The 70,614-nt window shown below is 53.0% G+C and overlaps 1 protein-coding gene across 8 annotated transcripts; it reads right to left on the reverse strand.

Annotated features, from left to right (window-relative positions):
* Positions 1 to 4,025: 4,025 nt before the first annotated feature.
* Positions 4,026 to 30,947, reverse strand: STX16 (syntaxin 16). Of its 8 annotated transcripts, none has more exons than XM_047069626.1 (10): positions 30,033 to 30,111; positions 22,045 to 22,056; positions 14,852 to 14,968; positions 14,619 to 14,726; positions 14,069 to 14,209; positions 12,732 to 12,897; positions 11,532 to 11,623; positions 10,831 to 10,974; positions 9,497 to 9,577; positions 4,026 to 7,119 (listed from the first exon to the last, which is right to left on the reverse strand). In XM_047069626.1, the coding sequence occupies exons 3-10, from the start codon at positions 14,858 to 14,860 to the stop codon at positions 7,015 to 7,017; spliced, it is 846 nt and encodes a 281-aa protein (XP_046925582.1). In that variant the 5' UTR covers positions 14,861 to 14,968; positions 22,045 to 22,056; positions 30,033 to 30,111; the 3' UTR covers positions 4,026 to 7,014. The 8 variants fall into 8 exon arrangements, with proteins under 8 accessions (XP_046925582.1, XP_046925583.1, XP_046925578.1 ...); XM_047069627.1 differs by having other exon boundaries at positions 29,982 to 30,060; XM_047069622.1 differs by lacking the exon at positions 14,852 to 14,968 and having other exon boundaries at positions 29,982 to 30,947.
* Positions 30,948 to 70,614: the final 39,667 nt, after the last annotated feature.

The following is a 70,614-nucleotide window of genomic DNA, read 5'->3' on the forward strand; positions in this document are numbered from 1 at the left end:
TCTGTGTCTCCCTCTCTCTCTGCCCCTCCCCCGTTCATGCTCTGTCTCTCTCTGTCCCAAAAATAAATAAACGTTGAAAAAAAATAATTAAAAAAAAATACATATATTTTTTTTAATAAAAAGAAATGATTCAATATTGAAAAACCTGAGTCCCATTTTTTCCTCAGAAACACTCTTGTGTGGAGCAACACGTCTATCGGCATTAGCTAACCGTGGATCTTTGGGAAAGTAAGACAGGATCACACATCTGTCGCTGAGGATTTTGGCAGCTGAGGAGTGTGAGGCAGGGGGTGTGGTGGGGGACAAAATACCAAGCGGGAATTGTTAGCCTTAAGGGCCCCGAGAGGGAACTTCAATACAATTTTTTTCTCACTAACTCTGGAAGGTTCCATCTTTCAGGGTGGCTCATAGTTACGGATGGAAAGTACTGAACGGATGCAACCTTACTCACGTTACGATGCAGGTTAAAATGCTAGATTTGAAATAAGATCACTTATCCCTTCTCGGCAATTTACAAACCAAGAGTGACGTGACAGCCCCAACAGGGTAAAGAGTGTTCCAATCAGGTTCCTGGCTCGCCTCACACCTTCATAAATTCAAATACTTGAACATCACCTATGAGCACCATCAAAAGACATTCTGAAGTCTTTTCCTTAACACATTGGGAACACAGGGTCAATACGCACCGTAAAGTACTATTTTTAAGACGTGATTTATTTGTCCCATTAGAAACTCGGCAGCGCGTGAAATCGAGTGGTTTCGTGGGTACACCAAGGGTACGCGCGCTAAGAGACCCCTCTTTTTTCTCTTTGAACGAGGTTACTTTCCGCCTCCCAACAGCCCCGGGGCCGGAAGAAGGGGGAGATGGGAGGTGAGTGGGCACCAGGGCGTTCCAGGGTGTTCTGTGGGAATCCCAGGGGAAGAAGCCACGGGGATGGCGGCCGGGGCCTGCGGACTGACCCGGTCAGGGTTCACGGTCGGCTGGCGTGCGGGCACCCCGGTGGGGACGGGGTGGGGGCGGGGGGGTGACTTCTGCCTTACATTTTTGATCAACACACAGGACGTCTGCCTCCACGAGGCACGACGGAAGGCGCTCAAGTTCTGTGTCAATTTAATTATTAGCATGAACTGACGGTACTGTCATTGTTTAACTCAGCCGACCTTTTAAATGGATAACCAACCTTGAGGCTTAATTGGATTTAAAAAAAAAATCAATTTCTAGCCATTTCATAGTGCGGAAATGAAGTGTTACATTCTCGGGCAATTGTAAGATCAGTTTTGCTCAAGCCTATTTCTCGTTATTTACAACTCTAAAATGACATTACCCATCTTGGTAAGCATTTTATGTACACATATACCTTTCGTAAACACCCCCAAGTACACACACGTGTGCACACCGAGTCATGTCACAGAAGAATCATTATTTTCTGTTCGGCAGCCGGCTTAGACATCAGCGGTAATCTCTTCACGCCAATTACACGAAAAACTGAACTAGGGATAATGAGATACCGCTGTTTGCAAATCTCTCTTAGCCTCAGTCTGGTCTGATCTTTGTAATAAGGAAAAAATCCTTGAGGAAGCCTTTACCACATCACATCTTGGCCATTAAGTCTTTCTCGTAGACGGTCATTTGATTTTGTGGAAAGAAACGAACGATCCAGATGACACAGGCAGAAGTGGTACCCGGGTGTGCAAATGAGAACGCTGAACATCCTAGTTCCAGCCCTGGGTTGTACTAGTCATGTGACCTTGGGGAGCCCCCTTGCGGGGGAGGGGGGGGTCTCGGTTTCCCCACCTGGGAAAGGGGGCTGGTTGGGGGAGGAGAGGAAGATGGTCTCTCTGCCTAACTGGCAATGAAAATGGAGGTCCACCACGGGGTCCCGAGTCAGAAGGTCAAGTTAAAAAACCATGTGACTCCCTCAGCGCTTCCTCCAAGAGGGACCACGTGACCCAAACCAGAGCCCCTTTTGCCTCCGTTACATCTATAAAATGAGAGAAATGGTGATCACTAATGGCAGACTTGGGATGATTAGCTACAAACAATTCTATAAGAATAGTTGACAAGCAGAAACACTCAACCCAACGGTCTACTTTCGCGACGTCTGATGCAAATGTACATCGTATCGAATGGCGTCTCATTCGAAGGGTCCCTTTGAGCCAGATCACGGAGCTGAAGTGAAGGCCCACACGACTATCCCGAGCATCCGGGACGGTCCAGAGAGCTCACCTGGACAACTGGACAAACGATCATTTTCTTTTGCCTCAACTGACCGGGTAATTGTGCACGAGTCTCTGCCACTCGACTCTGCGGAATGTCTTTTGTGGCGTCAGGAGGCCGCGCCGGAGACTGGTAGGAGGAAGTTGAGGGTGGTGTGCCGTCAGGCCGAGACGCGTGAAGCACACAGCTCGTGCCCGCCGTCCGGCTCGGAGTGCCACATCTGGATCGTTTTCAGACGAGCTGGAAGTCTCTGAGCAGGGCCCACCCCACATCCACATTAGGTCACCTGAACGAACGCTCATCACTGACCTCAATTCCAAAACCAAACTAAACGAAAACATCGGGCAACGAGGTCAGAGGTGGCATCTGGGTGGTCAGGGCCATCTGGAGAGAGGAAATGAGGAGTTTCTAAGGGCTAACACACACAGAGACAAACAACCTGAAGCCACATTTACGCGTACCCTCGCTGCTAGGTTTCGAAGGTAGCTAATGGCAAACGAGCCACGTTGGCCCGGCCCGAATCTCAGAATCTGACGCGGGAACTCGTGCTACACGAGTCAGTTGAAGTAGCAACACGGCAGCTCCGTCCTAACCTCCCTACACCCGCCTATCAGACGTTCCTTCTGGGAAGACGTGACCTGGGCCTCTCCAGCTGGTTCCCGCAGGTTTTGACGAGACTAGGGGAGCCCGATAATCAAAGTTAAGCCAGCACGTTAGAGTAACACACTATCCTACCCATGATGCCGGGCTGGGTAAGTCATTTTGCTGCAGCTCCAGGAGAACGGGGAAGAATTCTAGGTTGCTCACATTTTGGGTGACGATCAGAGCTCCTGAAGCCCGTTCTCCTAAGGCTCCCTGCAGAGCCTACAGAACGTTCCCAAGCGTTGCCACCTACATGGCTGTCCCCGTCAAAGTGGAGGGTTTCTTCAAGGTTGTTATCGCTGGTCAGAATGTTCTTGAAGCCTATGGCAAAGGTCTACCCTTTGGGAGGCGGCTTTGATTCTTGGACAGAGCCAATGGCTTTTGAACAAGTTGGGGAGATAGAATTCCTAGCCAAAACACAAGGTGAGGGCACAAGAGAAGGTTGCTTCTTTTGGGCGGTTCCTCGACAGCCTCTGAAGGCAACTAATCGTCACAAGCAACAGCAACAGCCCAGGACTGAATGCCTCGTTGGCCAAGGGGACTGCTGGGCCAGACCGCTCCTGTGCAGATTCTGGCGTTTAACTTAAAAAAAAAAAAAAAAAAAAGACTCACCCCATCATGCCTCGATGACGTGTAAGACAATGCTTGGGTGACAAAGACCCAGCCCAGCCTTTGAGGAGGAGCCCGGGACACAACACATTCGATGGGAAACGAGGTCCTGGCTTTGAGCTCAGCTGGCAAAGCCTCGCTCTCAAGTTTTCAGTGGCACAGAATAGGAAACATTCATAGTCACTTAGAAATGCAAGTCTCCCGGAGCCCAGATGTAAGAATTACTTCTCGACGAGGCTCACACACCACAATTTCATTTGAAGGTCTCCTAATGTTTCCTGGTATGTATATAAAGCATACATTTCCATAAGGAAAAGAATTATCTGCCTCTACGGCACCTTCCCTTTTGTCTACCGGATGGCAGACAGATTGGTCCCTTTGCGAGCGTCCATTAGGCAGATGGATGGACTTTCAGACACTGAGGCAAGGCCTCCGACACAAAACAAATAGTCATTTGGCCCAAGCGATCACGGGACGGATGAAGCCCTCCTGTAACACAGATGCGTTGGAAGAAAACACGAGCCCCGTCGTTAAAATTAATACGAGGATGGCAGGATGCTCTTTAATCCGCATGATTGCTTTATTGTACAAAAAGTTTCCAGTAACAGTGAATTAGTTTTAAAAAAGGACAAAAAAAAAAAAAGAGTCATTTTGGATAGAAGCGCTTCACTAATTGCTTTATTTAAGCACACAAGGAAAAAAGTCTTATCTGACCAATTAGGTTGGAAGGGTTTTATTACCTTTAAGAAGCCATTAGCTAGGATAAAACACTGAAAGCACTTGTGTCAAAACAAATAAATAATGCTCTCTCAATTAGCAGAGAAAGCGGTAAATCCGTTAAATTAGAGACACACACCGCTTCACGCCCATGGCGAAACCAGCACCCCCCACCCCCAAATTAATACAACAAGAGACAGTAGACTTGTTACAATCGCAGGAAAGATCAGGAGCTTTGGAGACCTGACGGTAAACGTTTCCTTATCTCCTCTCCGGCCCCCTCAACGGAGCCACCCCCGGACACGTTCAAGGGGGCAGGTGTCCAGGGGCCGAGCCCAGGGCTGCCCAGAGGGAGCCTCCCCCTCCCCCCCACCCCCTTTCTCCGGTCGTGTCCCAGGCGCGGGGAGAGACCGGGCTGGCGATCATTACCACCAGAGCCCAACAGAGCTGAATGGCCCGGCCCTCCCTGGGACAATGGCCGTCTGGAGCAAAAGGAGCCCGTCTCCTTCAGAGGCAGAGAATCACCCGTTACCCTGAGGCCCCAGGGCCCCCGGACCAATCTACTCTTCCTTCCCCCAAGGCTGCTGATCTTTCCCTAAGTAAAGGCTCAAAAGAAAAATACAGTGTTTTGAGGAGCACACGCCCTGGGGCCGCTTCCCCGCCTGGGGACAAGGTGGCCTGGGGACAAGGTGATGGCAGCAGACAGCGGGGGGGGCTTTCTGTGGCACTGCACTGCTTTCTCAGTTCACTCGAGATCCTCAAGATCACTTCTGTCAGATCCGTTACTTTACCCTGGTGGGTGAGGGGGGCAAAAACCAGCCCCAATCACCCTGTTAACTGAAAATAAATATAAATAAATGGTGATCCTTTCTTTTTTTTCTTTTTCTTTTTTTTTTTTTCTGGCGATCCTTTCTTAAAGGGTCACTTGCCTTGCATGTTAAGACCACCGAGCCTCCTGTCGCCACTGTCCACCGCTGGGGAGGGAAGCCCCGTGACCTTGAACGGCCCCCGCTCCTGGGAGCAGTCGGTCCAGAGGAACATCTCGACTCGGCCACCGGATTAAAACCCGCTGTGACTAGAAAATGCCTACGGCTCTTCTCAAGATCTGCAGAAGCCGCACATGTCAGGGGTGATCAAGGAGGTGGAGTCTTACTTCCGGACCTTTTTGCCTAATACATAATGGTTGGTCAGGGAATACCAGGCGATTTCCTGAAATGCCAGGGGCACCTTCGGATCGTTCTACAGCCACATCGGTCATGAGAAAACCAGTGGTGGCCGGGAACTTGGGAAGGGGCAGGCTGGGGCATGGGTGTGGGTGCTAAGACCATGATCTGTTTGGACAACCTGAACGTCTGGACTTGCGTTTAAGTTTCTGGAAACGACTTCAAAGTCAATTCTAAAGACACATTTTATGTGACTGATCCAAATAAAACATAGCACATTTAATGAGGTCACGCTCTTCGCAAACTTCTCAGGAGAGGTAAAAAACAATGGAAAAGCCATCGAAAATTATACAAAGACCATCAGAACTATACTGGCGTCTCAAGACCAAGTAAAAACGTGAACAAGTTGAGCTTTCAAAGCCATCATCGCTTTCCACATTATTCTACAGTTCCAGGAATATATTCGAGCACCATAGTGATAATAGGTAAGAAAACGGCAAAGTCCCACTCTGGCGATCTGATTCGTGCTCGCACAAATGAGGGACTTCTAGTCAAGATTTTCACAATCTGTCGGAACGTGCTTACTTTCCGGGCATGTTAAGCAGCAACGCAAGAGCCGATAAATCATGCCCCTGGTGGAATATTCTACTTTGAAATGGAGTGATGTTTGGTTAATAATTTGAGATCCACTAATCCTAAATGGGGTGACCCATTTAGAATGGCCTCTGTGTAAATTCACAGTTCATTAAATGGTGGCTAGTTTGAACAGGTCATTATGTAGTTAGTGTGTAAGTAATGGATCGGGCAAGGATGGCTGGGGACGAGGACAGGGGCACACTGGCTGATTCTGGTGACTTCCATGACACGGCCAAGCTTCCCTTTTTCATGTTTTCAGGTGCGGTTGGTTCAAATCACCAACTTTTAAATTTAGGTGGTTTTGTTTGGTAACCCCTTTGGGTTTACAGTAGAAAATGCAGTGCACAAACTCTAAATGAGGAATAGTCCATTTACGATTAATTTAAACTTATGAAGCTGTTTTAACTGGCCCATCTAAATGTGTTAATTAACATCAATGATGGTTTCTTATTTTTCACACTTTGTTACTCTGATCATTAACAGTGATGGAAAAGCTAAATTAAGTTAATGGGGAACGGATTATAAATTCTTAAAGGACTTCTCAGTTTGTTTTCAACTGGAAAATATACAGAGAAAGATGAAGAGGCATTTTTGCCTCTACTCATAAATTTTTGGTACCAAATTTCTTAAAAACCAGATGGTTTTTAAAAAACGTTTCCAAAAATTATTTTTACATGCTGCTCAGACATGACTGCTAAAAAAATAGCATATGCACATACAATATCGAACAGCTTGCGGAGTGCCTGTAAACATTCAACTCATTTTCTCTTTCTAAAAAAAATAGATATTATAACCGATGACAGAACTCAATCTCTATTCTGCAGCAGCATCAAAGGTCCTTAAATTCTTGACAATGAAGGAGAAACAGCAGCTCATCCCCCTGCTGGAGCACGACCGTGACGAGGGGTCCAGGCAGGCGCTCGCCGCCCCCACGCGGTCCGCAGCCCGCGCCTCCGCTGTGCCCGCAGGGCGGCCCAGCCCCTCGCGCCCGGGAGCGCACACGGGCGGCCCACGTGGCCGCACGGCCGCCTAGCGAGACTTCACGCCGATCAGGACGACAATGAGGACAATGATGACGACAAATAGTATTAAAATCACAAGCATCTTCCGATTCTTCTTCTGATACTGCTCTGCCTACAGAAAGAGGAGGGGAGAGAGGCCGTCATTTCCCCGAAAAGCCGAATAGCGAGCCCGCCCGCTTCCGGTTCTGGGCTTGCGGGTCTGTCTGCCTAACTGGCGTCTCCGCCACGGGCTACGTCATCAGAGTCCCGCCCGCCAATTCCGGCACAATTAATCGACACGAGTGGACGAGTGCCACGGTCCCGGAGCCACCCATCTCCCCCGGGGCTGCCCCAGAGCCCGGGCCCGGGATCCGCCGTTATGACAAAGGCCGGCAGGAGGAGTCCACGGCTCTGCCTCAGGGCCGGGCCGACCCGCTTCCCCGCCTGCTCCCACCGTCTGCGACGAGCCACTCTTTCCACCCGAGCCTCCCGTTCCTGGGCACGGTTCCTCGGACGGACGTGTACCTCCTTCACCATGACGCCCAACAACTGGCGACGGTTCCCCCGTGGGACTGACGGCCCCCCAGAGGGTGTTTTCCGCCTCCCCGGACTTTGGAAACAAGAGCACACCCCTCCCTTGAGACGGGAATGGGAAGGAGTGAGCCACGGGTAGCAAGAGCAGCGAGAGACCCCCCCCCCCCGCGGTGCTCCCTCCCCGTGCTTCTGCCGACCCCGCACCCTCTTGCACACCGCACCCGCAGACCTCAGCCTGGAGGCCGGGAGAGGGGGCGGACGCGCCAGCCGTCACACCTCCCCTGCCGCGCACAAACCCAACGGCGGCCCGCCTCGGCTTCCCGGGGACTGGCCCAGAGAAGGGAAGAGCAGGCCCTGCGCTGCCCCGGGGGCGGGTGGGGGGGTGGCTACTTCACGGGCAAGGACAAGAAGGCGGCAGCTTGATGGCCACGTCTGCCGAGAAGATCCAGCCCCTTCTGTCTTACTTCCGTGCTCCCCGCCAACCTCCTGACTGGTAGTTCTGCTTCCTGAGTGAACCCACCTACCCCCTGGGAGCCACTCATCCACCAGGAGGAAACCGCGGCCTAGACGGGTCAGCCCGTCTTGCCAGTCGGGCCCGTGTGCGGCCACTCCCGAGGCTCAATCAGCCCCGGAGGAGGTGACGGCCGGCTGACGGCCGGCCACGCTGCTGACGGAACGTGACGTGAGAGGGAAGACGGGGCTGGCTCACTTCTCTGACAAGGAACCCGGGACGCCAGGGGAGCCGATGCCGCACGGGACTTAAAAACCTCTCAAAATGATTCATGAAGCAGACCCTGAAACAACATTCTTCGTTCCCCCTGGATTTGTACGCTCCTGCGGAGAAAGCTTTGCCCGTGGTCTGCGTTCTATCAGAGGACACGTTTCACTAGTTTTTACTGAAGAAACTCTAACAACAGCGTATCAGAAGCTGGGTATTACAGAGCGGGAAACTCGAGTTGGCGGTCCCCCCCATACACAAGGCTGGCGGCAAAACGAGTCCGCAAGCTTCGAGCCCTCGGCCCGTCTGAGGCGGGCCTCTTGTTCTCGCCAGGTGCCGGGAGTCTCACTCCCACCCTGCTGCGGCAGCGAGCGTCAAGGGCTTCTGGTCACACCTCGGCAGGCGTCACCTTCTGTGCACTCGACACCACCCGCAGCCGGGGCCGTCCTGGCCGGAGAGGAGCCAGCTTCCGCAGAGCGACAGAGCGATTCGTTAGTGGACTGGAAAAATGCTCATGCTATGGCTCCGAGTGTCACCGGGTCTCAAAGATACAGGGAAACGGACAGAAATTTGTCTCCTTTGTGAAGCGTCCTCGTCCCTCTCAAAGCACACAGGCCCCTAATTACACACGAGATCCCCTCGGCTGCATGTGTGTGTTTCTCATCACTGACGACCAGGCTTCGAGGACGCTTCCCGTTTATTTTTAACAAGTATCGTGAAAGATCTTCCCGAAAGAGCCACCTTCCCAGCAAAGAGTAAGGGAGCTAGCCTCACGTCAACAAACGGCTCTTTTCTCAAGGTAGCACACAGAGACGCCGTGGCAACTAAAAGGGAAAACGAGACTTTTATCTGCTCCGGAATGACCCTCCAGCAGCAATCCGTCAGAAGGGCGTCACAACAAGAGAGCCCCGAGTCAGCACCAACGAGCCAACAGAACGTTCGACGCGCGTCTAACAAATGCCCGTTCCCCTGACTTCCCGAAACAAGATTCAAAGAGCGAGATGCTTTCTGACAGAAAGAAAAGCCCAGCTGCTTTGTAATTTCCTGTCACGGGAGGGAGTTCTCAGCAATGTCAAACCCACGTGTGAGGTGCACCTGGAACCGTTTCCTGCCGGGCAAGGGTAACCACCGCCACGGCCGGCTCCACACAAGCCGCCAGTGTGCGTTCTTGTGCTGCTACACGGAGGGTCCTCCGGGGAAGCCTTGGTGTCTGAGAACAGTTCCTCGAGTTCTAGGTTACCGAAACATCCGACATTACCTTGTGAAGCTGCTTCAGGCCGTCTTTGGTTTTGATGCAGGACTGCTCGACATTATAGTCAATTCTATCAAGGACTGTACCCTGAGTAAGAAATGACAGTTACAGACCATCAACAACCCCAACGGGAAAAACGGAACATCAAAAATGAGAAAGGCACACTGCAGACATCGTTACGCACAGGATTATCTGTTTTACTTAACTGGGTGGTAAAGGTGCACATGGAAAGCTCTGGAATCCATCCCCAAGCGATATTAGGCACTCAATGGCAGAGTGCTGTGTTAGTGACAATAAAGTCTACCTCGTGAGACAGAAATACTGACAAACTGAGATTTCTTTTTTGGATTTAGCCACTCTAAGATATGCCACGTTCAGACTTACTGGGGCTTTAAAAAACATACAGTTCAGTGGAAATAGGCTCTGAGAGGCGAAGGGCTGACTTCTGTGCCCATCTGCTGCGTAAATACTTGGATGCAGGTAAGCAGAGAACGCGGGTTAAACTAGACCCAGCCATGATGAGGCCTGGAAATTGCCCATCATGTCCACACACGTCAACACAGGCTTCCATGGGTCGGAGCAAAGACAGCGAGCTCCAATCCGCCACGTGAAATTACACCTTTGCCTCCAGGAGAATTCTGGTTTTAATTGTTTAATCTCTCGGTTCACACAGAAAGAAGGGAACACCAGGCTACATGCAAGAACAGGGCTCTTAATGGAACACGCTGTATCAGTAGAGATAGCAAGAGCAGTTCCTTGGGAACCACGGGAGTAATTATTGTAACTAGATCTTCCACAGCCTCAACACTCCATTCTGCAGCTGGTGGCAGGGGGATCGGGACCCAAATCCCTGCTGGCAAGATAATAAAACCCCGTAATCAGATTGTAACAGCGAACAAACAATTTAATTCTACTTGAAAGCTAGTGGTTCCCGTTGCCATTACGCAGTAACCTGCCAATATTAGAAGGGAAACTTTATCTACTGCCAGAATTATTGCTGAGTGGGGGGCACCAGACCCCCAAAGCGGGGTGGTCCCCTGAGCATCCTTGGAGTTCGGTTGGAGAATAGGAGACCTTTGGATATTTGTTTTTTACTTCAAAAAAAAAAAAAAAAAAAAGAGAGAAACAAAGCTCTCGGTATTTTTACAGGGAGTGACGTTAGCACGTGTATGTAATCTGCACATGTACCTACGTACACGTGCACGCACACGCGTACATACGTGCACACGTGGGGGAGAGGGGCAAATTCTGTTCCCCGACGGTAATGCAGAATCAGAAGTCTGAAGAAGGACCCGAGGTACGGCAGGAAAACTCGATGACGAGGGAGCTAAACCACGTACCTGCTCCACGATCATCGCTCCTAAGTCCCTAAAGATTTCATTCAGGTCAGAAATGGATTGCACGATCTGGCGTATCTCCCGCTCCCTCTCCTCCACCATCAGCGTGTTCTGTTCCACCAGCACTAACTGGTCATCTGTAAAACCCTAGCGAAACAAAACATACAGGGTCTGTACGTTGGAGGCCGCCCCCGCCCCCCGCCCCGCCTCCAGAAAGGGATGGTGTGTGAGGTTAGACGTAAGTCAAAGAATGAATTCTGGAAACACTTCCACAAAGCAGGTAAACAACACACAAGCACTGATTTTCCCCCGACAGGCAAGATCCAAACTCCTAAAACACGCCGCAGGATCTAAAGCACGACTGGCCCGAGCAGGGGACGCGGGGGAACCCACGTCGGCCGCTCCGCAAGGGCCGAGGAGCAAAACCAGCGGGATGAACCCTGCGCTTCTCTGGGTTCTTCCCCAAGTGGGGTGGGCAGACTGCTTTCCTGAAGGTTCCGGAAGGCAAGACTGCAAGGTCTCCTCGTAGCCTCTGCAGAGGGAGCAGCAGTATGGCCCCCACGACCGCTCCTCCAACCGCTGCACAGACTCTACCTGAAGCAGCGCTGACCCATCTCATCGCACACAAGCCAACGGTCTATGAAGAGAAGGAACAGAGCGGAGCGCGAGTGTGGAGCAGTCAGTTCTGCAGCCCCTTCACGTACCCGATCATAGAGCGTATTATCGTCTCCATCATCCATTAGTGGTACTGCTGTATCAAAAAAATGCTGGGATCTTTCCTCTCGATTCTTCATGCCTATCATAGATAGGAATTCACTTTACTGGAATATGTAAACCGTCCTGGTTACTGCGCCGCCATTAAAAAGGGAAATCTGGAGTAAAACTCAACAGTCAAAATGGAGATACTCTCAGCAGCTTTAAAAGAAGCCTATCTCCAACAGAGGTGGGGGGAGAGTAAAGATTATAAACATAAAACAATATGCAAGCATTTGGCGTTTTTCAAGACAAAAATCACACTGCAAATGGGTACAATTCACTCGATGCCAAGTGAGTGACAAAAGGACACTGAAACCATCTGAGCATCTCTAAGTGAGGCAGAAATATTTAATCGCACTGCTGTTACAAACATTTTTTTAAAAAAATCGGTATTTCTCTCCAGAAGCATCTCTAGTAACAATTTCAAATGGCCCTAATCAAGTTTTAGAAGTAATAAAATTAAAATACCAATATGCCAGTTGTCAGATGGAGGGGGAACTAGGTTTTTTTTTGTTTTTTTGTTTTTGTTTTTTTTTTGAGTATGTGGGGATATTACTGATTGCAGTGGTAATAAGGAAAAACCTAGTTTATGAGGTAATTCGAACGCGGACGTGGCTGACACCAGACTTCCCACTGTTCAGGAAGAAAGGGCAGGGCAGGCTGAGAGGATCACTGGCCAGGACAGCCAGCATTTCACCCACTCCCAGAAAAGATTTTCAGGCACTCGAATACTTTAGTTGTTTTGCAAATATGAAGCTTCCACGTGATTGCAACTTTTTACCTCCGCATCGCACTGTCCTCCAACCCCACATCTGGGAAGCTACGGGCCTCACCAACGTGCTAGAATGCTTTTCACATTGTTCGAGCTTGGCAAAGAGTAAGTTTTGTTTTTGCTGCATGTAACTGTTCTGACACCCCGTCCTCGGCCTCAGTCTGGGCATCATTTCGCACGGTGTGTGTGTGTGTTGGGGGGGGGGGCGGGTCCCTTTCGTTGCATAAGCTGTGAAACGTGCTCAAGGGGTGGCGATGGAGGGCTCGGGACAAAATGGAGAACTAGCGGCCAAAAGGAAGGATGGAGACAAAAAGCGGTCCTAGTGCTGGAACTTTCATGCCTCGAAATCCCGTCCATCACTCCCGGGGACACTCACGTCTGAGGTAGCCCGACTGCGCGCGCCGGAAGCTGGCCGACAGCTCCTGCAGGGCCTGGGCCAGGGAGGCCACGACGTTGCGAAGGAGCCGCTCCTCCTGGTCGGAGCGGGCCCTGCGGGCCCGGCCGGGCAGAGCCTGCACGGCGCGCTGGCACCTGTGGAAGAGCTGGGAGAAGGAGGCCACGGCTCCCAGTGAGCCGTGGAGGAGGGGCCTGAGTGCCAGTGCCGCTGCGCTCGAGGGTCTGAGAGCCGGGAGAGGCTCTGTTCGCACAGGCCGGAGTCACCCAAGGCGCACAGGCCAAAGCAACCCGAGGCTCTGAGGCTCCCAGGCGTGGCCAAACGCTGTGGGCGGGGCGGGGCGCACACCCCCTCCGGCCCGTTGCCTGGCCACGCACCGCTCTGGGACTCCGGTCCTCTCCCCAAGCCCCCGCCACCACCCCGAGGCAGCAGTTACCGTTACTGTTCCCACTTTGCCTACGAGAACACCGGGAGGCAGAGGGAACAAAGGGGAGCCGTGGCGCGGACCCCCTGCGAAGAGCCAGGACCCACACATCCCAGCGCCCAGAACCTCTGAGCACCAGGAGATTTAAACAAGTAAACAACGTAAATACTAAGGTTTCCCCACTGGTCAGATTATTTAAAAACTACTCAAATTTGGGGCGCCTGGGTGTCTCAGTCCGTTGGGCATCTGGCTTTTGGCTCAGGTCATGATCTCATGATTTCATGAGTTTGAGCCCCATATCGGGCTCTGTGCTGACAGCTCGGAGCCTGGAGCCTGCTGTGGATTCTGTGTCTGTCTGTCTGTCTGTCTGTCTGTCTCTCTCTCTCTCTCCCTGTCCTTCTCCTGCTCAGTGTCTCTCTCTCTCTCTCTCAAATAAATACACACTTTTTTTAATTGCTCAAATTTAACATTTTACAAGGAATGTTTCTAGGGTGCTAAGTTTCTTGAAGATGCTAATACACTCCAGCCTCGGGCAGCGCAAGTTCCCAATCTTTTCCAATTACGAGGACCATTTTGTAACATGAACAATTTGTAAGCACTAATATAAGAACTTATACATCTCTAGATCAAGTGACTGAACTCAGCAATGCTCTGAGTTTATTTTTAAATCAGCTCACGGTGGCAGGTACCAACAACTGGGGAAACAGTCCCCACTCGTCTAAGACACAGGCTGATAACCTGGGGGAGCCCGGGGTCTCAAGTCTCTTGGTGGGCTGCGGGCTGGGAAGCGTAACTCTGGGGGAGGGAGGTGCGATCTGAGAGCTGTGCCACGCTCCGGCCTCTGAGGGGGCCGGGAACTGCCCACTCCGGCCTGGGGACCCAGTCCCACCCTCACCTGAGTGATCTCTTGGGCGGTGATTTCAATGGCGTGTTCCTGCTCACTGCTGTCGTCCAGGGTGGGCCTGTTTAAATGCTGGTCGTGAAGGCTGGCTAATTCCTTCATTTTCTGTTTGATCCGGCCAACGTCGTACTGTATCTATGCAAATGAAACCACCAAAGCTGCAGTGCCGCCTGCCAGGCATCTGTCTGCCTCTGAGACGATCAGCTACACTCTAGAGCACAGGGTCCGGGCTTCAGCCAACTTGTAGTCTCACCGACTCGTGAGCGACTTTGCATTCAGATTATCGAAGTTCAAATCCCACTGCTCATGACATGGTGCTTGAGTCTCTCTCTCTAATCCAGGCCACTCCCACTGAAGCCCAAACCACCGGCTCACACCCCTTTTCCGGTGGGGTGTAAGGCGAGCGACCCTAAGGCGGGATTACTTCCAGGTGCCTGCGTTCACCGTGTCGTCACGCTTCTCACGGCAAAAGCACCTTTACACGTGTCGGCGTCATACAATTACTTAAAAAAATAGGATCGCGTGAAACTAACATCCCACTTACTTCGTCCACTCCGTCCACCCACTTAGGGGGCGACCGCTTTGTCACGCCGATTGCTGCTTCTGGATCTAAGCTAATGCCCGACACCAGAGCCATACGGTCGTCGGCAAGCTACAGGGAAATAAAGGGACACGGGAAAAACGTTACTCAGGTTCCATTTTGATGAGCACACTCTCACACCCTTTTAAATGTCACTCCCTGAGAAGACCAAGAAATGTAGGAGTAAGTGCACTTGCCTGTATCATAAGCTTGCTTTGGTACTGCTAGCATTTGGGATTGTGTTCCTATCTTTTCATGCACCAGTTCTTAATTTTCTTGGACATACTTGTGAACATGAATTTGACTTGATCTGGCTATAGAAATGTAATAAAGAAAATCAACAGAAGAGCCTTAACAGAAAGACCTCTTATCACTAGCACTACGTACGGACAGGATGGCATGAACCTCAACAATTAATGCGAGCAGATACAAGTTAAACAAAAAAATACGAGGCTACAAACGGAACTCACACAAAGTGTTCAGTAGGAGCAAGGTTTACTTACACACGTTTCGCTTATTTTGGAAATGGGACTGAGCCAGTCATCTTAGTCACAAGGTCATTAACCATGTGTTAAAATGTCTCAAAGAACTGCCTGAAATGATCAGCAAATCACCCACCACGCAAAAGCAATCCTCAAAAATCTCAACGCAAGTCTGCCTGTCGCTTCCTTTCTTCAGTTCAGTGTCCACACGCGGTGTTTTCACTTATTTTGAAATGATACCCAGAGCTCTGGTTCTTTTCCCGGGTCTCAGACACCGGCTTCGAAAACCTTGAAGACCCGGGGAGGGAAGGCCGGGCCTGGCTGAGTTAAGCTGCTGGCTTGCCTTGAGGCAGTGAACGGGTTGAGAGCCATCTGGAGGTGCCCTCCGGAGTTCAGAATTTATAAATGCCAGTTTCCAAAGATCCAAATGATGATTGAAAAATAATGGAAAACAGTAATAAAGAAGTCTTTACAGGTAATACTTTGTAAATGCCCTAAACCATACTGTGGCATTGGGTGAAGAATTTATGTTGCTTTTCTTCCCCCCCCCCCTTCCTTGCATGTACCTAAAGTTATGTTTTCATTCACTCAGCAAATACTTGTTTGCTTTTCTAATAAGGAAACAAGACAAAATTTAAAAATCAACAGATAAAGGGAAAAAATGTGACATAAGCAAAAACCTACATTCAAAGAATTCTTCTATCCTAATTCTTCTATGCTAAACAGTTAACACAAAAATTCCTACAAGCAAATTGGCATCTTGCAGCTGCCCCCACCCCCACCCCCCACCCTTGCCAGGCCCTGCCCCCACGGGCTTAGGACATTCTGTGTGTTCCCGGATCACACCGCGTGCAATGACCACACCGAAGACACCAGAACCCTCGTAACTGCTCCCTGAGCGTCTCTGAGTCGTGATTAAGTCACCAGCATTCCGCCACCGCGTGGACCCTACAGGACCACAGAGTCATCTCGGGTCACAGACAAACTGTGTGTCATCCGACCTGCACAATCTGGGGCGCTGGGTCCATAAAGTGGCAATTCTCAACCACAGCCACCCTGTTTGTTTTCAAGAGTCCACCGATAGGAATCTTATATTCTTTTTATTGTTTTAATCCTCACGGAAACTAGGTGAGCTAGGAACTGTTATTCCAATCTATAAATGAGGAAATTGAAACTCAGAAAAGTTAAGTAGCTTGCCCAAGGTCACAGAGCTATTATGTGACAGATTAAAACTGGGTCCGATGACTCCAGAGGCCCCATCTCCTCCACAGGCTGCCACTCATTTTGGAAGGCCCGTGAAATAGAACTGCAATTTGCTAAGAAAACAAATCAGGACAGCAAGCCCTCAGACTGAACCACCACCATGAAACACAGGCCTGGGTCCACCCCCCACCAAACCGTACCAGGGAGAGGGGACCAGCTCCCAGTGAGCACAAGAGTCTCAACATAAAGCGGCCTCTCTCACTGACCACCTGCGGGTACAGCAATGGGGCTCAGACCTCATCGTACACAGAGCAGGAACAGACCGGGAGAAGTCGAGCCGTTTATTCCTCAAACTCCTGCTCTGAAGTCACGGAAAGGTATGCAACTCTGCACAGGACATACTGACCAAGGCAGGAGGGACAGACCACACGGCCAACTCGTGCGGGACACAGAGCTGTGGGTCTGTCTCCTGGAGCAGAACCTGAACTCAAACCTCCAGCTGTTTATACAAAGCAAACCCCAAAACTGCTAAGGTACCTCTTCATGGGTCACAGAATTTCCTCGATGCCAGCTTATTATCTAATCTAGATTATTATTATATAATCTATATACTAATTTTATTAGTATATCACTTTCAATAGAGTAATACTTTATGCAGGCTTTTAAGCTCATGACCTTTTTTGTACTGTTTTTACTGTTTATAAAAATACATTAAACTAAAAAAGATACAGAGGTGGTATTCATCTAAATTTACCTGCGTAGTAATCAGTATCGACTTTTCTGAAACAAATCGACTTTCCTGAAACTTCAATCACACGTGAAGTCAGCTGAAGTGGACCCACCTCTTTTAAGCGGTACCTGGTTTTACCCAAGAGTTGTGTCCGCCCCCCCACCAAATGCGTGTAAGTTAAAACTGGGGCCAACACATTCTCTTTCAACGCTCTGAGGAAGCTTGCTAATTAAGAGATCCCTACCCCAAAAGTGACAGATCCCAGCTCAAAAAGCTGGCCCTGGCTTCCCCACATTGCATCAGGATTTTGCCAGTAAGATAGTCTATGCAGTCTTTGGGGCTGCAAACTTTAAATATTGGAAAAATTGTCTCTTTCCTCATACAGTCTATAGCCATAGCTCATCCTGATAAAGAAATTCAGCAGTACTCAGATGAAATGTGTCCTTTATTTTACCAGTATGAATTCAAAATGAAAAAAAAAAAAAACCCACATCGTTTTGAGAAGGGAAAAACATAATTGAAGAGAAATGTCAACTACTTGAAATAGAAACAAATATGAACATTAACAAAATCTATGTTACATGCAAAACAATCACCCCCTTTCAACCTCACTTCACATCTGAAAACATGTTTTCTTATTTTCTTAAGATCCAGGATGATCCTGTCAGTTTTCAAGTTGCCCTTTCAGTCAAGACAGGCTTTTTAAAAAACTGCCAGATTTTTTATTCTCCTTGCTTATCCTTGCTGAATTTCAACTTAGTCCCCTCTCTGAATATATGATGATCCTGGTCTATAAAGCTTTTCTAAAATGAACTTGTGCTTCTGAAATAAAAACAAAAACAAAAACTTTTCTGTATTTTTTAAATAAAAAAAAATCAGTAAAAATTCTGAGGAGAATTTCAGAATTCTTGTCTTTGATTTGGGGCTCTGATTTGGGGGTGCGCTGGACCCGGGGTCATCGACGCAGGAAAATTCCAACAGATGTTCAAAACCGCACGCCCACAGGGCTCCTTGCTGGTCTCCCTACAGTTACCTTTGCCCTTGGTCCACTTTAGATGCCGACACTTGTCCCTTAAAGAGCACCAGACAGCACGGACAAGTTCCTGATCTACGGAAGGAACGCGCACACACGCATCCTCTTCTTATAAATCCGGCTGCCGCAAACCTAGAGCCTTTCTACTCTTTGGAAACCCTGCCTTTACAAGAAGGCTGACTTGGTGTCCTGTAAGATTAAGGACACAGCAAAGCCTCCGCAGAGATTAGCAAAGTCTGACATATGCCCCCCCCCACTCCATATCTGAACACAAATAAAATAAACTAAGTTCCGTCATAATGGATTGGTAACGAGAAACAATACTGACAATTCTGGATGGTTTGTGGCGGCGGGCACTTAGCGAGTCCTGAAGGGACGCCGAAACTCACAGCCTGGCCGCTCTCGCCTCCACGTGAGACAACCCAGGGGTGTGTATGATGAAGTCAGACCACAAGCGCGACTCGCTGGGCTCGAGATGGCTGGGGGACTTTGCTCACAGATGGCTAGGCCTCAGAAATCTCAGGTTTTTGAGGGAGTAAAAAAGCACGTGGATAAAAAAGAATCAGGGGGTGTCAGCACTGCAGTGTGTTTGATTTTTAAATCTGTGATCATTTAAATAGCGACTAATTTTTCTGGTTGTGAGACACTAAATGTCCAAAAGAGACACTTTTTTTAAGTGTGTGAAAAATAAATAACAGAAACATACAAAAAGAGAACAAAAACAAAAATCAGATAATCCTACCCCCCAGATATAAATGCTGCTGGTTTCATGGATTTTCCTTTTCTCTCAACTATTGTTCACACCCTTAAAAACTCAGGCAGCAATGATGGCCCGTGCTGTCCCTGCCGTCCTTCCACTGACGGGAGCCCTGTACCCCAACAACAAGCCCTCGGAGAGGACTGCCCCCTGTTGTACAAACATGGACACTAAGCCCGCCCCCCTGGATAGAGACTTTCCAAGCAGGTGACCAGCGGGCCCAGCCTGCGGCCCCCATGTCCCCACTATGTCACCGTGCCCTGCCCAGGCTATGTGCTTGGAGAGCTTGGCACTTACATCTTGTGATTTTTTATTATGTCCAATTATGAATTTTAAAGACCCAACAGCTTGGGAGATGACTTTGTTACAGGAAGAGAAGTAGATGAGAGCAGGGAACAAAGCAGAGGGCCAGACACTTCTCTGGCTAAGAAAGTAAACGGCGGGTGTGCTTCCTCCTTAGGGACACCCCATTGCTACTTGTGGAGAAAGACGCAGAGCGGGATCCCCAGGGCGCAGATTTTCAAGTTGATCCGGGCAGAATGACAGTCTACCGTGGACACCCTGTAAGGTGCCACCAGATGGCTTCACTCTGGGAGACCCGAGGGATGCGGTCAGGAAATTCTGCTCAGGCCTCAACTCCAGAGGGATGGGCTTCTAACTCATGCCCAGAACCCGTGTGTCACTCTCACTATCCCCAGAAGACACCGACCCCAAGCCCTGCGGCAGTTGTGGTGAAGCAGGGCTCTAGACACCAAGCCCCAACACCCCCAGCTCCTAACCCAGCACCTGGAGCTGAATGGTAAGAAATGTGCCATTGTAATTAGCTGGGTCAACAATAAACACAAGCAATGAACGAAGTAGACAAAACCCAGGTCACGTACAATTCTGGAAGCTAACTTCATAAAAGATACAACGGTCCTGGACAGAGGACAAGAAGGGTCAAGTGAAGTGCTCACGAGGACGAGGTGGCCATGTGGACCCAGAATGAAGGCTGACTGAGTCTAGAGAATCCCAGAAGCACGGGAGTCGCGTGGGGCCAAGTGGCCCTCCGGGCAGCGTCTCTGGTGACAGGATGTGGAGACCCCCTTTAAACACCCAGAAGCTAAGAAGAAAAGCAGAAGGGCTGCTGGTTCTCACTGTGGGTAGCCAGTTTCTGAAGAGGGAGGCAAGACTGGAACTCGGCTCCCGGGGCAGACCCCTAAGTAACATGACCGTAGATGTGCTCCTCACATGGAAAGTGGCCAGTGTTTCTTTGACTTCTGTTCTTCTGTGGTTTGTTATCTATCCCCCATCTCACACTTCCTTCTGGGAGCCGTAGCCCCCAACTGTTCAAGAAGGGGCTGCATCTAATCTAAAAGGCCTCCGCTCTCAGCCCCCAGGCCTTCATGCCTTTCGAGTCTGGTCGGCAAACCCAGGCACATCCTGTCCACTGTGCCCCAGAGACGCTTAACTCCACTGTCGGGGAGCTGCAGTCACTTCCTAGCTCTCCAGGGCTGGGGCCCCGGCCCGGGCCCAGTGCTGGCAGGGAGGCCAAGACACCGGGATCAATGAGCTACTCGCTTAAGGGTAGCTGTTTTTAAATACTAGGTTTTTTCTGTTTTGTTTTAATATATTTTTTTAAACATTTACTCATTTTTTAGAGACAGAGTGTGAGAAGGGGAGGGGCAGAGAGCGGGGTGGGGTTGGGGGGTGGAGGGGACGCAGAATCCGAAGCAGGCTCCGGGCTCTGAGCTGTCAGCACAGAGCCTGACGCGGGGCTCGAACCCATGGACCGTGAGATCATGACCTGAGCTGAAGTCGGACGCTCAACCGACTGAGCCACCCGGGCGCCCCAAATACTAGTTGTTTTTTAATGACAGAAGTAGTGCATGCACAGGTTTTAGAACCAGATAGCCAACCTAAGAAAAGGGTATGCGATAGAGAGGAAGTTTTTCTTCCATCCCAGACTTTTCCTGGAAGGGATCCGCTGTTAACTGTCTACTTTGTCTCTTCAGAAATTTCTAAGCACACCCAAGCGTAAATGGGAGTCGCTCTTCTCAACAACAAAACCCAGAAGAGCGGGAACCACAGCTTCCACACCAGTTCGCATCAGGCTCCTTCCCACTCGGTGATGCGTCCCGGAGCTCAGTTGGCCGCGGCCCCACGGAGGGACCGCACCCTTCGAGGTACAGGGAATCAAGATGCTACCCAATTTCTTTAACCAGCTCTCGACGAAGGCTATGCAGCAGGTTGTTCCCCATCTGTTCCTACCACTGACTAGTTAAAACAGCTTGTAGAACGTACAGGTAGATCTTCGTCTACTAGTTAGGAGCTCCACTGGTTCTGAAGACAGTCACCCGAATCCCACCTCGGTGGTCCCATCTGAATTGCAATAAACAAAACCCCCAAATACCTCCTCTCTGTTACTTTTTAAAAGGTCTACCCTCAGGAAAAAATATTTTTATCCTTCCACAGCGGAAATGGGTCAGAGAGACACAAGACTGACAGCCACAGTTCAATCCCCTTTTGCCTCAACCCTTTCATTAGCGCTTCTAGACTACAGTGCTAGGAACATGCACCCTGTCCGTCTTCTCGGTGAGTTGCTAGTTAAGTCTTGAAAAGGCCGAACGTGCGCTGCTGGGAAGGGAAGGGGGCAAAGAGGGGACCCTGCAGTGACGAGCACACACAGAGGGTCGCCGGCCTCACCCCGGCACGTGACCGTGACCGCGAAGCCTCCCCGGCAGGCCCCCAGGTTGTGAGCCCGCTTCCTTGGGGCTCTCGCCAGACAGACACCATGTCCTCCACACTCTACCTGAGCAGCCTTGCTTCGCAGAAAGCAAGCAGCACGCTTCGCAGAAAGCAGGGGGTTATACACACAATCCTAAAAACAATCTGGCTTTTTGTAAGTTCAAGAAAAGGCTCACTCAACCTTTACTATTTATTTCTCAAGTTGAGACACTTTCCCAAGTGTAGCAAATAATTGTTCCTTAAACTCTTCTCTAAGCCACCAATTTACCTGGGGTGAAAATATATTAAGACATCCTGAAGATCAAATTGATAAACACAACAATTATGAGTAGTCAAAAGAAACGCTAAAACGTGTATCAGCTCTGTTAGTATTCTGTATATGACCAAAGACTTCAAAAAAAAAAAAAAAAAGACATAATTTTATTAACTAACATACAGAAATATTCAAAACACAATACCTCGTCCAGCTCCTGAAGAGACATGTTGTTCCCATCAGTCCCATCCAGTTAGGGATAGCAGAAAAGAAAGAAGGATGGGGACAGACAGATAAGGCATGGTCAGTTGAGAAACACTTTGATTTTAAACAGCTCTAAAGTTGACTAAAAATAAAGATCCACTAACCAAGGCATTTAAAAAATCTCCCCCTTTTGATTGCTCCTTTAAAAAAAAAAGAAAAAAAGCTACATCAATACACATGTATTTTTTTTTTTATTTACCATGATTGTTGTTTCGGTGAATGAGATAGGAAACAATAAGCAGTTGTAAAAATTAAAATACCATAAAGCAAATAAAATACACTTGCTTTAGTCTCACAACAATATAATGCTAATCTGTTCGATCAGTATCAAATACCACATACAATATTCTAAATTTCCCTTAGGAAGATACAGTAATTTGAGAGCAAAGCTAAAATGCAGTTTTACCGGGTCCAAGAAGTGTCTATTTTAGCATGTAAATGAGCCCTGCAAACGCAGCAGAATTAGCAAATGGACAACCCACAGAAACGGTCTATGGCTGCGTTCAGATCATATTTGAGTGACCACACGTGTAAGGTCTCTACAAATTCAATCCCGCAGACACGGCTTTATCCGCGGTAATAAGCCAGCCGAGAAACCCTTCTTCCCCGGAGAGAGACACAGGTGGTAAGAGAAAAGAAAAACTCTCCCCATTTGCTTGCCATTTATTATTATTAGTCTAGAAAGCACACAGTTATTGGTAAAGCCATTATCAAAGCAAGTAAACAAAACAAAACAAAACGAGAACGAGAGATTTTCCTAAGGGGGGAACAGGGAGGAAGAAGCACCGGCAACCAGAGGATAAAGTTTCAATTCAAAACTAAAGGTTCTTTTTTAGATCGACATGGAACTCTCGCTTCGGAACAGATATTTACCAATGATAGATAATCTAAAGAACTAGGTCTTTTTTTTTTTTTTTTTTTTTACTTTTTTGTGTTATTGATCACTGAAATAATTTGTGGTAAATTTCAATCACCAACTGTGTTTTTTGGTTTTTTTTTATGTTCAGCAGTAAATTTAGAAAATTAAAAAACGTAAGTTCCTTATTTAAAAATTAATAGTGCAAATGAAACTGGTCTGTCAGGACCAAAATATTATTAAACAATGACAGTAATAAAAAGTGTAATCAAGCAGTATTCCTCCACGTAAAAATTCAATTAGCTGACATTATAAACCTGAAAGTCGTCTTCATTCCTTCTACAACTTGCCACGAGAACAAAGAGAATGATATTTATATACACACCCTGCCATAACAGGAGTACTAGAAAATGTTAATAGAGAAGACAGTGTCAAACGGAAATCTGATTTAATTACCTTTTGCTTTAAGAAGAAAAAAAGACGGTGTTCTTATTTTTTAAGAGCTTAACATTTTCATGCAGAAAGCACTGCACTGTTTTTATTAATAGAACAGGACAGAGGGCAGAACCCCTAACTTCGGTGTCTCAGCCTGTACCTCTGTCCCTTCTGCAGTGGTTACTTGGCATCGAATCTTCGAACAAAGTACCACCGCGAGCCTCGGGTAAGGTCTCTGCTACACGTGAGCCTGTCCTCTTGGATTATTAACCCAGCACACACCCTGATCTTTCGGTTTTTACAATTACTGGCTGATAAGAGGTGAAATCAGAATCACGGACTAGATAAAGCCTCTTTTTGTTGTAAGTAAGAAAACTAAGCTGCAGAATGTATAAATCCATTTTCCCAGCGTCACAGAGCTTTATGGCTCAGAAGGGGACGACAGACCCAGGTGTTCAGGCCTCTTCCCCGCCCCCCACCCCCCCCCCCCCAGCATCTCTAATTTTATTAACAGTTCAGGAAATTATTAGTGATAGTCAGCTACTACCGTAACACATCGGGAATTAAATTCAGAGGTCAGCTTCCCAAAGAGTCCCCACCTACCTCCCCCCCATTTTGCTACTTAAAAATAGAGGGTGTTCAAAACCCCCAATGCCATCAAATTACCAGAAAATCTGGTCAAGAAACAAATTAAAACATTTAGAATTACCATGAGGAAAAACCAAAATACAGCCAAATGAAAACACGTTACTACACATCACCACCTTCTAAATCTTTACAATGTCTAAATCTAGGTTTTTGACCTGCCAATGGCATATAACCAAGCAAATATTGAAAACTCCAAGTAGCATGTGGAATTTATAGTCTAACGAACTTTCTACATAAAACTGAAAAATAAGTGGAAACCCATCTGTGTTTACTCAGGAAGTCTGGAAAAGTTGAGCAAAATGACTTGGAAGCACAGGTCTATGCTATCGTGATATTTACTTTGTTTCCGTTACGGCCAAAATAAAACTTTGCTTCTCTTTTATCCAACAAAGTACCCTTATTCTCAAGTAAGCCTCACTGCTCAGAGGGAATCTTTAGAGGCAGGAAAGCAAACAGCTCTAAAGAGAAATATACAATGATTTCATACTTGGATTCTAAAGACAGAGGACTAATTTTCCAACAGACTCAGTGGGGACTAGAACCTTCAATATGCTAGTAAAAGCGCAGTTAGGCATGGCTGGAGAGCAAGACACAGAAAGATGCTACCCTACTGTAAGGAAAAAACACCCCCAAGACTTAAACAATGGGTCCTTCCACATTCCGGGATGTGCAGCGACAAACGGTACTGCAGCCCAGTGGGTTAGCACGGGGCTCTGGGGCCGGGTTGGCCCGAGGCCCCACCCCAGCTCCCGGACTCTCTAGGTGGGGGGCACTGGACAAACCTTAGTTCCCTTATCTGTATCGTGAGAAAAACAACAACACCCGTGTGACAAGAGCTCTGTGAGGCTGCACACAGAAGGTGCCCACATGCCCGGAGCCCAGAGCCAGGCACATAGTAAGCTCTCAATAAATCTCGGCTTACGTTACAGTCAAGACTGAAGGACTTCAGGTTTCTTATAACCTTAGTTAATCCTCAGTATCTTTTCTCCCCCTAAAGCACACCATGTTTTATTAAAAATAATGTGGTTTCAAACTAATCTAAGACCAATTAACTCCAGCTTCCATTGATAGATTACGCATTATTTTAAAGCACAGGATAGATCAGGCAAGTCAACACTAACCGCGTGGCTCCAAACCCTCTCTTAGACCCATTCCAGACCAAAGGCGTCATATGGCACCTCATCAAGGTCAGAACAGCAACTCAACAACTACTTTTCATTCATTCGTTTGAGACTTCACACATTTTCCTGAATGATTATTTTACTTTGTAAATTCACTTGAGCTCCTTAAAGCCAAGCTGCCTGTAACTGCTTGAATGAGGCGGTGCCTTCAACCCTGCACTTGGCTGATACAACGTCAAAGTCAGGTCAGCGAGGTCCTGGAGCCACTTCCAAGGATTTTTGCACGACGCTGGCCCAGCGGGCACAGCGACGTTGTTGACTATTTCTCCTTTTCAAATTGAAGCTAGGGCTCCTAGGGCTGTGTGCCTTGGTCAGGGGAAACCACGTACTGGACCAGAACTCAAGAAGGCATTGTTGAATCCATACGGCCCTCAGAAACCACCTAACTCAAACCCCTCAACTTATAAATAAGGCAAAAGATGTCGGAAGAGACCAAGGAGCCTAAAGACACATTCTGAGTGAGAGTCAGCCACAGAGTGAGACTTAACCCTAAATCGCCAGACTCAGAGTCCAGTGCTCTTTTCCTTTATTTCACACTGCCGTGAGGCACAACAATGATGGGGGATCTAGGACTGAGGCCCAAACACAATGAATGAGAAACGCCAACAATTGCATTTTGCTGCAAGTCTAAAAAAACAAAACAAAACAAACAAACAAAATCAACCCCTGTCTGTTTCTAACAATTAGTTTTACCAATATCAATACAAGCAAAACCACAATCAAGGAGAATTTTGTTCAGCTCTGGCTGCTAAACTTTAAAAGGCAGAGAGGAAAACTAGATTTCATTCACAGGCAAGAAACTTAACCAGGCTGTGTGAGCCGGGGCTGCTGAGCTAGATAGAGAAAGCTCTCGGCAAGGAGAAGGCCGCAGGGTTATCAGGCAGAAGAAGGAAGAGGCTTCCCGTGTCAGAGACCCTGAGGGCCAGAACCAGAGCTAGGACCACAGGATACAAGGTACAGACTTGGGGTTCATGCAGGCAAAGGCTGTTTGGGACTGACTGGCTGCTGGATTCCCCTGTAGCCATCACAGAATGTGGTCGAGGAAGGGAGGCATAAGGGTTATCACAGCTGGGATGTCGGGTCAAGGATCTTTAGGTCTCTGCTGGCCCTGGGGACTCGGCTTGCTTTGTCGCTGCACATCCTCCTTAAATTCCTGCTTAGCTGTGACATATTTGCCTGAATGCTGCATCAACCTGTTTCAGCATGCATGTCTACAGGCGCACAGAGCAAGCCCACCGTCGCCACCATAGAACTTCTGGGTTTTTTCCCCTTAAACTAGGATGCAGTGAAACGCATGTTTAAGTTTCTTGAACGATATGGCTTTGGGTGTCCTGTGTTTTGAGGTGTGTGAGGCACACACGTGCAAACAGCCTTCTAATCAAATCAAAAAATCACAGCCTTTTCCTTAAATAAGGATGTGAAAATTCAGCTTTAAAACTTGAAAACAAAAGCCCCCTAACCCCCCTCCTCCAAACTAGCAGTTCGATGTGATTTTTTGATTTATTTTGGGTTGTGTGTGAGGTAACAAACACACATGGAAATCAACTTCTGCAGCTTTTTCTTCTAACTAGGAACTAGAAATTTCAGGTTATGATTTTTTTAAATTAAACTCTAGAATTTAGCTGCTTCCTTTTTCATGAATCTGAGTTTTATCAGATATTTACAAATTGCCTCCTTTTAATTATTTTGCTCACGTTTTTAATATGCCCTGTATATATCTTTTAAGTTTTTATTTCTAATTTTTCAAACATACTGAAAAATATGTAAAATGTATGTATCATGTCACCCCACATATTCATCAGTAGACTTAACAACCAGTAACATTTTGCCTTATTTGTTTCATTTGTGGGGGGTTAAATATACAAAGTAAGTTGCATTTTACTCATTTCACTACTCAACATTTCAGTTAGGTATTCTCTAATAAAATTAACAAATTTGATTAATTATAATTAGCTTAATTAACTAATTATTTCTTAATGTCACCTAAGACCCAGGCCATATTCAAATTTTATAACTTTGATTTTGTTTGATTTGCTACATGGTTTTGAAATTTGCAATTCAGAAATGAGGTGTTAAATTTTCTATGAGCTAAACATGCAGTGAAAAATGCTGCAGAAGTTACTGGATAGTTTTAAAAAATTGTGTTAGACATGGCTCCCCCCACCCCCCCCCCCAATGCTTATAGCACTTTTCCAACTTCCAGAAAAGTTGAAAAAATCATACCCTCTACTTAGTCATGTTAACATCTTGTCATGTTTGATTTTGTGTGTGTGTGTGTGTGTGTGTGTGTGTGTGTGTGTGTGTGTAGAACAGTTTCTGGTGAATTGATTGGAAGCAGACTGAAGATGTGTTACTTCACCCCTGAACACTTGAGAAAAATTTGACATGTCATGTGTTTTCTTAATGCGTACAATTAAAAATATTAATAGGTGGGGCTTTTTAACTCTAACTTAAGCAAACCATTTTTGTTTACTTGCAAATTCTATTTTTTAGATAGTCTGAATTGACTACAAGGATATTTTAAATGATCTGATTGCTTATAAGCTGAGAAAAATTTCAGAGACTAATATCATTATGTAACATTTTAAATGGTGAAACATACAGAAAATATCGTTCTAATGTTCTGACTTAGATATGTATAGTTTGATTCAGAAACCTATTTTCCAGAAATTGCCTGAGTTAGCTAAATACATCTATACCTTTTTTGACATATCTAATTTTCCAAATTATAGACTTTAGCTATCCATGTTTAATTATTTGACTTAGCTTATATGTATATTTTCTAATGGCCTACCTTAGAAAACCAATTTAAAAATCGGTCTGACTCAGAGATGCACTTTTAAAAAGCTGCCCGGCTCAGACACCAGGTTTTTAAACTGTCTGACTTAATGATTAATAATAATGATAATAAAAGTCTCATGTTACCCAACAGTTCAGGGTGTTTTGAACTTTATACGATGAAAAATTTAAAAGCAAACAACGTTGTTTCAATAAATTAAAACCGATACCTTAGAAACATTAACCCGAGTTTTGGTTCTGTTGTTCACCCCCCCCCCCCCGCCCCCCATCAGGTAGCATAAAACCAAGCATTTGAGGAATATGCAATTTTTACATCTTGTTTGATAAAACTAAAGTTCCACTGAGGAATTTTATTAATTCAATTTCTACTCTCTAATTCTTGGCTTATTTCAGAGCTTTCTTTTCAAAAAATCAGCACTGGAATTAGCCCGTTTTCATTTACACCTCTTTCGGTACAATACCATTTCTTCCTCAGTTTATAAATGCAAAAAACAACTTCAGATTCTTAAGTAAATACAAATCTAAACATACCCCGTCCCTGTTTTCTATGCCTTTTGACCTGAATTTGCACGATTTTATTCCTGAAACTGTGCACACGCGGCTTACAACAGCTTTTCCATAGAAGCAATATGGCCAAAGACATTTTCCACTTGTGAGTTACAAAAGGGAAAAACTGTCTTTGTCACTCATCAAGACACATGGCATGATTTTTCTGAAGCATTCAGTAAGGCCATAAAGGAAAAAAATTAAAAGGTAATACAGTCGCTAATAGATGAAATAACTGTGAGGTCCCCAGCGCTGTATATTTCAAGTATAGTCCCTCAGAGTCTGGTTTGGGGGTGACTTTATTTCCTTCATCCTCCAAGGCTGCTTCTATTCAAACCTAGCCTGTTTATAGCAAGGAGCACCCCCCCCCCCACTACAAACTAGTTTCCTAACTTCACTTTTCAATTTAAGATCTTCCAGAGCTAATCACGGTCTTGCACAGACCATGCAACCCGGGCCCTGATTTACCAGAGCAAGAAAGAGCCAGAAACTGAAGCTCAGAAAAGGTAAGTAGACCTCGTCAAAAACAAACAAAAAAAGCCCCTCGGCAATCTTCCCAGGCCCTCCCTCTAAAAGATCCTACCGCTGCGCTAAAGAAAGGTTCAGATTAATTAAATCAAAAAGCATGTGCTATTTTGAAGGTTAATTTTCACATACATACATGTTTGGTTTTTTTTTTTTTTTTTTTTAAAGTTCGAATGGAGGGAGAAGCTTAATTTCCTGTCTGGGAAATGGAAAACGAAGAACCCAGCACCTTAGTCTCCCAAACAGGAGCCCCCAGGAAAAACAGTGAAGCAATTATTCATAGGGAACAGGGCCCCACACAGGGCCGCGAGGCCATTAAAAGAAAACGGGTGAAACAACAACAAAACACACACACACACACACACACACCCCAACTGCTTCCTCATTTGGGGGAGGGTGTCGTTCATTTGCAAAGATACGGGCTCGGCGATCTTGCAACCCAAAGTGAGGCTCCGTATGGGGGGAGGGGGAGGGGGAGGGCGGGGGCTTAAACACAAAACGAGACAAAAAGGCTTCCGGAAGGCCCCAATTTTTCCAAATCTCCGTGTTAAAACACATGTAAATCGGAGGCGGCCTGTCGGGCAGTGACGCCCGGGGCGGGAGGGAGGCGGGGGAGGAGGGTTGCGGAAGTGAAGAGAGAGAGAGGGCAAAGGCAGAGGTGGAGCAGGGGCCTAAAACTGTTTTTGTTTTTGCTTTTTCTTCCCCATCCAGGGTTGTACACGTCCCCGGCCCCTCGCCCAGAGACCTTCCACTTCGGATTATTCTTAGTCTCATTCTTCTTCTTCTCTTTTTTTTTTTTTTAAACAGAGAGACAGACAAGAGACAGACAGACAGGCAGAGCCGCTGTGCACACGGTGCGTGTGTCGGAGAGGCCGCCGGGAGACTCACCGCAGCAATGCTACGTGAATGCAGAGGGCTGGAGGTGGTGTAACTACTCACTTGCTCGGCTAACAGCTGCCGGTTTTGGATGGAATTATTCCGCAACAACAAGAAAGCGTCGGTTAAACGCCTGGTGGCCATGTCTCACCCTTTGTGACCCCCCGCTCAGGGGCCCCCCGCCCACTTAGCACTCCTGGTTTGTTCACTTTTCTTGCTCTTGGCCTGGCCGGGTCGGGCCCACCCTTCACAGACACCTGCCTGGACAAGGCCTCGAGCCAGGCGGGCGCAGCTTTGCGCTTCGCCCAGGCGCCGAGACCCCTCCCCAAATAACCACCTCGGCTTTCCAATTGTCTGACTCCCCCTACTCAAGGCCTGCCTTCGATCTCTAAGCACTTAAATCCCCCCAATCCTCGCCTCGCTAGCCAACGTCCCAGAGACCCCACCCCAATCCAACCTTGGATCTACAAGCGTCTCACTCGCCAATCCGGCGGTGGACTGGGAGGCCCTGAAGCCCCCTACCCCCCTTAGTCTCGGAGACCCCCCCAGGGGCTGTGCCCCCTACCCCTCACTTGGCTCACACGCGTCCAGGCCGTGCCCTGGGGCCTGCCTGTGACTCAGTTTCCCCACCAGAGGCCTGGCCTAGGCCTCCTTTGGACAAGCCGAGGCAAGGCCTGGGCCCTGAACTCCAGGGCGCCTGGTACTCCCTTCTTGGGCCTCGTCTGGGCCTGCTGAGGCCCGGGCCCGACCTCCTGACCCCGTCCCTCTCTGGGCGGCCCGGTCCTCCACTGCCACAGCGGCCTGCCGGCCTCCAGGAGGGCAGCAGGGCCTGCCTCCCCGGCCTCCTCACTCCTCTTCTCCGGCTCCCTCCATCCCCGGATCTGACTGCAGCTCAGCCCCGGGCCGTTTCCGTGCCGTGGTCCCGGGTTCTGGCGTCCCCCCTGGCCCTCTTCCTGTCCGTCCCTCGCGAGTGCCCCCCTGCGACGTTCGCAAGGCTTGCTCGCAACGTTCCGGGCGCGGGAGCTCCCCGCCCCACCCCTGCCCCGGGGCACGGGAGCGCTCCGCCCTCTCCCGGGGTGCTCCCGGGGCGCCGGCTTTCCCCCTTCCCGCACCGGGCCCGGGGCTCGGGGAGCGCGCCAGCGGGCGGGCCCGAGCCTCAGGAGCGCGGCCCCCGGGGCTGCGGAGCGCCGCCGGGGGCCTTGGCGCGCGCATTAGAGTGGAGTTGAGCGGCAGGCAAATTTGGGCCCCAACACTGGCGAAGTTTGAGGCGCGCTCGGAGTTGGGGCGGGAGAGCAAAAGTTGGAGACGACTGCCTCTGGAGGCCGAGCACGCTCCACTGCAGGCGGCGGCTCCGGCTCGCTTTTTTTTTTTTTTTTTTTTCTTCTTTTTTTTCAATACTGTGAAAAAAAAAAAAAAGATGTATCCGAAAAACAACCAGGAGGAAAAAAAAAAAAAAAAAAAAGCCAAGCCAGAGCTGCAGGCCGCCCGGGGCCGAGCCGCCGCCGGCAGTCGGGGGTCGTGGGGGGCGCCCGCCCTCCCTCCCCGGCCGCCGCTTTCTGTAGGGGGCACTGCAGGGTTGTGCAATCTCGAGCGGGAAAGTTCCCCGAAACTTTGACGGCCCCCCACCCTCCTTCCCCGAACGCCGTTTCCCTGCGCGGAGGGGCCCGGGCCCCGCGCCCCACGGCCGCCCCGACGGTCTCCCCGCGCGCCCCGCTGTCCGGCCGGCCCGGGGCAGGGCTGGGGCGGGGGGAGGGCGTCCGGGCAGGGGCCCCGCGGGGTACCGAGAGGCCCGAGCCCCGCCGGGCGTGTGACCCGGGGCCGAGGCCCGAGCCGGGCGCCGCGGCGGGGACGTGGGCTGGGGCGTGGGGGGCAGCGGGCCCGGGTCGCGGAGCCGCGCGGCGGCGGGGAGGACACGCGGGCGGGGGTCGCGGCAGCGGGGTCTCCGCCGCGGGAAGCCGCCCCGACCCCGGCTGCGGGCCCTCACGCCCGCTCCCGCGTCGCCCCAACTTGGCACACGCGTGTGTGTGGCGAGCGTTGCCTCGTGCCGAGCGCGGCGGGGAGCGGAGGCCGGGCCGGCTCCCGGGGCAGCGGCGCCGAGGCGGCCGCGCGGCCCACACCTGCCGGGGGCGCGTCCGCGGGGGTCCCGGGCCGGGGCGCCCCTCACGTCCTCGCCCTGCTCTAAAGGACCACGTTCCTACGTGTCGCTCGTGAAACTAAAAAGGAACGTCAAGAAGACCTTGGGGAACCAGAAAAATGCATCAAAGCGAAGGAAGCGGGAGCGCCGAAGAGCCGGGCCGGGGAAGGGGCTGCGGCTTGCGGAGCCGGGCGACGGCGGGGGCGCCGACGAGGGACGGACCCCGCGACCCCGCACGCCGCGCGGGCGGACACCCGGCGCCGCCGCCCGCCCTGCGCGAGGCGGCGGCGGGAGGGGGGTCGCCGACCCTGACTTAGCTCGTGCGGGGGCCATTCGGGGAGCCGGGGTGCACCCCGAAAATTATTTGCTCGTTTGGTCCCCCACCAGCCCCCCAGCGATGTGATCACACACCCCCCCCCCCCGGTCCCCTCTCCCGGCGCAAGGTCAAGCCCCCCTCTCCGTCCGCCCTCGGAGAACACATATTGTGAATAAACAACCGAGCCGGTGTTTCGGTCGGAACATCAGATTAGAAATGTGGTCCGCACGCTGTTCCTTTCTCTTGAGCACACTCATCACCTTGCAAAGCAGGCCCTTGTTTACTTCAACAGGCTCTCTCTCTCCCCGGGGCTAGAGCGCGGGCTTCCTCCTGGCAGGGGCCGTGTTTTATTCATCTTTGCACCCACCGCCATCGCACCTGGCTTGGAAGAGGCTCTGGATCGATGTTTATTAAATATGCTTATGAATGACCGAGAGCCCCGCGTTTTAGTCCCCAAACTGTCTGACCTCCGTCGAATGACTTTAAGCCTTTAGCGCCCTTATCTGTTAAGAAGGGGGGGGGGCGAGGAGGGGAATGTGGGGCTTTAATAATCCTTGTAATCCGTGCCCTGTCTACCTCTGTGGGGCTATTGTGAACATCAAGTAAGATAGGTGAAAACCTCTGTAAACCATCAGATGCTGAGCAAATACCGTATAGGATGGTTATTCATTCATCCCCTTCGCTGGGAAAGCTTTTAACAAAGTAATTCCCGGGCTTGTTTTTCAGCAGACGGTGGTCGCCCTTCCTGGTCAGTCTTAAATATTTATTGCGGGCCAATCTCGTTCTTACACTTAGGAAATCAATCAGGCTTCCATTTGTTTGAGAGAAATGAACAGTGTTCGCACACATAAATAATGGAAGAAAAATCCTCGTATTCCCAAAACAGCCACCCCAAGCAGCCCAAGAGCCCAACAGCACGGGGATCATGAAGAATCCAAGAGATTGGCAAAGGCAATGCCGTGCCGCTATAAGCCAGCCGCAGCCAGGCACGGGATTGTGGGCATGAAACAGTGTTAAGTGAAAAGAAGAGGGCCCGGGAGGGGACAGGCACACTGGCCGAGACTGTATCCATGTATGCCCTGACCCATATTGGAAGGGGGGTGGGGGGGGAGGATGTAAATCATTCTATTTGAATGTTCCTTGGCTGTTTAATTTTCCTGTCAAGTGGCTTAAGCCTGATTTTTTTTTTTTTTTTTTAAGCATTCCCTCATGGCCAAGTATGTGTTTCCTTGGAATTGAAATCTGGGTTGATGGTTTTATATTTTAAAAGCTTTCATTGTGACTCATTCTTGGCCCGGGATAGGATTCTGTAATACTCCCCGAGCTCAAAGAGCCTGGGTGTCCTGTTTCTTGGGCTCCGTTCATACCCACTTTCTAGCATTTTGCCAGTGGATCCAAGAAGTCACTTTTGGAGACAAGTGTTTTATTGTGTTCCTGTCATCTTCGTCAATGTGGAAGGGAACCAGAAACATGGAATTTCCCGGCCGAAGCCAGAGGACGGCAGGGGCCGGAGAAGGTTTTCAAGCGCTGACGAGTTCGTGGTCGGACGATGTGGGTCAGCAGTGCGAGACTCACGCTCTGGTGAAGAAGTTGTGGGGGCGATGAGGCCGGTGAAGCCCTTGTGTGGCCCCGGCATCTCGTGAGTGCTCCACAAACGGGCAACGCGGTTTGTGACAGCAGCCGCCTTGCTGACACACAGAAGGCCCTGCTCACGCAGGCTCTGCTCTCCCCGGAAGGCAGCGTCCCCAAAGTGCAGGGCATCGTGGTGGGAACTGGGCACGCTCCGAGCGCATTTGCAAGATTCCTGTTCTGTGGCTTGGGAATCCAGACGTGTCTGTAACGTACTCTCATGTTTGAGACTGTTTAAACAGTCTCACATAGACACCTTTGGACTTTGACCTTTTTAGCGCCTATCGAAAGACAGATGGTCATTTTTTTTTTTTTTTTAAATCAAGATGAACAGCAAAAGCCTGATACATACCGTGTTTGCACAGATCTGACATAACAGGCAGGTTCTGGCCAGATTTAGGAAACAGGAGCTTGATGTTCTGTCTCCCCAAACAGCTCCTCGAAACCTTGAGTGTTTCCAACCTCGGAGAACTCCCCCTAGCTCTGTCCTCAGCCACGACGCCTCTCCCAAGCTGAAGAGCTCCAGATAGAGGCAACAGTTCTGTTTCGTCCCGAGTCCATTTTACCAGGTTTTGAGACCAGACGGCTCAGTTCAGTGGGCATTTCCACAAACCTGGCAGCGGCCGGGTCTCGCGCTTGCCAGGCGCCGCTAGAAGGGGTGAAACGGAGCAAAACCCTTGCCTTCAAGGAATTTGCCGCGTGCCCCGACTCCACCCGCACGCTGGTTCTTGCAGCCAGCCTCCACGCTGCGGCCACGGTGACCTTTCCAAAGCACAGAGCTCATCATGTCACTGCCTGATTGAGGCCCCGGAACGGCTCCCTCCGGCCCACACCCGCGACGCTCAGCAGAAAACAGGTGCCCTCTAAGCCAGGCCCTCACTAATAGTAACTAATGATGGTCTTTTCGTGGTTGGCAGAAAAAAAAAAAAAATGAAGTTAATTGATGGAATAGTGTCCGTTTTACGTGTTACTTTCCTCACTCTTCTTTTTTTTTTTATATTTAAAAAAAATTTTTTTTTCTTAACGTTTATTTATTTTTGAGACAGAGACAGAGCATGAACGGGGGAGGTCACAGAGAGAGGCAGACACAGAATCGGAAACAGGCTCCAGGCTCTGAGCTGTCAGCACAGAGCCTGATGCGGGGCTCGAACCCACAGACCGTGAGATCATGACCTGAGCCGAAGTCGGACGCCCGACCGACCGAGCCACCCAGGCGCCCCTCCTCACTCTTCTTAAGCCTTTGGACCATATTACCCCCTGGCTCTACGTACTACCAGACTATAGCTGGTTGGTCCAGAATTCCAGATTTCATTATTATTATTATTTTTTTTTCACATATCAACATTTCCTCGTGTTCTGCCTGTGGCTGAAGTGCCTTCTCGACACGGTGGAGTGTCCCCTGGGATGGAGGCCTGGCATTCGAGGCCCTTCTCAACAGGCCCCCCGGAGGGCTAAGCTTTCCGGGGCCTGGATTTCAAGTCTCCCCCGTCGGCTTGGCCGACTCTTCCTTCAAGATTTAGTCCCCTCTTGGGGCGCCTGGGTGGCGCAGTCGGTTAAGCGTCCGACTTCAGCCAGGTCACGATCTCGCGGTCCGTGAGTTCGAGCCCCGCGTCGGGCTCTGGGCTGATGGCTCGGAGCCTGGAGCCTGTTTCCGATTCTGTGTCTCCCTCTCTCTCTGCCCCTCCCCCGTTCATGCTCTGTCTCTCTCTGTCCCAAAAATAAATAAAAACGTTGAAAAAAAAAAAAAGATTTAGTCCCCTCTGTTGCCTGGTGTAACAAATGTTTGGGAGAATCGGTGAATTCGCGGATTGAGAGAAAGACGAGACTAAATATTTGAAGTACCCAAGAGTACCAGGCGGTCGGTACCCTAAATGGGCGGCATAGATAGAGAGTACGGTGACCCTGTCCCCCCCCGCCCCCCCACCCCCCGGCACTTGCTATGACTCCAGCCACACTGACCTTCTTACCTCAAACCTTAGCACGGGCTGGCCCCTCTCACCTGGGCTCTTCACGTGACTTGGCTCCTTCTCACGAGTCAGGTCCCAGCCCACCCCCTATAAAGTAGCCCCCCAACTACTTGCCCGTGTCCTTGGGAAAGGACTGGCCTCTCCCAGGGCCCTAGGCCCATCACACCCTGTACCCACACTCTGTCAACTTCAAGACTCAACCAACGTCTAACCTCATGGCTTTTGGTCTTTGAGGCCGAGGAAGAGACCTCTCTGATAGTAGCTCACACCAGCAAAGGATATCTTCGGCACTCCTCTCTCTCTCTCTCTCTCTCTCTGTCTCTCTCTCTTTTTTTTTCCAGGACAATGTTGACACATATGTACTCAAATAAATCAGCCTTCCCATCTTAACCATCTCCCTTGGCAGGAACAATAAGTTGATGTGCCAAAGCAGGACTGACCTGCATGACTCAACCCTTGAAAAATATAAAGGAAATCATTGTGTTTTCATGGTAACAGGTATTGAGACACAGAGGGCTCGTCCATTTCTAGTTTTTTCCCATGGCTGTAGCCACTGACCTGTTTGTTGTATGCTGTGTGATGGGCGAGCACAGAGCTGGGCTGTAGTCCTCTCCAGATGCCATCCCTGTGGCGTAGCTGTTTATGGGTCGGGACCCCTTTGGTTACATGTGACGGAACCCAAATCAGATTGGCTTAAGCTTAAAAGCAAATATCGTGGCCCAAATGACTTGACAACAACAACAACAACCGAACAACAGCAAAAACAACCTCAGCAAAGCTAGATCCAGAGGGTACATGGTATGAACAGTCTCTATCTCTCTCTCTCTCTCTCTCTCTCTCTCCCTCTCTCTCTCAGCCCTTCCTTCCTCTGTGTTGGTTTCATGCTCAGGCTGGCTCTCCCCAGGAGGTAGCAAATTGATATCTTGAAGCTCTGCTCTGGTATCTCACAGCAGAGCAACCCCAGAGGAAGGACACTACTTTTCCCTAATGAGTCCAGCAGAAGTTCTAGAATTAACTCTCACTGACCTGTCCTGAGTCACATCCTTCTCTCTAGACCCTAAACCCTCAACTGAGGCCAGAAAGCAGCGATCATGTGATCAATCAGGCCTGAGTCATGTGACGGCGTCTGGACTCAGGAAGGTGAGGGTGTCAGGGTCAGAGCCGCTCAAACAAAACGCAGTACACATTTGCCTTTTTTGAGATCAGTGTGTTGGACCCAAGAAAAGGGATATTGGGTGCTCAAATGCAACAGATTTCTGCCTTAGGCCAGTTTTCCATCCTTGCTCTGTGCCCTTTACACATCACCATCGGCCTTTCCTTGAAACTCCCTCCCCTGACTTCCAGCACTTTGGGTGTGACTGGTTCTCCTCCACAATCCCTCTGTCACCCAGCCCCCGAATGCTGATTTGCCCCCAGTCTTTTGTCCTTGCTTTTCTTTCTTTCTTTCTTTCCTTTTTCAGTTATTTATGTTATTTATGTTATTTTTTCGGAAAGAGAGAGAGGCTGCGAGCAAGCAGGGGAGGGACAAAGGGAGAGAGAAAGAATCCCAAGCAGGCTCTACACTCAGCGTGAAGCCCCACACAGGGCTCAAACCCACCACCCCGGGATCATGACCTGAGCCGAAATCCAGAGCTGGACGCCCAATCGACTGAGCCACTCGGGCGCCCTGTCCTTGCTTTTCTTATCCTATCAACCTGCTGTGGTTTCAGGTGCTGGCTACCTGTGGGCTGTCTCCACGGATGCCACCCTCTGCTCTCGTCGCTCATTCTGAACACATTCCGGCCGCACAAAGCTGCCTGGGTGTCCTACAGAGGCCACACCGGTCCCTGGTGCCTCTATCTCTTGCTTTGTCTCCAAAGTTCGGGAGCAGACCGAGAGAAGAGTTTTCTTTGGCTCTCTATTAGATGTGACTTCGCTATTCTCCCCTGAGGGCACGACAGGGAACCCCGGCTTCCCTTCTAGGGGTGCTCCTCCTCTGTTGCAGATCTCCATCAATGGCACTACTCGTCATTTGGTCCCCATAGATAGATTCGGTCCCCTTTGTCACCATCCACCGTGGGCAACTCCTCTTTGCCCGAGCCAGTATACCACTCCCGACCAGATGCCGCCATGTCTGTGGCCCTTCCCCCTTTCCCTCCCCATGGCCACTCCATTGGTCTCGTCTCTTTTGCCCAGAAAATCACAACCACAGCCAGTCTACCCGGTCTCCGTGCTCCCAATGTTGGTCCCTGCTGCGGGACAGTCTCTAAACCATCACCCTTCTGCAAAGACCAATCGGTTCATGTTCCTCTCCCAGTCAGACACTTGCATTTTCACCCTGCTGCCTACAGGAAAAAAACGAACTCCTTAACTTTGCCTCTAAAAGCCTGAAGTGCCCATGGTCTCTCGAGGTACACCTACTGCAAATCCTATGTCCTGTGGAACGTTCTCTGCCCGCTCTGTGCTTACGGTTTCTGTTCCTTTTGACATGTGATATCCTCTGCCTGGAACAGGTGCCTCCATTTCCACCCTCTTCTCCTGGAAACTTCTCAAGATCAAGCTCAGACGTCACTGGTGAGGCTTCCCACCCTCCCCCGGCCCCCCGGCCCCCAGGGAACATCAGTCACTTTCACTTCTGGGAGCACAAAGCACCACGTTCATTCATGGCCTGCAGGAGATGCCATCTTGTCTTGGGTCCTCACAGAAACTCCATAGCCAGGGATTCGGGGAGGGCAGGCACTGGCCGACACACCTCTGAGTCTCCAGTGTCTGCCAGCGGAAGCACTCACACGTCGCGCATGACCTAATGAATGACATGCGAACATCCTGAATGGGGGGGTGGGGGGCGAGGTGGGCCCGCCGGGGTCAGAGGGGGCTGGGAGGCATCAAAAGCATCACAGTAGGAAGATGCATCCTTCTTTACAACACAGCCCAGGGGTCAGGATGTGAGGTTTGTGAGGCTGGGCCGAGCGGAGTCCAGGCAGATGTCTTTGGGGTCTGCTACCTGTAATCGGGAGCCATCCGTAAGCCCAAAGGCCTCAAGGGGTATTTGGGCTAACGAGAAGGTTGTGATGAAAGGGACAGAGGGGAAAAATCCAGCTAAATTTTGTGTCTCCAACTGGCACTTCTCCTCCTCCCTTCGAAAGGCCAGCTCATCGTCAGCTGGCCGTCTAAATCAATTTGAGTCTCAAGGTTGGATTGCCGGTGATAAACACATGTCCCTGGTACCCTCTTTCTCTTTTTTTCTTTCCAAAGTTCAGTAGCAAACCTAGTTAAATGTTTCCTTTGGCTGCATTAGATGTGACTTCACTATTCTCCCCTGATGGCATCGACAGCCTGATTCGTGTCTTCTTGATGGAAATAAAGGCTGATTGAGTCGGACTCGTGTCAAATTATCTCTGGAAATATGACTGGACGTGGGGTCTGGGTGAGGCTCATTCGATTCTCTCTGGACGCTCCATTTCTCAGGAGGAGCCAAGGAAGTGGGTGGGATGTGTGTTACCCACACCTTCCAAAGGAGAGACGTTCTCAGGTCCGTGGAGACGGCAGAGTGGTGCACCTCGAGGTACCGGCGGGCCACTCGCGCGCAAGGCCCAATCCAAGGAGGGTGGGGAAGGCTAGGGTAGGTCTGGAGAGAAGCCGAGCGCCCCCGGACTCCTCTGCATGCGTGCTATCTCCTACGACAAAGGTTATCAAGGTCAGGATGTTTAGCGCCTCCTTGTTGCCCCGAGGACCATTTCCAGCAATCGGTTATTAAGATCTGAGTCCATCAACGAAGGGACCAATGGCTTTACCAATATGGAAGAATTGAACCCCTACCACGAGCCCAGCACTGCGGGAGATGTTAGAGGTCTGTGTGACATACTCTGCTCTCAAAGAACTCACAGCCTAGCTGGGGACACAAAGCCAACAGACGGGAAACAATTAGTGAGCAATGGAGCTTGAAAAAATATGCCAAAGTGACTATAAAGGCAGCGACGGTTCAGAAAAGGGAGAGATTGATAATTTCAGCAGAGGCCTCCTTCATGAAGGAGGTAGAGGAAAACCTATGCCTTGAAGGACGGGAAAAGGCTTCAGCAATGGGAGGGCATGGCACAAAGGGGAGCCTGCCTGAGCTGGGTGAACCCCGAGGTGGGGAGAGGGGAGGAGGACGCACACCTAAATTATGGCAGAGCGAGATCTGGAGGTCCCTGGAAGTCAGGGCTTGAATTTTGATGTTTACTCAGTTCACAAACGCTTACTGTGTGCCTGCTGGGTGCTGGCCACTGAGAACGGTGCTGGAGATTCAGGAATGCACGAGACCCAAGGAGAGTCAGACACAGGAATATCTCATAGTAAGTGCTACCGTGGACGGACGCCCCAGGTGCCAAAAAATTTAATGCTTATTTTAGAAAGAGAGAGAGAGAGAGAGGGAGAGAGAGACAGAGTGTGAGTGGGGAAGGGAAGAGAGAGAGGGAGACACAGAATCGGAAGCAGGCTTCAGGTTCCAAGCTGTCAGCACAGAGCCTGGTGCGGGGCTCGAACTCACGAACTGTGAGATCACGACCCGAGCTGAGGTCAGAGGCTTAACCGACTCAGCCGCCCAGGAGCCCCCAACTCAGTAAAGATTTAAGCAAGCTTCTTGGAGGGTTTCTCATGGAGCGCTAGAAATTGGCAGGATGTCGTCGGGGCAGAGGCATGATCTGGGCACGTCCAAAGATGTTCACTGCAATGTTGTTTATCAGAGCAAAACCACGGAATCGATCTGAATTTCCAACAAAAAAGTGGCCAGTTAAATAAATTATGGTCCATCCAGAAGGAATCCCATGGAGCAGTTAAAAAAAAAAAAAAAAAAAGCAGCTCAGTATATATTGATTTGGAAAGGTCTCCAAGATACAGTGTTAAGAAAATATATATTATATATATTATATTATTATATTATAATATGTATATTATAAATATTTATTTAATAAATAAATAAATATTTATTTATTTATAAATAAAGGAACTTAAAAAAAAGAAAGAAAAAAATTGCAAGATCCAGAAAAATGTTTGCCATCTTTCATGTGAGAAACACATAAATTTCATTGGTAAATGACTAGGCTGTCTCTGGAAAGAGACACAAGAAACATGGAATGCTGGATGGTTCCCAGGGAGGGGAAGGGAGAAGAAGACAGAGAGGAAGGCTGTCACTCAGGCTTGGCGAGAAGTGACTCCACAAGGAGACAGGGCTCGAAACTTGAATTTTAAAACGTGCTGAAGGCCACCCAGGTGGATGGTAGAGAAATAGTCTTCTGGGTGGAGTGGACAGCCTAGGGTGTTGATAGACTGCAGGCGAGCGTTGGGAGGAAGGTTCTCTTGGGACAGGCAGCTGTGGGGTCAGCAAAGCCTGGACCACACAGAGAATGAGGTGCTGGGCTGAGTTCACACTTGGTTCCAACACCACTCACTCACTCACCCCATCAGCCAGCATCATGTGGACCTAGGATGATGGCTTTTGAATGTGTGAACTTGTGGTCTCAGTCTGGCCGTGCTGTTGTAACAGAATACCCCAGACTGGGGGGGCTCGTAAACAACAGAAATCTATTCCTCACAGTTCTGGAGGCTGGAGGTCCTAGATCAAGGTGTCTGCACAGTCATGTTCGGGTGGCTAAAGCCAAGGAGCTCTGTGGGGTCTCTTTTATAAGGAAGGGCGCTGATCCCATTCATGAGGACTCCACCCTCATAACCTAATCTCCTGCCAAAGGCCCCACCTCCTAACACCATCACTTTGGGGGGGTTCAGATTTCAACAACCGAATCTGTGGGGGCGTTCAGACCCCAGGGGCGTGGCCACGCTGAATTGTATTTCCTAGAATTTCCTTCCTTGCTTGTTGACAGTGAGTCTGGGCTACAAAGAGATGCCTGCAAGATTTGGAAGGTGCTGTTCCCAACTTGGGGTGGTGGTGCCTTCCCACGGTCCCTTTTCTAGGAGGAGGAAGCAGAGAAGGAGCAAAAAATAAAAACCGTGAACTCAGAGACTGAGAAGTGCCAGGAGGAAACCAAAGGGTAAGGGGCGGGTGTAGACCAGGATATTTCAGGAGGGCCTCTGGGAACATGTGGCGTTGACCTGCGCCCTGATGGGCAGCAGGACCCACCATGTAGACAGCACTCACACTGAGGGAATGTTGAGGTCACAGGCTTGGAGGCAGGATGAGCCCCGAGTCTCGTAGGAACAGGAAGGAGTGGGGTGGGCTGGCACGTAGCATGCTGGGTGAGATCAGAGCCGCGGGTCTCCCTGTTGACCTTGGAGGTCAAAGTCAGGAGACTGGATTTTGCTCTAAGAGCATCCTGGGGGTCAAGGCCTCTTTTAACGTTGGCCAAGTAAAAGCCCACATGTGACTTTTAGAAAAGTGGGGAAGAAACACGGTCTTAGTGCATGTGGGTGGATGTGTCGGGGGGCGGGGGGAGGAGAGAATTTCACATCCTTGGTCTTTGTCTCAGGCCAACCTGCAGTCCTTTCCGTCCTGCATCAGTGCTACGAGGGCCCGACTGCCTTCTCGTTTCACCAGAATTCCATCTTTCCAAAGAAATCAGACTTCCTCCCTCTAAGGAGTTCTTTCCAGGGCCCCTGATAAAAGAATTATGTGAAGCCAAATAACTCGTGTGGTTTTATGCCTCATTTCCCTGGGATGCCATTAGCCACGTCACCTCTTTATTTGACAGAATTTCCTACCCTGTTCCACCTGGAACAGAGGAAAAACAGGAAGGAGGACATGGTGTCGGGAGGTTGGCTTGGGAGAGGTGGCCTTGGGGCAGTCCGGCAGAGGGAGCGTCTCTTCAAACAAGACAGATGGCAGCCATCTTCCCAAGGGGTCACTGGTCAGCCCCACATACACTGGCTCCTGTTCCAAGCCTCCTGGCCATAGCATTTCTAATTGATTTGGAAATAACGAATGTTATGGGATGGGCGCCCAGAGACCATGCAGGCCAGAGAAGTGAAGCCATTTGTCCAAGGCCACACAGCTGCCCGGTGCCAGCATTGGCCTTGAACCCAGTTCAACTCCCAGAGCAGCCCTTTAGTGCACTATCCTGTCCCTCAGAGACAACTCAGTGCCTTCCCAAAGTCCCCTACGAAGCCCAGTATCTCTTGCGTGTGGCTCTCAGGAAGGATGGGCGCCATCTCTCACTTTGGAGATGCAATCGCTTATCCAGTTCAGAAGCAAGGGTTCGGGTGAGGTGTGCAGGTCAGAGGGAACGGAAGCAGGGAACCATTTACGTGCTGGTAAAAGGGTTCAGGCCCTCTTGCCAAGCCACACACACTTAGAACACATCCAGCTTTTCTTGGAACCATCTGGTACACAGGGCATCCCCGACTGACGTTGGGTGGATGGGTCAGTAGGTGACTGACCACCTGGTGGGGGTGCTGGCCATCCTCACTTGTCTCCCGTCATTTAAAGACCTAAAACTCTACCTTCAGGAAGTCTTCTCGGATTGATGGGAGAATGAATGGATTCTTTGGCCTTGACTAGTGTTTCTGGACTCATTGGTCATTCCGGGAAAGGTTCCAGAACTGAGTCTCATTGGCCTGACTTCGGCCACACAACCCAATTAGTTGCTCTCACCAGGAGAATGAGGCTCCATCCCGCCCAGCCTGGTTCGCCTACTCATGAGAGAGCCAGAGGTGGGCCCTCTCCCCCAGCACACCGACTGGGGCAGAGGTGGGGGGATGCTTTCCCGAAGAAAATCACAATTTCCTACCCGAAGAAGGAGAAGTAGACGCCGGGCAGGCAAGGAGCGGAGAGCCCCACAGACTGAAAAGCAAGGATTTCCTTATCTCCCTCCCAGAGCCACAAAGGGCTGTGGGACCTTGTATACCCAATTCACTTCTATATTATGCTCAAGCAGAGTGAGGGCTTTGTAAATATTTGAGCGAATGAAAGAATAAATGAATAGCAAATGAATGAATGAACCTCCTGAGAGCAAAGGCCGTCCTCATGATGGGAAAAAAGTGGGGCCCCGACCGGAGCTGCGGGGAATGGCCGGGCCCCATGCTCAGCGGGCTTGGCCTGGGAGCCAGTCCGGAAGCCCAGGCCGTGTGGAGAGTGTGTGCAGGGCCACGGAGGCCGGGTCGCATCCCTGCCAAGGGCACTTGGGCCTGAAGTTCGGCGCGAGGCCATGCACGCTGGCAAGCTGGTGGCAGGTCTATGGGCTTAGGGTGCGGTGTGGTGTGAAATGAGGGGATCTCTCCTCAAATGCATCCGCCTTGGCCAGTGGCCCTGGTCTGGAGGAACTTTCCAGGTAACAGATGGATCCGGAGTGATAGGAGAGAGCCCCCGGGCGTGATAATTTCCTTGCTCCTTGAAAGCTGAGCCCAGAAGGGAGAATCATTGACAGGCATTCTTTCCCGAGCTGGGGGATGGGCTGCGGGAGGCCTGAAACACGAGATGACCAGATGACGGGGCAGCGTGGCCTCCTGGGAGGCTGGCCTGGCCCGCGTGGGGCTCTCTGGGCTCCTGACGGCAGTGCTGGGCAGATGTAACTGTGACCGAACCTGTAATTCTTTAGTTTCCGGTTAAGGAAGTTCTAATGGACAATCTTGAACATTTACCTTGTAGGAAGGGGAGGAGAGGGGCCAAGAGCGTCTGAAGGCAAAACAAGGATGCCTTGGGATGCTTTTCACGCAAATCCTACGCCTGAGTTCCCCGTGTGGAGGGAGAGGCTTTTTCATTGCTCCTTGATCTTTTAAAATGAGAGGCGCCTGGAGGGCCACCCAATTTGGAGGCCCCCCCGAAGGGCATACTGGTAAAGGAACACCCCAGGCTCTCAGCTCATGGAGAAACAGCATCCCAGTTTTCAAGAAACTCTGCCTAACCAGGTTCCTTCTGGTGTGTGTGTGTGTGTGTGTGTGTGTGTCTGCTGTAGCCACAACTAAGTTCAGCACCCGAAACGAATCGCCTTCCAAACCGGGAAGCCAGGGCCGCTAAGCCTCCCCATTCCGCAGACAAAGAAGCAGTTGTATGTGACTGACCTGAGGTCACAGAGACATAGAGCCAGGCTGAAACCCAGGTCTGACTGGTTCCAGAGCCCACACCCAGCCCCTCGATCACACTGTTAACTGGGGGAAGGGGATCTACTAACGTCACCCATGACATTCGTCAACCCACTCAGCTGAGAGCACCTTGTAAGAAAGTCCTCCGAGGTCAAACCTCCGCAAAGTCCCCGGGAACAGGAGCGTGCGACCCAGTCGTCAACAGACGTTGACAGAGTACCCGCGACATGCCCGGCACAGAGCTGATGGCTGGGGATGCCTCGGCCAGCGTGACCCAGGGGCCCTGCCTCTGGGCAGACGGGAGATTCCCATGAAGGGTGATCTGGGAAGGCCTCCAGGAGTTGGAGCAGAGAGACCATCCTGGAAGAGTGTCGCCTAGGGAGGGAACGGCAGGAGGGCGGGAGCCTGGCTGATGCACGCACAAAAGAGCGGGGGAGGGGGAGGGCATGGGGAAGAAACACAGCAGGGACCAGAAGGTGATGCAGAGCCTGAGAGGCTGTGGGAAGGACCGTGGGTCTGGCTGAGTCTAATGAGCCTCTTGGCGACCCCTGGGGTCTGTACGCGTGGGTCCTCTCGAGGTGGGGAGGGTTCAGCGCCCCTGGCGGCTGAGGTTAGCAGCACTCCCTCTGGACGGAAGCCTTCATTCAGGCCTTCCAAACTACATCCCCACGGAGAAGGTTCTGAGCGGGGGCAGTGGGGGGGGGGGAGGGGGGTCAGGGTGGTCTCACTACCCCCTCCCTGTGGTCGCCTGCCCTTGCTACCCCCTGGAAGACGAGGATTCCGAGGCCCTTCTCCCGAAATTCCTGAGACAGGAAGAGTCACCACCGAGAACATTTCCTTCTTTCTGACTCTTCGGGCCTCTCAACCACCATGGTTCTCCACTTGGCCTAACTCGCTTTCCTCTGGTGGAAAAGGCTGCGGGAACGGTTTTGGCACTCTCTCTCTGCTCGCTTTTATTTTTAAAATTTTTTTTTTCAACGTTTATTTATTTTTGCGACAGAGAGAGACAGAGCATGAACAGGGGAGGGGCAGAGAGAGAGGGAGACACAGAATCGGAAACAGGCTCCAGGCTCCGAGCCATCAGCCCAGAGCCCGACGCGGGGCTCGAACCCACGGACCGTGAGATCGTGACCTGGCTGAAGTCGGACGCTTAACCGACTGCGCCACCCAGGCGCCCCTGCTCGCTTTTATTTTGAAAGGTGTCACGGGCCACCCACCCTTGAGGAGAGTAGGAAAGAGAACGAAGACGCAGGCGGGGGGGGGGGGGGGGGCGGGGTACAGGTGAATATTCCTGCTTGTCACGCCTCGGGCTCTAGATGGCGGCCCCGTGGCTGGTCACCGTCTCCATGTGACGGTGACTCAGGGGCTGGATCACGCACGTGGACACTGTGAGGAACCTGGGAGACACGCTGTGGACCTGCCCGGACCTGACTGTGTCATCGACCGGGTCGCCTGTCTCTTGGTTTTCAGAAGGGACATCACCTCCGTGGATGCTCGGAAAGGCAACTGGGCTGCAGAGAAGCCTGCTGGACGCTCCCCCGTGTCCTACAGGAGCGTGATGAGTGTTCATGAGCGCCAGCCGCAGGGAGAGGGACAGGCTGCGGGAACGTGGGGGGCGGGGATCACCCACAGTCAGGAGCTAGTGGCCCTGGTTGGGGCCCAGCGGCTCCTCGACGAAGCTCCCCTATGTGCCTCCCCAAACTGGCTGGGTATGGCCTGACCTTTACTTTTTGTACACTCTCATTTAAAATTTTTTTTTCCTGGTTCTTGGCTCTGGAAAAAGTGGGAAACCGTATACAGGGACCATACTGTTGACGTCTTGGTCAGAGAGGAGGAAAGATTTCACAGTTACTGCGAGAAAACACCGGTTGACGTGTGGGCTCATAAATCACGCCCACGTTTATGAATTTGTGGGTATGGGTCTATATGGTATTTTTCCTTTTCTCAAGAAGCGAATTTAAGCTCCAGACTCTCCGACAAGGCCCCATTAAATAGGGCCTTTCTCCTGCCTGCTGAGGGCTGCTTTTATAAGAGTGTTTATCAAACGGAACCTGAATCCCTTTTTCCCTCCACTGGGAGGGCAGGAGCCATGCACTCCGGGGCCTTCGAGGGAGGCGAGCACGGCTTCTTTGCACAAAGTTCACGAAATCAGAGACAGCAAAGGTGCCTTCCTGAGCAGGGAAGCTTCCCAGGCAAAGGAGGAATGGCTCCCGGTGCCCAGATTGGCAAGACGGTTGACCTTTGCGTCAGGCACATTGCCGGAATCCTCTCTGGCAGCCGGATGCTTCTAACACCGCCCTCTCGTGTCCCCCGCCCCCTTCAGCCAGCCTGCAGTCACCGGGCTCTAAAACGGCTGCTGAATAAACTATCGATCAAATAACAAATATTTTTAGCATCCATCATGTGCGTGCCACTGGGTTAAGACCTAGAAAATGTATGGGGCTTTGGGGAGGGGGAATGAGGTTCTCAGCTATGAATGATGGCAAAAACATGGCACGCCAGTGCCCACTCGCGCCTCCCGTGCTCCGAGCAGACATTGCTAATCGATCACTGTGTGTGTAGCTCCCCAATTCTCTGTTTGACACTGGGCCCCTGGTCGGGGGGGGGGGGTTCCTCCTTGGGAAGGTCTATTAGGACATAGACTCTGGGAGATGAGGGGTCACCCGCTTGACCGGCCAGAGGCATCCCATCAATCCCGGGGATCAGTGGAATAACAGACATCATGCTGTCCTCTTCTGCATGTCTTGGGAGGATTAGAAACCCACCCCCTGTATACAAAGCACCGTGAGAGGCAACGACACAGGTGATGACAGCCAGGTCAGGAAGCCAGGCCTAGGCTTTCTGCCGTGTTGCCATTCACCTGCACCAAGGCCACCCTGAACGACTTCCTGGAGGTGCAAAGAATGAAGAAGAAATAAAGCCCAGACGGGACTGGGGACAATGGGGTCTTTGCAAAGCCTCTCCACAGAACAGCTAATTACGTTACGTATTTCACGGAGCCCCGGTCGCCACGCTGAAGCCGCCGTCGCTCTTGCACGGCAGAACTCTCACAGCGACCCGCGTCCCCCTGCGGTGCGTCACTGGTCCTCTGCGTGTGTCCGGCCACCTGAATGCAGTGGGGCCTCAGCTCCCTCCAGGTGAGTGCCGGAATCAGGCACGACGAACGTGGGGTTAACACCACCAGCAGCCCCTGCACGAAACCCGCGTAGACCGTCTACCTGAGGAGGTAGGCGTTACTCTTATCTCCATTTGATAGGCGGGGAAACTGAGGCTCAGAGCGCTTAGCCATCATTTCACAAAGGGGGAAAGGGAGCTCGGAGAAGGGAAGTCCCTTGTTCAAGGCCACACAGCTAGGGGGCAAGAGAGCCAGAACTCAAACCCAGACTGCATGACCCTCTTAGGGCCTGGTACATTTCAGCCAGTCCCTCTAGCAGAGGGTCTCCGAGGGGGAGGCAGGTGAGAGCTGAGGGGTTCTCGCTTGGTCAGGAAGGTCGGCCGCTGCTCCTCGGGGAGACTTCTGGCCACCACCATTCCAGGACCTCTGGTCCCAAGTAGGAAGCAATGGGGGACACACTAGGAGCCCAGCCCACATTGGGACCACGTTCTGGGGGCCCTCGGCTGCTGTTTGGAATGTTCTCTGGGCCATCCATTTTCCCCAGTGTCACTGGCTATCGGAGCTCCACACAGCCTGGAACAGTCCCCTCCACAGACGGGTCCACCCTCCCCTTTGCAGCTTCCTAGCCGGGACCCGGCGCCAGGCTCCAGGGTCTTAGCTCTCTGCCACCTTCTCCCAAAGAGGTTCAACTTCAGATTCCTCTGGGTTATATCAGTTTCGTGTGGCTGCTATCACGGAGTGTCATAAACTGGGCGGCTGACAACAATAGGGATTTACTCTCTCACAGTGCCGGAGGACAGATGTCTGAAATCAAGGTGTGGGGCGCCTGGGGGACTCAGTCGGTTAAGCATCTGACTTCGGATCAGGTCATGATCTCATGGTTCGTGGGTTTGAGCCCCCACCTCAAGCTCTGTGCTGACAGCTCGGAGCCTGGAGCCTGCTTCGGATTCTGCGTCTCCTTCTCTCTCTCTGCCCCTCCCCCCTCCCTCTCTCTGTTTCTCTCTCTCTCAAAAATAAATAAACATTAAAAAAATTTTTTTAATGAAATCAATTTGTAGACAGGGCCACATTCCCTCTGCAGGCTCCCAGGGGAGGGTCCTTCCTGGTCTCTTCCAGACTCTGGTGGCTTCTGGTGTTCCTTAGCTTGTGGCCCCATCCCACCAGTCTCTGCCCCCATCTTCACACCGGCTTCTTCCTTCTGTGCCTCGGTGTCCTCTCCTCTTCTTATAAGAACACCAGTCATTGACTTTAGGGCCCACCTAAATTGTCCAGGATAATTTCATCCCAACATCCTTAACTAAATACACCTGCAATGGCCCTATTCCCAAATAGGGTCGCTGAGGTCCCAGGTGGATGTGAAATTTGCGGGGGCACCACTCGGTCCACTACAGGGGTCCTTAGGGCGGTGGCCGGCTGTGGGCGGGGATCCCTGAGCGTCCAGGGAGCCCGTCAGATCCAGATGCCCCGGAAGACAGGGTAACATCAGCAGCCAGGGCTCCCCGTGCTCACTGTCCCCGTGGGCATCACTCCCCTAAGAGTGGGGCTCTCTCACAGTGGGGTCTGCACATACCCCGTTCTCCAGGGAGGCTTCAGAAAGGGCCTGCGTTGCCTTCTTTTCTTTAGGGGCCAGATGGAGATAAGGTCACCTTGATTTCACCATCATCATCATCATCATCACCACCAATTTTTGCTTTGTTTTTGGTGTGTGTGTGCGTGTGTGTGTGTGTGTTTAACTTGTTTCATTTCTTAAAAGGCGCACTGGGGCCAGGAAAGAGTCTTTAGGTCCTTGTAATGTTTGCCACAGGTTGACAGAGGATCCATTGTCCTTAGGGCCGGGGGCCCTCTGGGGAGATGTCAGTCTCTCTCCTTCTGGGGCCTGGGGCTGGTCTCCGCTGTCCCCGAATCCGGATTTGCTGGGAAGTGGGCTGCAGAATGGACCCCGGGAGAGTCATAAACCCCAGGCAGGAATGAAGCATGGTTTAAAATGTGAGGATTTGAATGGAATAATATACAGCCTGGGAGATAAGCCTCTTACTTCAGGCCTGGATTGCTGTAACAAAGCCCACAGATGGGATTACCGCGAAGAACTGAACCGGGAAAGAAACATAATGACCTGTGTGCTCAGCAGGCGGAGAAGCCAAAGCCTCTGCCCTTATGGAGCCCCCCCCCCCCCGCACTGAGCTCCCGGGGTACACCCAGCACCCCCAAAGCTTCCAGAGGAAGTGTTTAAAAATCTGATAGGTGGAGCTCTATCAGACGGTCCAGTAATAACTATATTATTGCAAATGACAGAGGTTTTAGATTTTTAAAAATACATTTATATATTTTATATATACTATATACTGTACAAATACGTATTTATTATATATGTGTATGACCCTTGGAGTCTATCTGGATCTCCCTCCCGTCTTGGCCAAGGGCAGTCGTTGAGAATGAAAGTCTTCTCCACCTCGCAGTGAGCAGTGCCCCCCCCACCCCCTCCCGCCACCCCACAGGGCCTCTCTGAGCTACCCCAGACCCGCGGAACCCCCCTGGCTCACCACCTCCCTGCTGGCGGTTCCTGACTTCTTTTGGGGGAGAAGTTGATGCACATTTCTGCCTACAAACCCTCTATTCTTTGAAAGCCACACACAGCTCTTGAGACCAAAAAACAACCAACTTTGCCCAGATTTGAAGGGTCCTTGACAGGGCCGAGGGCCTTGGAGGAAAGAAAACGTTCTCGCCAGGGAATAAATGCATCCCTCAGTAGGGAAGATGCCTGGAGTGTCCACCTGGATTCCAGAACTCTCCAAGCAAATCCATGGGCACCACTGTCAGGTGGCGTCTGAAGCACCTGGCATAATGCCGGGCACAGGAAAGGTGCTTGATAACTACGCGAGAAGGCCAAATAGCAAAAACATTAATCATCATGCTAATTATCAGTGGCCCTTATTGGGCACTCATGAGGAACCAATCTCTGTGCGGAGCACTTTAATTATTTTTTTTAAGTTTATTTATTTATTTTGGAGAGCAAGCGAGCAGGGGAGGGGCAGAGAGAGAGAGAGAGAGGGAGAATCCAAGTAGGTTCCATGCTGTCAGCACACGGCCCGATGTGGGGCTTAAACTCATGAACCATGAGATTGTGACCTGCGTGGAAACCAAGAGTCGGACGCTTAACTGACTGAGCCACCCAGGCGCCCCGGAACACTTTATCCTCAACAAGAAGACGCACGCCTAACCCAGATGGTGGCAAGACCGGGCACACTTGGGCTAGGGGCAGGGGAGAGAGATGGGTGGACATCTGCCCAGCCCTCTGGAAGTTCATGTCTAGTTAGAAAGACAAGTACCGAAAACCTCACTGCTGATAAGGGTTAAACAGCCGTTCAATACAACAATAGAAGAGATATTCAAGACATTACATGATTAATTGCCCGGAGAATCGTAGGGATGATTAATGTTTTAGGAACTCAGGGGAGGGAGCCGTTTTTTTCTTTTTTTCAAGCTGGCCAGAACAGACACCATGAGGGTGACTGTGCCCTTTCAAAGGGGGCTGGTGGAGCTGTGGTCTACAAGGGCTGTTGTCTGGGGGACCCATGAGGGTAGGAGTTCTGGGGAGAGTGTTATTTTTAAGGAGTGACTGACATTCAGTTGCCCACTTACTATGGTCAACCCACGTGGGTGTCTTTAGAAAACCAGCAAGTTCAAGGAAATGGGGAACCAGTGGAAGGTTGATATTTATTGCTCCTCCAGGTGCTTAAGCTTCTCCAGGACAAGCCACTCATCTGAAATCTCCCCTCTGGAGGAGGTATTGGAATCTGGTGTTTGCATTACGGGAAACCAGGGCGAAGACGCTGGCTTCGAGCCCCGAAAGCAGCTGGGGCATTTCCCCCCCTGGCAAATGGGTGCCACATAATATTCCGAAAACACATCATTTTCACGGTTGTGATAGGATTGACAAGTGTTTGGATTTTGCCCGAGATTGCAAGAGGCAAGAGCTGAGAAGTTTCTTTGAAGCTTCTAGAGCTCTGGATTGTGTTCGGTTTGGGTATCTATTAAGAAAACAGCCATTTCATCATGGCTAGCACCATAAATTGGTTCGTGGATGCCCAAGGCTTTATCTCATTAAATCGTGTCGCTATCTATAAATGGCATTCAGGCTGTTTTCTCTGGGAGCAAGGTTATCTGACTGTTTAGAAACTCCAACCCGGACTGGTGAGATGCCTCTATCTGCAGACTTGGGCGAGACAGCCAGCATTTCCAAACATGCGAACAATCCAGAAAGGTCTGCCGCCCTTCCAGGGCTGTGCCGGGTCAGGGTGCAGCTACCCTTTAGCCCGGGTGGGCCCCCGCTCTGGGCTCTGGCTGTCCCCGGCAGTGAGAAAGCAGATGGCCGGTCATGAATCACAGACTGTCATCTGCAGGGGCTGGCCGGCGACGTCACAGCTGGGGAGGGGGCTTCTGGAGCCGGGAGAGGCCCAGAGAGAAGAAATGTACCGAGCACTGAATCAGCCACAATGCCCCGCCCTCCCCTCTCTTTTTCTCTCCCCCCTTGAACCTAACTGACTTGAATCCCTCACGAAAAAGCTACTATCTGCAAAGACGCATCTTGTCACTGGTGCAAAGCCACTGGTGTGGCCCCTCCCCCAGCTGTGTCTTAAAGGCAGCTGTGACAGAACCGTGATGAGAGGTCCCAGGGAGGCTGCAGAACTGGGGTCGAGGCCCCACTGCGCCACTCCACTGGGGGCCGGCCTCTCGGCTTCCTTGCCCGTAAAACGAGCCGGGGCGTCTGGGTGGCTCAGTCAGTTAAGCGTCCGACTTCAGCTCAGGTCATGGTCTCAGGGTTTGTGAGTTCGAGCCCCACATCAGGCTCTCTGCTGTCAGCACAGAGCCCGCTTCAGATCCTCTGTCCCTCTCTCCCTCTGCCCACCCCCACTGCTTGCGCTCTCTTTCTCTCTCAAAAATAAATAGACATTGGGGCGCCTGGGTGGCGCAGTCGGTTAAGCGTCCGGCTTCAGCCAGGTCACGATCTCGCGGTCCGTGAGTTCGAGCCCCGCGTCAGGCTCGGGACTGATGGCTCGGAGCCTGGAGCCTGTTTCCGATTCTGTGTCTCCCTCTCTCTCTGCACCTCCCCCGTTCATGCTTTGTCTCTCTCTGTCCCAAAAATAAAAATAAAAACATTGAAAAAAAAAATTAAAAAAAAAAAATAGACATTAAAAAAAAAAACACACAACTGAAAAAGAAAACGGCCTTGCGGTGGGGAGGACATCACATGAAGCATCCCAGTGGAGAACCAGCCAAGGTGGGGGCGATGATGGCAGCACAAGGCCTGACCAGGGTGGTCCTGTCACCGAGAGAGCAAGTTCCCTTGGGTGTTCCCTCCATAGGGGGAGATGGGAAGGGTCAGCGTATCTGTGGAGCTTTCCTAGCCCGGCCAGGGCCTTGGCATAGCCCCTGAGGCATGGGAACGTTTGGCCAAGCCAACCGGGGGCGGGTGGGGGCGGGGGGGGGAGGAGATTTTCCAGGCTGGACACAGCAACAAAGCCCCAGAGGTAGCAACAGCCCCGTGTTTATGGGGCAGCCGGGAACGATGGCAGGAGGCAGGGGGAGGGAGAGGAAGGGGGAGTCTTGTTCTATTACATTAAAAATAAGTTCCATATGCTGATGGTCCCCAAGGAAGGCAGCCTCGGCACTGAAGGCCCTGGCAGTCATTTGAAGACAGGCTTTCTGAGGGCCAGGCCTCGTGAAGAACCTGTCACCAAACATTTCATCGGCTGCTTGAGCTATTGAAGCAAAACAATATTCCGTGAGCCCCCCTGGCACATGGTGCTGTCGGGACATGAGGCTGGAAGGAAGGAAGCGGAGGAGAGCCTTCCAGAGACCCTAGACCGGATGCTCCCAGCGACAAGGCTGGCGCGAGAGAAGTTCCCAGAAACAGGAACAACAGCTACCACTCGGCAGCCCCGAGGTCCTTCACCCCACTGGCCCGCTGCGATGAGACTGAGCCGTGCCCGGTACAGAAACTTCCAGGGCCTGCCGTCCGTCCGCCTCCCATCCTGCCGGGGAAAGTGCAAACCCAGAGCCTGGTTCTGGAGCCCCTCACCTGGGAGGTGGAAAACATGGCGGACTGCATGGCTCCAGGGCCCAGAGGCCCAGCACGACACCAGCTCCGCTGTGATGCTTGGGGGCACCGCCCCTCCGCCCACCCGTTCCTCTGCACGTCCCCTCAGGGCCATCTTGGCTCCCCACCCGGATCTGGGCTTCTCTCCTGGGCTCTGCCACGGGCCGTGCCACCCTCTGCCATGCACCCATGCCACCTGGGACCATGTCTGGCTTCCTCCCGGGAAAGTGAGACGCCCACCAACCTATGTGTGGTTGGTCGCATCCGGGAATCCCACGAGCCTCGTGACCCAGGGTGGGTACCACCGTGTGGTCGTCCATGTATATGCCACAGGCCTTTCCGGAAAACCGGCTTCAACAGACGCAACACGTCTTCTGAAGGAACCGGATTCTCAGTCTGAGGCAGGACCAGCAAGGCCAGGAACCCGCAGCGGCCACTCTTGTCAGGCCTGTGGAGTTGGAGTCAGTGCAGAAGAGGAAGGGAAAGAGGAGTGGAGTTGGAGGAGGGAGGAGCCTAAGAGGAGAAGGAAGGTGGGGGTGAAAAGCAGAGACACCAGGACGAGGCAGTGAGAACAAGACACATGAGGCAATCGAGAGAGACGGAACGACCTTCAGTTGTGTCAGCACCACCATCTTGCGGGTTCACCCGCCCCCCCCCCCCCAGGAGACCCGTCTCTGATCCCAAACGTGGGCCATCCCCGAGCTGGTCCCTCGGCAGGCCCGGGCCCAGCCACAGGAGAGACAACTGCCGAGGTTCTCAGTCAAGTGCATCCTCGGGCAGAGGGCAGGGTGCGCGGCCGAGGGCACAAGGTGCCTTGATGCGGCTTTGGCTCACGGCCCCTCGAGGACAGGCGTGGGCATTTATTCCCAGCACAGCATTCTGATCAGAGATACCCAGTACCCCAACCTTTTAGAGCTCTGGCCGCCTAATAGCGTGATTTCTTTCTCTGTCATCAGCGGTAACAGACTGACCCATAAAAGGCTTTAAAAGTGCTACAGATCGTTCCTCCAGCCCCCCGAAGTCAAGCTCATTGGGGAAATGGGTGATCATATCGCTCCTTGCCAGTCTGGGCGTTTGGACCCGGGTGACAGACCGCGCTCACCTCTGCGGCCTCCCAGAGTGGGGTGAATGGAGAGTAGGGTGGCAGGCGAATCTTCGGGGGGCGGTCGGAGCGGCCTCCACCCCCCACTCTGCCCCTGCCCCCCCGCCCCCTCCCCATCCGGGGCCACCAGGGGAGGCAGGCCAGGCTTGACGTTAAAGCTCCCGCAGGTGCAGTGGGCAGCCCTGACCGGGGGGGGGGGGGGGGGGGGCGTGTGTCCCGGGACACAAATAAACATGGACCTATTTCCTGTGGTCCCAACAGCTATGGAGGGACATGGGCAGCGCCTCTCACCATCTGTCTGCGTCTCGTTGTGTGTCTGTCCGTCTGCCATCCGTCCCTCCCACTGGGCCGGGGCTGCCGTGTTCCCGGCCCTGCCCCCGCTGCCCACTCGGGGCACGACGCGCCCGGTGGACCCCTGGGGCGGGGGCGGCCCGGGTGGCGCGTCTGCTCGCCCTGCCCGTCTCGTGTCTGGCCAGGGAGCGCGTCCGCGGCCTCCGAGCCTGTCAATCTCTCCTCCCACCTCAAGAAGTGGCCCTTTCAACACAAGGGCAGCACAGGCGTGGGTGTGGGCGATCGGCGGGGGCTTCGGCCGAGAACGGAGGCCAGCGGGGGATTCGGTGCCGGCGCGGCCCCCACGTCTGCATTCAGACGAGGGGTGACTCACCCGGCGAGTGGGGTGAGTCAGCTCGGCCGCACGCTGATGAGACCGGCATTAAAAATGCACAGTGGTAACGGGCGAGCCGGCAGGCAGCCCTGGACGACGCCACACACACACACACACACACACACACACCCTCGAGCGTACACGTGCGTATTTGCACACGCATCTCTCTGTGCACACTCATAACCCCCCCCACCCTCATACACACACTGACACCCAAATTCACGCACACACCCACGCAGCCACCTTCTCTCCGTTTTCTCTCTCCCCGCCCCCCCCATTCTCCCTCCCCCTCTCTTCCCGTTAAGAACGTGGGCTTTGAAACCGGGCCGTCACACCCCAGCCCACCACATCCCAGCCGTCTGTGACCGCGTACAAATGTCCCCCCCTCCCCAGCCCGGTCCCTCGTGCCCTGGTCTGCAGGGCACGGAGGCCATTCACGCCACCCCCTTGATGAAGCTCCATGCAAAGTGCTTGCAATGAGGCCTGACTCATCGTCGCAGGCGCCCTGGGTGGGTCTGGGCCCCGGAAGCTAGGGTCATTCGTGGAGTCCTGGTGCCCAGTCTGTGCCCACAATCCTCCCCGGGCACAAGGTCTGGGAGCAGAGCCGGCGGGTAAACAACCGGATCACAAGCAAGGCAGGAAGGCAGCTACGGAGCCGGGAACCGAGCGGGGTGGGGGTGGGACACAGCAGGCTTAGATTCTGAGGACGGAAAACCGTAGCGGCGATCTGGAGGCAGGACTGAGGCCGGGGGTGGGGGTGGGGGTGGGGGGATGACTCCCGGATCAGCGCTGGTGGGTTTGGTTACCCCTACAGACAGTAGCGGGGGGAGAGGGGTCGGTAGGGACTCAAGAGCCAGGGAAGTGGCCTTTGGCCAGAGGAACCCCAAAATGACTGGGGCTGGCTGCAAAGAACACACTTTCCCTGCGCCCCTTATTTTTGTTCGTCTCTGCAGGGAGGTCCGGGATGCCTTCTTCTGTCGACAATGCTCTTTTGGTTGACAAGAGCCGAAACCCAGTTTCGTGTGGCTCAAGGCACATTGTGGGACGACGCTGATTCAAGAAAGCGCATATCTAGATTGATAGGGCGGATTTCAGGCATGGCAAGATCCAGGGACGTTCAAACTGCTATCAGCATCTTGCTCCGTCCTGAGCTCTGGTTTCCTCCACACTGGTCGCATGCCTAGGCAGGCTCTCCCTGCCCGTGGCTCATGGTGGGTCCTGTTTCACGCCTCCCAGATCGGCCAACCCAAGGAGAGGACTTGCTTCATTAGAGCCACACTCAGAGCCGCACAATCGCATCTCCTTGACCCCCTGGCTCAGGTACCCAACTCTAAATGAGCCAGAGTGGCCACAAGGTAGATACTCTAACTGACCAGCCTGGGGTCACGGGCTCTGTGCGGACCTCTCAGGTTGAAAATCGGAGAGGCGTAGCCCCCCCAAAAGAGATCCAAGGCACCAGAGCCGGAAGAAGGGGGGAAGACGCTGGGCCAGACATTGTCCTCCTTCTGCAGCAGTGGAACAACAAAGCCTGCTCTCCAAGGGGTCACAGAAAGCAGACAGAGGGCAGCTGAGAGCAAGGGGGGGTGGGTGGGGGGCCCCGGGGAGACGGAGGCAGGCCGCATCCCCAGTGAGAGACTGGACCTCGAGGTGGATGAGGGGTGGGGGTCTGTGGTGAGTTGACGGCGTTCCTCGGGGCGGGGCATTGGATCCCGTAAGGAGGATAGGATTGCGAGGGCTTGCCAAATGACCACAACCCAAAGGCTTTAAACAACGGAAATGTATTCTCCCACAGTTCTGGAGGTCAGAAGTCCAAAGTCAAGGTGTCGTTGGCAGGGCTCTGTTCCTCTGAGGTCTGCGGGGAACGGTCTGTTCCAGGCTCTCTCCCAGCTCCTGGTGGCCGTCAGCAACCCTTGGCGATCGTTTGCGTGAGACGCCTCGCCCCCCTCCCTGCCGTCGTCGTCACAGAGCTGCCTCCTCTGTGTCTGTGTGTCTCCTCTCTGTCTGACAGGAGGACTCATGTCAGTAGACCCAGGGTCCTCCCTAATCCAGGAGGATCTCACCTCCAGACCCTCACCTTAGTCACATCTGCGAAGATCCTCATGCCCAACAAGGTCGCAAATAAGGATCTGGGTGCATGTATCTGTCGGGGGGGGGGGGGACAATGAAACCCACCACGGGGGGCTTGATTTTTGCGAGGGAATTGACAAAACTGTATGTTCGTAAGAGGCTCGAGTTCTGTGCTGAAGTCAGATGAACGCCTTCGCCTCTTTGCTGATCTATCCAGACATCACTGGCCATCAACCGAGTGCAGCAGGTGGGCTGGGGGTCTCTGACGGGGACCCCATAATGAGACGGTGATGGGGGCTTCTGGAGGAGGTGGATTGGAAGCCAGGGGTGGGGTCGGGAGGCCGGGGTCCGGGACTGTGGTTTCCCTGGCAGCTGTGAGGGCTGCACTCACGGTTTTAGCCCATGGCGGGAGCCCCCAGAGTTGTGGAAAGTGTTTACCATGGCGCGCCCGGGCCAACAGAATGAAACTCTACACCGAGGTCAGACCCTCGTGGGGACCCAGTCTCCGTTTTCTTGGGCTCCAACCCGGTGGGTCTAGTCAGCAGTCCAAGACCACCTTGTGAAACCAGAAGGCGTGACAAAGGCTTCCTGCAGGGTTCTGGGAAGCCCTGGGTCTCTGCCCCAAGCTCTACCCATCTGGCCTCCCCGGGACCGGGGAGGGAGGGAGGAAGAGGACCCCAACAAGGAGGAGAGGCCCTCGGCGGGGAGGCCTCAGGGCCCCAAATCCACCCCGCGAGATGGCTCGTCAAAACGGGCTCACTGTTGGGATTGTTCTTGCTCCCGGATACTACGGGGTTTGGGGGGTCATCTCCGGGACCACCCCGGAGTGGGCGGTTTAGGTGCCAGGTTTACTAAAGAGAAGCGTGCGCACACACGCACACACACATACACACACACCCCCGCTCTCACACTGACCCGCAAGCGCCCACACTCACACACACACAGGCTTTCACACTCACTCGTAAGCACACACAGAAAACACACACTCTCCCGGAGCAGCCCCTACTCATGGAAGAGAGACAGTGAGAGGGGAGAGGAGGAGGGGCGGGAAAAGGGAAGGGAGAGGAAAGGAGGGGGAAGGAAGAGAAGTCACCAAACCCGCGAGATCACCAAGAACCCAGTCCCGTGGGTTCCACCCCCGACTGGGCGAAGGCTGCCCTCAAGTCCTGGAGAGAGAAGCGCGTGTGTCCATCCACGCCCAGTCAGATGGAGCGCCCGCGTGACCCAGGGACACTTCTGCCTTTCTCGCTGACGCTCAGGGGACACAGACCCCACCCGCCACCCCCACCTCCGTAGCAAGACCAAAGGAGCAGACTTGTCAGCAGGGCCTGCCGTGGCAGGGACCGGGCTCCAGCCGTGCCAGTCGTAATCACGCACTGAGTTGCTCCTCGGGTCGGACGTGGGACACAGAGGTGCCGGCACCCAGCCGGTGGCCCAGAAATAGGACGTGAGTCAATGGACCACCTTATGAGGTAGGAACTGTTTCTATACGAGGACGCCCACGCTGGCCAGATGCTCGCCCGGGATCACACCGGTATTAAGGGCTGGAGCCAAGATACAGGCCCGGTTCTGTTAATTCTAAAGCCAGTCGTCTGCGTTCGCCGTTGCTGCCGTAACCAACTACCACCCGCTTAGTGGCTTAGAACAACACGGATCTAATATCCCATAGTCCTAGAGGTCAGAAGCCCAACACCGGTCTCGCTGCGCAAAGTCAGGCGTTCCCAGGGTCGGTTCCTCCTGGCCGCCGCGGGCACGGTCCATTTCCTTGTCTCTTCCACATTCCAACGGCCTCCCACATTCCTTGGCTCGTGGCCCCCTTCCTGTGGCCCCCTTTCCCTACCCTCAGAGCTACAAACGTGCATCTGACCCTGCTTCTGTTGACACACTTCCGTCTGACTCCAGCCTGGAAATGTTCCTTGATTTTAAGGATCTGTGTGATTAGATTGGACAGTCTCCCCACCTCGAGGTCCATAATTTAATCACAGCTGCAAAGTTCCTTCTCTCAGGTTCCAGGAATTAGGATATGGGCATCTTTGGGGGTCAGGAGTCTGCTCAGGATTCTATATCGGTGCTCTGAGCTGCTCCCCAATCAGCCGGGGCCTCCAGGAAGCTCCTGACAGAACCCCCAGCTCTATCTGTAGGCCACGCTGCCTACAGGGTTATGGAGTGTCACGAGCAGGTCACACTATGCCACTGAAGCCTTCCCAGCAGGGGCCTGCGGCGTGAGGCAAGGGGTAGGCAGTAAGGCTGGTGAAGCATGCTCTCAGTGGGAGGCAGAGGGCATTTGGGGAGCGCAGGGAGGCCAGTGGGGTTGGAGGGAAGGACACAGTGCTGGCAGGTTGAGAAGAAGAGGGAAGGTGGGGCTGGTAAGGGCAGGAGAGGCTGGACCACAAGAGGCCTGTGTTGTTTTCCAGAAACCTAGCTAAGGCTATGCTTGGAAAGGGCAAGACCGGGAACTAGGGTCCCCCCCGGGCAGCTCTGGGGCCAGGTGACAGGAGATGGCAGTGACAGCTGCAGGTAGGTGGCAGTGGTGGAGGTGGAGACGGATGAATGCATCCAAGAGCTGTCGGGAGGGAGAATGGACAAGGCTTGGTGACTGCGTGAGAGGGTGGTCTGGGAGAGGGAGGCCAAGGACTCAGGCTGGGACTGCCCAAACAGAAATTGATTTGGAGATACAGTGAATGCTTCTCCCTTTTATGAGTCAATGAGGTACAACTCTGCTTGCCTTCGTCCTCCAGACAAGACAAACCAGCCCTTCAACCCCAAGAACTGGGCCTGGGGAACCCACTCTCCCTTCTTTGGGTCTCCTCTTCATGTAGCTGTCTAGGTTGCCCCCCATGGGAGGGGAGGAGTGTTATGGAGATACACCCCATAGCGATAGCCTTAAAACTCATTTGAATTAGTGTTTGGCTAGCCAAAAAGGTCCTCTGTTCATGGCCCTGAATGTCACTTAGTGACCCAGTCGTGTCCAGAGTGAAAACCCATTCCATTCCCAGGAAGGAGTGAGAGAAGATGGGGAAAGGAGAAAATTGGTAATTTTTTCTCCCAAAGTGAACCTAATTACTAACCGTGATTAACCTTGATCCCAATCCCACTGGAAACCTAACTCCAACGCCAACCATAACTCATCCCAACTCAACTTCCAACCCCCGATCTAACCTCAGCCCTAAACCCAATCCAACCCAACTCAGCCCCAACACCAACTCTAGCCCCAGCCCTAAACCCAACCTGACTCAACCCCAACCCTAACTCTAGCCCCAGTCCAATCCAACCTAATCCAACCCAACTTTACTCCTATATCTAAACCTATTCTTTTTTTTTTTTTTTAAACATTTATTCATTTTTGAGAGACAGAGTGTGAGCAGGGGAGGGGCAGAGAGAGAGGGGGACACAGCAGGCTCCAGGTTCCGAGCTGTCAGCACAGAGCCTGACGTGGGGCTTGAACTCACGAACTGCAAGATCCTGACCTGGGCTGAAGTCAGACGCTTAACCAGCTAAGCTACCCAGGTCCTCCTCTAAACCTACTCTTAAACCCAACCCAACGTTAACCCCATCTCAACCCAACCCAAGCCAATTCTAATCCAAACTCTACTCCTGACCCTAAACCTAGCCGCCTCCAGCCCTGACCACAACTCAAAGCTGACACAACTCCAACTCTAACGAGTGTTCCATTGGTGACTTCTCAGAAAGCAGATCCGCGTGCATTGAGGTGACCCAGATAAGCACCGTTTGCCCCATTGTCCCAACAGGTGAAATCAAAGAACAGGTACCAAGCCCCAGGAGCCCCAGGACTGAAGTTCTGGCTGCCGGGACCGACGCTGGAGCCACAGTTAGGACCTCCTGGACAGGGCCCGGGGTGGGAGTCGGCCCTCAGCAGCACCTCGGACTGCGGCCAGTGTTTCGCCTCGACTGCTATCAGACTCAGTGCTGTGTTTATTGCCTTGCACAGCCTTCCTGGCCAAGGCGGTTTAAACAGCACATCGCCAGCCTGGCCAAGGGAAAGGGGATGACCTTGGGCTTGCCTTCACGTTTTAGACAAGCTTAAGGAAGCCGGGAAGGGAGGCACAGAGAGGTGCAGAGGAAGAGCTCTGGGAAAGAGGGAGCTAGCAGGGAGAGGAGACGTGAGAGCCCTTCCAAAAGGAAAGAAAATTGGGCTGTCACCAAGACGCTATTATCCTGCTTCCTCCAATCTGCTTAATCCCCTGAGTGGGGAGCTGGGGGGCGGGGAGAGGAAAGCATCCAAAAAGCAGACACCCAGATCCGCATACCTCCCCGCTGAGAGAAGCAGGAGGGGGTTCCAGATGCAGGCGGCAGCTGTCCGGTCCCCACCACCTCCAGCGGCGATGATCTAATCTTGGCTGCCAAGCGCACGCCGGTACCTGGCGGCCCAACCACCCTCCCCGACCCCCACCCCCTGCCCCGCTGGGCCGTGAGCACCCGCTCTGGGGCAAGACTCCTCTTCGGGGCAGGGGGCTTCTCTCTGGGGCTTCCGGCCTGGGCTCCAGGACGTGAGGCTTTCGTATGAGCTGGAGGGCGGCGGCCCTGACATATTTTGCTGTCTTCAACCAAACGGAGAGGTGCAGGAGGCCGTGTATTTTCCACCGCCATCCAAGGCGGTTTGGGGGCACAGCTGTCCTGGGGTCCCTGCAAATGTCTCAGCTTCCATACGGAGCCTGAGGGATGCTGGGGGTGGCCCGCTCTGCCTGCCCGCCGCCGGCTCGAACAGGGCCTGTGCTGGCCGGCCTGGCCCCGGGCCCGCCGGGAGGAGAGGCACCAGGCCCGCCTCCAGCGCCCAGTCGGGAGTGCACGGGGCCTCACCACGACCGGCCCGGAGCCGGGCTTCTCCTGCCGCAACCTCATCCCGGGCCGTGAACAGGATTGGAGCTGAGCCTCCTCTGGAAGGTCCCACGGCCGGCGTCACGGGGGGCGGAAGGCTTGGTCTCCGCCCTCGGGAAACAGGAGGCATCTCTGTGCTCTGTTGGCCCCTCTGAAGAGCGTGGGCTCGGGGCACGGCCTCTGCTCGAGAAAACCTAATCCTGCTCCCGGCGTCACCTTGGTTCTTCACAATCCCCCCACGAGACGACGATGGCGCCCACTGGACCACGGCTTCCACCCTCAAACAGGCCAATACGCACAAAGTCCGCGCAGGTGCAGCCTTCCCGCGCTGCCTACCACGCACCCGCGAGACTGCTGATTATCACGACCACTGTTGTTTTTGTCGTTGCCGTTCCCCTCCCTTTGGGGCTCGGTCATGTGGGCGGTCGCCAGCCACCTTGCCTGAAATGCGCGGGCTTTGCTCTCACCACCTTCCTCTCTTCTCCTTCAGGGCGCGTGCGTGGCACATTCGTAATGATACGTTGACGTGCCTGGTTCCCTTCTTTTGCGTGTTTCCTCCACCGGACGGGGCGCCTGGAGGGGACGGGCTGGGTTTTGCGCCCCCCCCCCACTGCATGTCAGGGGCCCAGCGCCACCTCAGCGAGCGTGTGCAGGAAGGAGTCAACAAATATTGAACGAAAATGGTCATGACGTGATGGAATGGCCGATCCAGTTTAGTAAGTGAGGGGGCGGGATGCCAAGCCAGCCCTGCCTCACGGCACAGTGACCCTCAGAGGGAGACCCAAGCACCTGTTCTCAGGCGGCCCCCCGGCCGAGGGACTGGGGACCCGGGGCCACGGCTCCTCCTCAATCCTTGTCCTGAGATTTTTATACCTTTGGGGGCACCTCTCCCCCGTTTCCTTTGCCCCTGGTTCTCCCCACGGGGGCCCTGGAACCCGGGCAGATGAGTTCCAGGCCTCGTGGGGGCCTGAACTTGGAGAAGCTCGTCTGAAGTCACGGTGGACGCCCCAAGTAGGGTGTCCTACGAAGCACGACCTCCTCAGCCAACACCCCAGCAACCAAGGGCAGGGGAAATCATGCCTCAGCTTGGGAACACAGTGCGGCATCTCAAGTTACACGGCCAACATGCTGAAGCTAAGGTAGATCTTGAAACATAATCAGTGAGCTGAACCCCGTGCCTTGCTCCTCTCCAGGCCTCCGAAGCCAGCCGCGTGGCTAAAGACCCCACTGACAGCCTCCGTTTTCTCAGAGCCCAGCAGGCAGCCCTGTTCTCTTTGCGGACTCGCTCCAGGCGCCGTTCCCGGACGCCCAGTAGTCGCAGCTTCAGTGAAACAGGAAAAGGAAGGAGCCCGTCACATCCCAGCACAAAACAAGCAAGACTCGCTTTTCGCTGAAAAGTCCTGACGGAACAGGGTAGGCGGAATATCCAGAAAACAAATAAATCACGAGTGAACGCCCGAAAGACAGGGAGCAGATGGCTAGAGTTGTTTGTGCGGTTTTTACAGTGAGACTTTATTGTGGAGCTCGGGCACTTGACAGGCATCCAGAGGGTGACCTCGGGTGGAGGATGCGCCTGGCCCAGATCCCCGAGTGTCCCCAGGAAGGGGATCGTCCCCCAAAGCCCTACGCTCCGGCCCTAAACCGGATCGAGACCCCGAACGAAGCAACCACCACGCGCAAGACTGTTCGTGGCGAGGAATCCGGAAGCCCCGTCAAACGCAAATCTAACACCCACAGAGGAGCTTTTCCGAATGGAACTGCTCTCTCAACGTCCGGGAAGCTTGTATCACCGAGATGGAGAGCATTAAGGTCTTAAAAGGCCACTCAGCGTGGTGCTGCTTGCACGGACCTGGCCGGGCCCGAGAGGGGACTTTCCACGCCCGCACAGGAGCAATTAGAAGCCCACTGCACGGGCCATTGTGTTTAATGGTTACAAAGGTGCTTGTGGCTGCTCATGGGTGCCCACCAGGTCACAAATGTCAGCTGTTCTCATCTCCGTGATTTGCATGAAATCGCTCCCGACACAAGCTGGCCTGCAATTTAGGGACTGCTCACACAGCTGGAGGGATCTCATCAAATGTGAAAATAAGCTTGCCATCACCAGGTCCCATCTACGTAGAGGTGGGGGCACAGGGGGCGCGCAGCCCTCCCCCCCCCCCCACCCCGCCCCGTGCCTTCGGCTGCTCGCACAATGCCCAGCACACAACCGGTGATCGATAAATAACTGTCAAAGGAAGGAAGGAAACGTGGAGCCCCTTACCCCTCCCTCCCTTTGTACGATAGCTTTCTTATCCTCCAGGGCCTCTCCAAGGACACGATTCCCCGGAGCATCCCTGTCTCAGCACTAGCTGTATCATCACGGAGCTGAACGCTGGCCCTCACCTTCACCCCGACCTCCCGAGGCAGAGCCAGACGCGGCACAGGCGCTCAGTCAAGACCTGTGTCCACGGACTCCGAACAAGGAAAGAGGAGATGTGGGCCTCTAGGCTCAGATGTTCCGTTCGACCCTGTGGAGTCCCACTCAGTAGGGGTTCTATGAAGCTGATGCAGGGGAAGGGGACTGAGGAAGGGGGGGCGGGGGGGAAGGCCGCAGAGCTCATTTGGTAGAGGAGGGAAGGCCGTAAGTTCGAAGTGGCGGGTGGGAGCACTTCACACGCTCTAGGATGGCCAGAATCAAAAAGATGATAACCAGTGCTGGCGAGGATGCGGGGAGACTGGAACGCCTAGATGTTGCCGGCGGGAAGGAAAAACAGCTGCTTCGGAAAACAGTCTGGAGGTTCCGGAGAAAGTCGAACACGGCGCCGCCCTGTGATCCGGTGATTCCGCTCACGGGTGTGTGCCCACGAGAGCTGCAAACACACGTCCGCGCAAAAACCGCACACGAATGTTCACAACAGCGCCGCTTACAACAGCCCCAACGTGGAAACCACCCCAAAACGTCCATCAACTCATGGTGTATCCGTACGTCGGGATATTATTCAGCCACAGAAAGGGGTGACGTTCTGAGACCTGCTAGGATGTGGATGTGCTTTGAAAACATGACACTAAGTTAAAAAAAAAACCAACAAAGCATTAAATAAAGACCACATACAGGGGCGCCTGGGTGGCTCAGTCAGGTAAGCGTCCGACCTCGGCTCAGGTCACGATCTCACGGTGCGTGAGTTCGAGCCCCGCGTCGGGCTCTGTGCTGACGGCTCGGAGCCCGGAGCTGCTTCGGATTCTGGGTCTCCCTCTCTCTCTGTCCCTCCCCCGCTCGTGCTCTGTCTCTGTCTCTCAAAATAAATAAATGTCAAAAACCATATAAATAAATAAAAATAAAAGACCACGTAGCGTATGACCCCGTTTACGGCTAACATCCAGAATGCACATGTCTGCAGAGACAGAAAGCAGATCAGTGTTTGCTCAGGGGTGGAGGGGGCATGCGGGAGGAACAGGGGGGTGGGTGGGTGACTGTGGGCCTTTGGGAAGTGATGCAATGTTTTAGAATTTAGGAACGTGGTGACGCTTGCACGACTCTGTAAATATGCTCAAAGCCACGTACACTTTCAATGGGTGAACAGTATGGTTTGTAAATCACATCTCAATAAAGCTGTCAAAAACAATGGATTTGGGTTCACGGCTGGCCCTGGCCACTTCCTGACTGCCTTGAGGTCTCAGGACCAGGACGCCCATCCTGTAGGTTTGCTGGGAAACGAAATGAGAAGTGACACATGTAGGCTGGGCACGGAGTGACCCCGGCTCAGCTTCCTTGGCACCCTTTCATGTAGCATTTCCTACCACCCCATGACCCGAGGGGGACAAGACAGGGGCTCCCGTCTCAAACCGACCCAGGGCCGCTGATGCCCTCCGCTGCGAAGCTGCCCCACGCCTCTCAGCGCCCCGGACCTTCCAAACGACAGCAGCAGCCAGAGAGGGCGCTATGCTCGGTCGCTTCCGGCCAAATGATGCCAGGGGAGAAAGGTCAGGCGGGATTTGGTTGGCAGACCCCCCACCCCCCACCCCATCTGAGAGTGGAGGCAACCGTGGCCCAAGCTTCAGACATTTTCCTGTCGAGGCTGTGGCCAGGCTCGGCCCCACACGGTCACCTGTGCCGTGTCTCTGGCCCCACCTGGCCCAGCACCTCTAAGACCCAACATTCCCGGGCGCCCTGCACCGGTCCCCAAGCCCCAGCAGCACCAGCCACGGGTGCACGTGCAGAGGTGGGGGGTTCCAACCGCGACCCACGGGTGTTTCGCTCTGCCCCCCCCGCACTTTCCCTAATCCCATTGGTCACGGGGATTGTTTCATGCCGGTCGGGTCCGTCGGTTGCAGCTGGGCCCCGGGGCCACCGTGAGCCCTCTGCCCGCCTTGCCTTGCTGTTCTTGTCGGAGGAAACGCGTTAAGGGAAGGAAGAGCGTGCGGACGTCTCCTGATTACCATTTCCTGCACTTCCAGCAACAGGGCCCTCGAACCCAGCCCCAGCCCTGGTGGTGTCTTTGGCCTGCGGGGCATAGGAACCGCCTGCTTCCTGCAGACAGGGGCGTCCCGGGGAGGGATTCGTGTCTGCGGCTTTCTCGGGAGTCCACAGGACACGTAGGCAGTGTCCATGACGACCAGGAAAGCGCACCGCAGCCGGCACGGGGTGGGGGTGTCGGCGGTGGGAGGGGGTCCCGCTGGGACCGCGCTCTAGCTGTGCCACGCTCCGGAAGCCAGCGGACCCCTCTGGACCTCCGTTTGCTCGTCGGCTGTTGTGAGGTCCCGGGAAGGAAAGGCGTGCAGAGCCCGGTGCCCAGCATGCAGAGGACACGGGGGCGGCTGCCCCCGTGTGGGCTGGGTGTGTCTGTATCTCCCGTGTCCACGCACACTAGCTCACGTGCGGGCCCGTCCTGGGCAACCTGCGTCTGGACACTGAACCGCACGGACCCAGGGCCAGAGGGGTCGCAAAGACGGACGGGGATCTTGCCCACTTCACACATATCAGTCTCCACCTCTCCACCGGGACCCCTCAAGGCGGGGGCTGCCGTTAGCCCCATTTTCACAGGTGAGCCCACTGAGGCTCAGGAAGGTTAAGTCACTCGCCCAGAGACGCACAGCCGGTGAGTGGCGGTGAGTCACGGAGACTGCAGTCCGGCAAAAAGCAAGCCCCCCTCTGCTGTCGGGGAGCCGGGTGCTCTCGAGGGCGTCCCTTGCCCTCCCGGGGGAGGCCAGCAGCCCGGGAGCGCGGGCAGGCTGGCGAGTGCGTGAACAGAATGTGACTGCCCGCCAGGCACCCGGGCACAGAGGGGCGGGCGGGCCAGCCTTTGAAGAAAGGGCAACCTCACGGGTGACCCCGGGGTCCCAGGGAGGCCTCCGGCCCCCTCTCCCTGCGGGCTCTCCGAGGCCCCGGTGTGTGTGCTGTCCTCTCTGGCCACCTGGATGGCTCAAGCAAGGACGTCTCGCTGTGATACAGCACTGGCCCCTCCTGCCACTCACCCTGCCTGTCCCTTCCCCAGACGAGGCGGGGGGGCGGGGGGGGGGGTCCCTGTCCTCTGCCTCCCAAGGCCCACCGTACTCTCCTTTACAGCTCCGAGCTCCTGGGAGGGCCTTGGTGCCCCTAGACTGTGAGCTCCAGGACAGAGAGCCGTGTGTCCCCGTCTCTGCCGGACTCCCAACATCAAGCACTCGTGGAAGGACGGGAGGCAAGGGGTAAGGTTCCCTTGGGGCCAAGGCAAGTGCCGAGGGCCCCCCGAGAGCGCCGATCACAGAGTCCTCCCTGGAGGAGTGGCGGAGAGGCGTAGGTGGCCTGGGGTAGAGCCTCAGGGCCCATTCTCTGCCGCTCTTGCCCAACAGACCCAGACAAACCCAGTGGCCATGGCATTGCCAGCTCCGGCTACCGACACCCGGGAGACCCGGCCGGCCTTGGTGCCCTGCCACACCGGCCTCATCCTGGCGTCTGTGGAAGAACAAATTCCCCGTGTCTTGGGGCCGTGCGCCATGGCAGCCGTGCGTCTGGCCCGCCCAACACCAAAGTGGGCCCCGGGCCATGGCATCTAATTTGGGGATCCTGATGTCGGTGGCGGGCCACATAATTGGCAGGAGATGGCGGCCGGGGCCCCCGAGCTACAGGACAGGTCCTGAGGCCCAGGCCTTATTCAATTTTGTCCTCTTTAATTAAAATCACCCCCTCGCCCTCCTGCGGGCCGACGGCTCAGACAAACAGAGCAGACTTCATTCCAAGGCTTTCCTTTTTTTCCCCCCTTCTCTTTCCTGACGGCATATTTCACACTTTCCTCCTGAGCACATTAGGGTCTCTCCTCCAGGAAGCCCCCGCCTACCCTTCCCTTTGTCGCCCTCTTCCTTTTTCCTTTTTATTTATTTATTTATTTGTTTAGCTAGGAAATGACCAGTGACTGCCTTACCCTCAGAGGGTCGGGAGGAGAAAGAAAGCCCTGAATGTAATTAATACAACTTCATATATCTGGAGCTCCGGGAAGCCGGCACCTTCCAGACGGTGTCTCATGTTAAAGCAACAGTGAGAAAAGTGGGCGGGGCGGGGGGGGGAGCCTTTCCCCCCTCCGCCTCCCACCCAACCCCCTACTTAAAAGTGGGGGCGGGGAAGGTGTCTGTCCACCCAGGTTCCCACAGTGACATAATGCAAGTTTCTAAAACAACACCGACGTTTACCTTGGCAGAGGGCCCCGTGGAAAGACTAGGCATTACCCACACAACGGAACGACTTAAAAAAGACGAGATGCCCTCCCCAAGGAAGTGGCGAGCGTGGAGCCTTTGCAAGACTATTCACAAGCTGCCAGAGAGCAAACACGCCTCGGGCCCTGGGGCCTCCTGTAGGGGTGCAGCTCGCAGGCGGCCCCCCTCCCCTGCGCTGGTCTGCAGGCGCCTTCTCTTGTCCATTGTCCCGGCCGCAGGTGCAGGAACCGCATGGGCCACACCGCGTGGGCATCCTCTGCCGCCCAGGGAGCCGCGGGGCAGCTCCCCAAAGAGCGTTAGTTGCCTAAGTCGTCTAGTTACTGGGGGAGAGGGACAGAGGGAGAGAGGAGAGGGCAGGGAGGGGCGGAGGACCCCCGGAAGCATGCGTGGGGCACGGAGGGGTGAGCAGGGGACGGAGGGAGGGTCCTCTCCAGCCACCTGGATGGCTCAAGCAAGGATGTCTCACTTGCACGGTGAACAGTGCAAAATCCCTAGTGTCCCACGTGGGTCCGAATCCCCGCCCCGCCTTTCCGAACCCGGAAAGCTCGTGAGCGTCTCCTAACCTCGCTGGGCCTCCGTTTCCACATCTGTGAGAGGAATGCCAGCGGCAGGGCCTGGTTTATGGGGCTGTTGGAAAGCTGGAGGGAGCCGTGGCCCAAGGTCAGCATGGCGGCTGTGTTCACACGGGGGAAGGAGCCCAGGGGGCGTCCAGTCAGCCCTCCGGGGTGGGATCTGAGGGAGGATCTGGGCTTCGGGAAGGTCGGTGGGGGCTCCAGATGCGGGCTGTCTTCCACGCTTTGGGAGAGCAGCCCCTCCCCCCCCGGCTCAGGGGTGAGACGAGGCTGGGCCAGAGCATGGCCTTTAGAGATGGGGAAACTGAGGCCCGGAGATGTTCAATCACTGCCCAGGGCAAGCTCATCCTTCCCACGCTGGCCAGAGACAGCCATGAAGCACCAGTGTGACCCCACTTTCCTTCTCGGTACCCCTGCCCGAAGGCCTCTGAGCTGGGGGCACCCACAGGTGTCCTCTCTGGCCCATGTGTGTCCCCCCCCCCCCCACGGCTC

This window comes from Lynx rufus, unplaced genomic scaffold, assembly GCF_022079265.1.
Source record: "Lynx rufus isolate CCGP_SWC_20201006 ecotype Redwood Valley unplaced genomic scaffold, mLynRuf1.p SCAF_8, whole genome shotgun sequence".
NCBI lineage: Eukaryota > Metazoa > Chordata > Mammalia > Carnivora > Felidae > Lynx > Lynx rufus.

Excerpts from the sequence above, each read along its gene's own strand:
- STX16 (XM_047069622.1), bottom strand. The coding sequence starts at position 30,113 with ATGGCCACCAGGCGTTTAACCGACGCTTTCTTGTTGTTGCGGAATAAT. Across the intron at positions 14,210-14,618 it reads GGGTGGACGGAGTGGACGAA|ATACAGTACGACGTTGGCCG; the intron begins GTAAGTGGGATG and ends TCATTTGCATAG. Across the intron at positions 12,898-14,068 it reads CCGCCCAAGAGATCACTCAG|CTCTTCCACAGGTGCCAGCG; the intron begins GTGAGGGTGGGA and ends TCCTTCTCCCAG.